The sequence below is a fragment of the Nicotiana tomentosiformis genome, chromosome 8 (assembly GCF_000390325.3).
Source record: "Nicotiana tomentosiformis chromosome 8, ASM39032v3, whole genome shotgun sequence".
In the NCBI taxonomy this organism is placed as follows: Eukaryota; Viridiplantae; Streptophyta; class Magnoliopsida; order Solanales; family Solanaceae; genus Nicotiana; species Nicotiana tomentosiformis.
Window position 1 is genome coordinate 127,304,187 of NC_090819.1, and position 69,968 is coordinate 127,374,154.

At 35.6% G+C, this 69,968-nt stretch overlaps 1 protein-coding gene and 1 long non-coding RNA gene across 2 annotated transcripts; both read left to right on the forward strand.

Annotated features, from left to right (window-relative positions):
- Nucleotides 1–11,981: 11,981 nt before the first annotated feature.
- Nucleotides 11,982–14,895, forward strand: LOC138896729 (uncharacterized). Its single transcript, XR_011410127.1, has 2 exons — nt 11,982–12,561; nt 14,173–14,895. It is a non-coding gene; the product is annotated as an uncharacterized lncRNA (long non-coding RNA).
- Nucleotides 14,896–30,302: 15,407 nt separating this feature from the next.
- On the forward strand, nt 30,303–36,138 carry LOC104094730 (uncharacterized). Its single transcript, XM_009600710.4, has 15 exons — nt 30,303–30,676; nt 31,466–31,856; nt 31,946–32,071; nt 32,152–32,256; nt 32,413–32,983; nt 33,238–33,278; nt 33,381–33,449; nt 33,527–33,627; nt 33,769–33,847; nt 33,964–34,062; nt 34,150–34,218; nt 34,323–34,372; nt 34,945–35,026; nt 35,610–35,704; nt 35,797–36,138. Exons 1-15 carry the CDS (start codon nt 30,405–30,407, stop codon nt 35,897–35,899), a joined length of 2,253 nt encoding a protein of 750 aa, XP_009599005.1. The 5' UTR covers nt 30,303–30,404; the 3' UTR covers nt 35,900–36,138.
- Nucleotides 36,139–69,968: the final 33,830 nt, after the last annotated feature.

The following is a 69,968-nucleotide window of genomic DNA, read 5'->3' on the forward strand; positions in this document are numbered from 1 at the left end:
TCGACCACGTATACATGTGTGTGCGTTTGGGAGCAACAAGTTTTTGGCGACGTTGCCGGGACTTAGAAATTAACTATTTTACTATATTAGATTTTTACTTTTTATCTATTTAATTTTTTTTATTTTAGTTTAGTGTAGTTAGTATTATATTTTTTTACATGGCATCTTTGAACGAAAAGTGGTGGGATAGTAAGTATTCTTATTTTTATGATCCTTGTTCATATTGTAAAAGACACCACTTGCGGCAATATTGTAAAAATATTTCCAGTACCGAGTTGTGTGCACCATCTTAATCATGTACTATTTGTAGTGAAAATTAAAATAATTATCCTAAGTGTTGTTATCCTACCCCCAATCCCTTCTTATGTTGATTCTAATAATTCTTGTGAGTTTGACAGGAGTAACGAATTGGATGATGTGGAACATGATGTTCGCATTCTTGATATGCACATGAAATTATTAGAAGAATATGGAGGTTTTTGTGATAAAATTACGGATGAGATGCAACACTTTATAGAAGGAAGAGCTGAACTGGAACAAGAGATCGACCAATTTGGCAGTTCTATTCGCGACTTGGAGGCTCAATTGTGTGCAAAGGTTGATGCGTGTAACGCCCAACAATTTAGTGATGAGTTGTGTGAAGTTGAAAAAGATCTTCTAGGTCAAATTGAGGAGCTGAAACGAGAATACCAGATATTAAACCATGTTCTTGTAGATGATGTTGAGGTTGGGGAAGTATATATTATTGAGAATGTCAAAAATAATACAGTTTTGGAGTTGTGGCGTATTGGTCCTCATTCTAATAATTTTTCTACATTATGTTTGGATGGAGACATGGAGATCGAGCCTTTGGAGAGATGTATAGATGAAGAACAAGATCCTTATATTCTAAAATTTGCCACACCAAAAAGACAAAATGGCATCCCTCACTTAAAGGCCAAGAAGTGCAAGATGCGATATCTAGTGCTTGGTTCCTTTATTTTTACACCACCGCCCCAGGAACATGATAGAAAAATTGATGCAAAATTAGCGGCGCAATTCATATCCTCAAAGTGGAAGAAAAAATGGTGAAGTGATGGCGTCATGCCACGACTATAAATAAGGCGCTTGTTAGGAGGCAACCCAATTCTATTTTTTTCTTTTTGTTTTTGTTTATTTTTTTATTTTTTATTGTGTTTTTTTTTGTAGTGTTATTTTTGTGTTTTATAGGAGTAGGAGCATGGACTCAAAGCCAATAGACATGTGAAAAATCGACCAGACGGTTGAAACTAAGTGTAAGGTACCCGCACAAGGGACCATACCTGGGAGAAGCCTAAGTATCCCGTGAGCTGCTAATTCTTCGGCCTTTGGCCTACCAGGGAGTCTCTTTTACACTCTTGTTATTTATAGTGTGCATTGATAACATTGCACAATTTTAAGTGTGGAGTGAGGAGATTATCTGAGTGATTTTTTCTGTTATCTTAGCTTAGTTGTAGTAAAATAAAAAAGGAAACAAAAACAAAAAAAAGTAGAAAAAATGGGCTATTCCCGACGATGGATCTGCTAGACAGTTTTCATGAGGGATTTAAGTCTAAAGAAAAAGAAAAAAAAATATTTTCTCTGTAGGTAGTGTAATACTTCTCCTTGGTTTTTCTTTGTACCGCGGTTCTTTTTCAAGGATTTTATTTGAATCGGGTGTAGTTAGATTTATTTATTTTTAGGAGTAGGAGCCACTGTGAGATGAATTGAATTGAAGCAATATCTCTTGACTTTGTTATGCCTTGAGAATAGTGAATACTTTGGTTGTGACGCTTAGGATCAGTTTTTGACTCTTGTATAAGTACCTTAAATCGTATGATCTTAACTTTGCTTAACTGCTTTGACTAGAGCGTCTTCATGAGTCCAATCCTGAGTGAGTTATGTGCCAAATGTGTGTGAGGTTTGTGTGTTATTCTGTGCATTGCATTTGATGTCTAGAACGTGCCCCGTGTGTTTGCAAAGTGAAATAGTAGCGTTGTTCAGTCTTGGAAGTGATATAGGCATTTCTTTATTGAGCCAGATATATATAGTTTACCCGCTTAATTGTTATGTATCGTAGTTAACCCTTTGAGCATGTAATCGTGTTTCTTTGGCAACCACATTACAAGCCTTACCCATTTGTTTGAATTAACCATTTATTTGAACTTTTTCACCTCTCATGAGCACTTGAATTGTTATGAACTTTGTAAAAGTTAAAGTGTGGAGTTGTTGGTTTGGCTTTTGAATGGAACTAATGAAATAATGAGAAAGGTGCACTGTTTTAAAAAAATCAAAAGCCACTTGAATTAAAAAAGAAAGAAAGGAAATAAATAGCTAAATTGCTGTGAAAAAATATTCCTTGATAGTGGTGGCTCTTGATGTGATTGTGCTTAAGAAAGTATGGAGTTAATATACATTGATGTGAAGGTGAAGTTATGGTTTGACATAAGTGTGGGGTTTAAATGTTAAAGTGTATGTATTAAAGTGCTTAGGGAGGTGTAGTCACTCTTATATCCAAATGTATCCTACTCGACCCGCAGCCTACATTACAACCAACTAAAGTCATACTTGATCCTGGACTAAATAAGCTTGATTAGTAGAGTAGTACACTGCGGGCAAGCCTATGGTGCATCTTTTGTGGCATATGAATGTATTTATCAGAGTGAGTGAATTTTTTCTATCTTGAGTTCCTAATTGTTTTTAAATTTTATTGTGTATGGAACTACTCTCTTTTGTTGTGTGGGGGCACTTGATTCATGAAGGAAAGGTAATGTCATTGTAGACATGTAATTTTTTACCCTCCCTGAAATTTACACATTTTAGTGCTTAGATACTTCTTTTAGGTCTAATTTGTTATTTTTACTAGTTTTGACCTTTTTATTTTATTTTCTATTTAAAATGAAAAGTACAAAAATATTTTCCTTTATTTTAGCTATTTATATCTCGTCTAGCTATGTAGTTTATCTTACTTTTTACAAAATGGAAAAAGACAAAATCAAAAGGAACAAAAAAATGAAGAAAAAAAAAAAGAAGCAAAAATGGAACGTTAAATCTCATTTTTGGGATTATTATCCCCGCTAACATGGCCCACACATGCACACAAGCACAGGGCAAAAGAATTTTTCAATCTCCTCTTTGACTTTTTTCTGTTTCTTTGAACAACCAGAAAAAGAAATATTTCTACGTTTGAGTACTAGTTTGTGAGTGAATTTTTAAAAAAAAAAACTTTAAAAAAAAAAATTATGCTCGTCATTTTTATTTTCGGATTTTGATTTAAAATATGGGGTTTCGTTTGAGGTGTTAGAGTTCGAGTCGGGTTCGTCGCCGTTATTGATCGTCGTTCGGGTTTTCCGATCGTGGTTTGCTGCCCCTGTTTGAAAGTTTCTTGTTGAAATTGCTCGGATTCATTCATTTTCACCTTAGCTGCTGTAAATTGCAGTAATTATATCAACTGAAAACTATTTCAGGTCCATCTCTTTCCTCTTCTACAATCTATTTTTGCGTGGATTTAAATATGTTAATTAAGTGAGGATTTGGGAATATATAACTCAGTTTGGTTTTTGGCCTAGATTTATAAAAGCATGTGGGAGTTGATTTTTCACTATTTTTGTGCTCGTAATTAGTTTGTTGAAATATCTTTGAAGAATAGTAGATTCACTGCTAAGTAGGATGTGACATTAAGTTGCCTAAAAATTGAAATATGGAGTTTTATACATGAGTTTTGCTCTACTAGAATTCTACTTTTCTTGCAACTTTAAAGGTTCCCCAACATTGTTTCCAATTAAAAAAAATAAAAATTAGTGCCTTTAAGTTCTTGTTAGTTCCAGATTAGTTATAGGAGTAAGTAATCCTTTCTGCTTATTATCCAAATTTGCTTGTAGTTAGTAGAGTTTATTGGTTAAGTTGAGTAGAGAAACATTCTGGATTCTTGTTCATTTTAAAAATACTACAAATTGGTGTAGAAAAATGGCATCATTTTGTGTGTTACCATGTAGCCAATATGCTTATTTGTGAGTTCATGCCACTTATTTGTTGACAATGTACAGCGGTGGGGTTGGGATTTAAAGGAAGCAAAACTGAAATTTGAGTTTTACATGTTCGCTATTCTATTTTACTTTGATCGATAGGAGCATTTTAGGCCGGCAAAACTCGGGTAGGCAAACTTTAGGTCTTTGTTTATTTAAGGTTAGAGGTTGTCCCTTAGTTATTATTTTATCCGGGGAATACTCTGCGGAACTTGTAAATATTTTTATGCGGAAAATTCCCCGAAGTACTTGTAAACGGAGACCGAGGCGACATCATCATGGAGGCATAATAGGATAATTAGATTTATTTCTGTTGTTTTCTTTTCTTTATTTAGGTAGGGACAACCTCGAGCCTCTTTTGTGTTTATTTGTTTTTCTGTGTTTCGCCTCACTTTAAGTATTCTTAAAAGCCAACTAGATCAAGTATGCAACCGTACTAGTCACGGGACTTGGGGAATGCCTAATACCTTCTCCCCGAGTCAAATTAACCTCCTTACTCAGAATTTTTGGTGCAGACTTTTGTTTTACAGTCTAAATATATTTTAAAGGAAAAATCGTTTTTAAAAAATGATGACCTTGCACACCGAAATCAAATGTCAGGTGGCGACTCTAAAAATCCTTTGAAACACAATCTTTTGTCACTTTTCAGGTTGAAAAGCCCTTTTGAGCTTCAAAAACCAGTTTTATTTATTTAAAGGGGTTAGTGAGGGTGAACAATGAGGTGTGACAGTTTTGGTGACTCTGCTGGGGAGTTGCAGGTTCGAACTGGTACTTGATCTTGTTGGCTTTTTAGAATATTTGGTTGAGGTTTTTTTATGTTCTTTATTTACTTTGTTTGTTTCTTATTTTATTTTATTTTATTTGCTAGTTGTTTATGTGTTTACAACCTTTTCTTTATGTGTTACTGCTTTATAACTATCATCATTTGCATAATCATGGGTCAATTCTTTTTGCAACAAGTCCCGTAGTACGCATCGCGTACACGAACTCTTTGTTGAGTCACCCTTATTTTAGGAGGAGGGAAACGTCGGACGTATGGAGTGGGTGGAAAGCTTGAGTAGCCACCATCGACCATACGCTCCCCGAATTGCCTTGTTAGTGAACCTCAAACGTAGGTCGGCCTTTAGGTCCTTACTATGTGCATCATATCATTATGACATAGCAGGGGTCAGTCCTATGTATCATGTTCCTTTGTAGGAAGCCTCTCCAAATTGTGTCAAATGGGCCCACCATCCCAAAAGGACATTCAATCATCTTATGTGCTAAATGTTGCATCTTTGAGGGTAGAAAGATCATTTGGCAAATTGATACTTGGGAAAGAAGGGTGAAAAATAAAGTAAGAGAGAATATTGAGGTTTTTATCACTTTTTGTTTTTTTGCCCCGTTTTCTAAAAAGAAAAAAAAAACATTTTACAGTTTCTTATCATTTTTCAAAAAAAAAAAAACAAATAGTTTTTCCAAATTAGTTGCATTTTTCAAAGCTTTCTCCCATATCCAATCCTCCCGAACTACGCATACTGATTCTCGTCTTTCGGGGAGGGATACGTAGGCAACCCATATAGGGTCCGGTCTTCCTAGTGAGTCTCAAGTTCTTGGCTTCAGGGGTCGTAGCCAAATCTTGCATGTTCAGCTACACTTGGCCACATCGGCCTTTTTGCGAAATAGGGATATTTTTGCTAAAACAAAGTGGCTTGTTACCCATGTCTTAGTGCCCTAAGTCAACAACAAGGTGTCCTCTTAGTTTAAGGTCCATTCCTGGTGAATTTGCATGCTTAGCCATTTTTGGCGACATAGGTCATTTCTGCAAAGGTGTCATTTTTGCAAATTAATTTGAGGACTATGATTATGGGAGTTTGAAGCCATGTAAGCTTTAGTGAGGTTTTTTTTTTTGACTTAGGGGTCACCTTGGTTGAGTTTGTACTTCTAGCCACATTTTGGCCACGTATGCCATGTTGCAAAAATTGTTTCAATAATGTCTTGCATGTGTCCAATATGAAGTGTTACTATTTCACACAGTGTCCTGAGTCACTAACTCCGTTTGTTCTTATTCTTCTCATTCAGGTATGGATCCACTTATCCCATGACCTCCATAGCTAGGACCGTTGCATTCAGGAGCTGCTTAAGGAGACTTTTATGTTTTGAGTCCATTTCTATGTTGTCTTTGACGTTCTAATCTTGTCCAGTAATATTGAGTCTTTTAGGTGATGTTAGAGTCTGTCATAGTCTAGCTGAGTTTGTCGAGTCTTTTGTCATCGTATTTCCCATTTTTTATTTGAAAACCAAAAAAAAAATATTATAAATGAAAATTCAAAAAGATTTTGTTTTTAGTTTATTCTATCCATCACTTTTCCAGAGAACTATGCTTGGTCCGATTCATGTGGAACATGACATATAGGCAACCTACATCGGGTTCGATTGAATCATTTTTAAAATTAAAAAAAAAAGATGAAGTTGTGGGATGTGAGAAATGAGAGGAAAGAAAAGAATGTTAAGCAGATAGAGAAAGAGGGGAAAGGAAATGATGTAAGCCAAGAAGTGCTAGAAAATAAAGAAAAGAGAAGATTGAAATGATCATAAATTGGGATGATGCCATATAACCTTGCGGCCCTCAAAGTCATTCTAGAATCGTTAATTGTTGCTAGGTGCATTTCACGTAATGTGATATTATTATCTGATAAATGCTCTAACGCTAACATGTTGGTTTTATTTTGCTCCTCTCTGTTATCTTTATTATTATCAACATGAAGGTGGTTAGTTTGTTGGTATTCTGGCGAGTCATCCATACAACATTAGGTCAAAGAGCAAGACAGTCATGGCTAGCAAAGAATTGGACACATGTGTTGTTGGCCCATCGAGGGAGATTGTAGAATCGAAACCTGAGTTGAAAGATGAGGTCAAAAGGTTTAAATATCAGATGGCAGAGATGTATCATGCTTGGATCAGGGGGCATCCTCCACCCCCTTCCCCACTAACTACACAGAAAATCCTGCCTCCATCCCACCACTATCGCAAGCCCATATTCCCACTACTGTTGATCTTTCTCAACAACATCCTCCAAGCTTTACCCCTTACCACAACTACCCTGACACCTCGTCCCAACCTTTTCATGCTCTACCAGCCAAAACAAACTCATGTCCCGTCCCAACATCCATTCCTGTTTTTTGTAGCCCCTCTTCAACCCTACCGAAACCCTACTGGTCCAAACTTTTGACCTGGGCCTGAGTATAAAAGAGAAAGGCAGCAGCGAAAAGAAACCTTCACCCCACTTGGAGAGTTCTATGCCAGTTTGTTTCAAAGGTTGAGGCAACTGGTCTTGTTGAGGCCGATTGAGGCAAAGATACCAAATCCACCCCCAAAGAACCTTGATTATTCTTTGAGGTGTGCATATTGTTCTGATGCTCCGATTCACAATATAGAGAAGTGTTGGCATTTGAAAAGAGTAATCCAAGAGCTTATTGATACAAGTTAAATTGTAGTACAGAACCCGGATACGCCAAACATCAACCAAAATTCTTCGCCAGCCCATGCAGATACGCACATGATTGAAATGGTTTTTAAGGATAAGGAATCTAGGAATTCTACCAAGCATGTCCCACACATGTCTAAGTCTTTTGTCAAGTCGGGGGTTGTAAAACTTTCAATATCATCAGTCCCGAAACCAGTAATTGAAGGCGGTGAAGAGTTGATCAAGAGCTCACAATGTCTATTTGTTGTGGTTGATATGGTTGAAATTGGAAAAAGGTTTTAGCAACACAGATGTGCAGTCTGTTAGACCGAATGCGAAGCTTAGCAACTAGGAAGCTACTCCTCTACCCACCCGGGAGGAGTTTTGGTAGTTTGCTTTGTTTTTCTTTCTGTTATCGGGTTATTCCATGGTTGTAACCTAGATTTTCCAATTGATTGTTTTGATGTTCAAACCCTTTTATCCTTTCATTTTCAGTGAAATGCAATTTTTCATTTTTCGTTAGTCCAAATGTGTGTTTTATTTTTATTTATTTTCTTTGTACAGTTCTTTTTATGAAGGTTCCAATGATATAACATGCATGAGAAATTTTCAGCAAGATCTTAAAAGCCAGTCTAGTCTTGAAATAATGAACCAAGAAGCTGAATATGATGAAGAAATAACATTTGAGGAAATAAAGGTTGAGACTACATCCCTTGAATTATCGTTGAAACTTAAATTGATGATGATGAGTGGGCCAAAACCCGGTTGGAGTAGTTGAATTTAATCGATGAGAAAAGATTGGCACCAGTGTATCATGGTCACTTGTATCATAAGAGAATGGCAAGAGCATACAACAATAAGGTGCGTCCCCGAAAATTTGAAGTGGGGCAGATAGTATTGAAACGCATCTTTCCACATCAGGCTGAAGCTAAAAGAAAGTTTGCCCCAAATTGGCAGGGGCCATTCATTGGGACAAGAGTGCTGCCCAATGGTACTTTTTATTTAACAGACATAGAAAGAAAAGTTGTGGATATGGCTATTAATGTTGATGTCTTCAAGAGATACTATGTATGACTTCTTTTCCTATCTTTAATTACATGTCTTGCACTTGGCATTTTCAAATTTTGGTATAACGAGGGCATTTGATTCTCTTATCCAAATATTTTTATCCTTTGTTACCCCTTTTGAGCCTTATTTTATTTTCTTTCATACCCCTTTTTTGGAATCGGAAGTAGAGTTAGAAAATAGAAAAGAAAAAAGAAAAAAAGAAGAAGAAGAAGAAGAAGAAGAAGAAGAAGAAGAAGAAAAAAGGGAAAGATAAAAAAGGAAGAAAGAGAAAGGAAAAAAACAAAATGAATCGTGATTGGAACTACGTTTGACCTGATTTCTTTTAAGGATACGTAGGCAGCCTTATTCCAAGGTTCGGTCCCATAAAAATAAAAATCCAAAATTCCCAAGACTCAAAGAAACTGGGGCATAAGTTTTAGTTTTGCAAAAGATCTGATTCCAAAAGTTATAATTTTGAACCCTTTCATCTTAAGTTATTTTGAGCCTTCATGCCACCCTTTCTTTCTAACCCTGTCCAAAAGCCTACATTATGATCCAAGGAAAGACCTTCCGATCAATCTTTGAGGATGCCAAGTCAAGCGAGATTGAGGTATGATTTTCTTACATCATGGATAACACTTCGTTCATGGGCACAAGGAAAAATGAATAAAATGAGAGTCAAATTGGTGAAAACCCTCACGGGCACCGTAAGGCGATGGTGAGTCAAGAGAAAAATTAAAATGAGAGAGTCTTATTGGTGAAAACCCTCATGGGCACCGTAAGGTGACGGTGAGTTGAGAGATGAACAAATGAGAGGGGCTTGATGGTGAAAACCCTTTGGGGCACTACAAGTCGAATGAGGATCGTGGACTTTACAGAGAAGTTAGATCACAAAGGCCCGGTTTTGAAGTATGAAGACATGACACGAACTGAAAGTTTGATTGATTGGACGGATTAGGCTGATCAATCTGAAATGCATGTCATGATCATTGGAGCCAGTTGCTTCACTTAGATAATTCTATTTTCCACTCTTCTTCAAATAGTCATCTTTTGTTAGAAATTTTCCTATTTTATTCCTAATTTTCAAAGTCACTTCGCTTTGTTCTTTTGGTTCTATTTTTCTGAGTCTCTTTCAAGTTAGTCTTTGTTAAACAAGCAAGAAAGGATTTCAAAACCTACTACTAGCTTTTTGATTGCACAATGTGAAGTTCGGCCAAGTACATCACAAATGACATGATTCTGAAGGAGCAATGTAGTGATAACTGAAATTTAGGCAATCAAGTAATTCTTGAATTTTGGAAAATACAAAAGCTCAACAATTGTTAGAATGAAAATACAATTTTAAATTTTTAGGACCCTCATGGATAATGGGATTTAATTTTAAGTTTTCAGGACCCTCCTAGATAATGAGATTTAGTTTTAGTCTTCAGGACCCTCCTAGATAATGGGATTTAGCTTTTAATTTCCAGGACCCTCCTGGATAATGAGATTTAGTTTTAAGCTTTCAGGACCCTCCAGGATAATGGAGTTTAATTTTAAGTCTTCAGGACCCTCCTGAATAATGAAATTTAGTTTTAAGCTTTCAGGACCCTCCTGGATAATGGGATTTAATTTTAAGTCGTCAGGACCCTCCTGGATAATGAGATTTAGTTTTAAGTTTTCAGGACCTTCCTGGATAATGGGATTTAGTTTTAAGCTTTCAGGACCCTCCTGGATAATGGAATTTGATTTTATGTTTTCAGGACCCTCTTGGATAATGAAATTTAGTTTTAAATTTTTAGGACCCTCCTAGATAATGCGATTTAATTTTAAGTTTTCAGGACCCTCATGGATAATGGAATTTAGTTTTAAGTTTTCAGGACCCTCCTAAATAATGGGATTTAATTTTAAGTTTTCAGGTCCCTCCTGGATAATGGGATTTAGTTTTAAGTTTTCAGAACCCTCCTGGATAATGAGATTTAGTTTTAAGTTTTCAGAACCCTCCTGGATAATGGGATTTAGTTTTAAGTTTTTAGGACCCTCCTGGATAATGAGATTTAATTTTAAGTTTTCAGGACCCTCATAGATAATGGGATTTAGTTTTAAGTTTTCAGGACCCTCATGGATAATGGGATTTAGTTTTAAGTTTTTAGGACCCTCCTGGTTAATGGTATTTAGTTTTAAGTTTTTAGGACCCTCCTCGATAATGATATGTAGTTTTAAAGTTTTCAGGACCCTCCTGGATAATGGGACTTAATTTTAAATTTTCATGACCCTCCTAGATAATGGGATTCAACTAACACTCACAAATGTTCCTCGTACAAACTAGGGCAGAAAAGTTTCTTTGTTTTGTCTGTTTTGTTGTGATTGCAGGCACCCACATGGAGAATGAAGGAATTTATTTCAAGTTTCAAGTTAGTAGCAGGCGTCCACCTGGAGAACGAGAGAATTCATTTCAAGTTTCAAGTCAGTAGCAGGCGCCCACCTGGAAAACGAGGGAATTCATTTCAGAGTTTATTTCAAGTTTCGGCATTAGTAGCAGGCACCCACCTGGAGAACGAGGGAATTCATTTCAGTGTTATTTCAAGTTTCATGTCAGAGTTAAATTCAAATCAACAGCAGGAGCCCACTGGAAGAATAGGGTCAATTCAAGTTAGAAGTAGCAGAAACTCGCCTCAAGAATGCGAGTCAATAGTTCGAGATGCACAACAAGACTGTAGAAGATTCAAGACAAAACAGTAGATAAGATTTTGTAGTTTTTCTTGTAATTTTTATTTTATTTGATTTTTCATTTTTGATGTAATGGCAGGAACCGCGAACCGGAATCTCGACGGCACTTCACTTGACTCTCCACCTCGGTAACCTTCTCCTTTTTTTTCTACTTCTGAACTACACGTGACTTGATTTCTTTATAGTCAAGGATATGTAGGCAGCTTAGATATCAGGGCTCGGTCATATTCTCTTTTCTTTTAGTTTTATTCTCTTTTAAATAAAGGTCGGGTCAAAAACTTGTCTTGTCTTTTCTTTGTCTAAAAATACTTCGTGTTTCTAGCAAAAGAGGGGCAGTTGTAGACATATAATTTTTTACCATCCCTGAAATGTTTTACACATTTTAGTGCTTAAATACTTCTTTTAGGTCTAATTTGCTATTTTTACTAATTTTGACCTTTTTGCTTTATTTTCTCTTTAAAATGAAAGGTACAAAAATATTTTTCTTTATTTTAGCTACTTATATCTCATCTAGTTATTTAGTTTATCTTACTTTTCATAAAATGGAAAAAGACAAAATCAAAAAGAACAAAAAAAATGAAAAAAAAAAAAAAAGAAGCAAAAATGGAACGTTGCATATCATTTTTGGGATTTTTATCCCAACTAACTTGGCCCACACATGCACACAAGCACATAGCAAAAGAAATATTTTTTGATTTTATTTTGATTATGGGGAATCATACATTTAAGAGAGATTTTTCCTCTCCAAGCAAAAAGAATAGAAAATGACAAAAAGATAATTGAGAATTGAAGAGAAAGAGGGAGTAGGGACAACAATTTGAAGGCAAGGGAGGATTTTTGGGGGAAAGAGTTTGAGTGGGGGCAACACTTTGAGGGGGGGACAGGATTTTAAGAAGAGAGAGATAGAAGGAGTGGAGAACAAAATAAAAAGAGGGATATTTTGACAGATTTTTCGGACAGAATTGGGTAGAGAAAAATTAGAGGTTTCAAAAATATCTTCAATCTCCTCTTTGACTTTTTTCTGTTTCTTTGAACAACCAGAAAAAAATGTTTCTACGTTTGAGTACTAGTTTGTGAGTGAATTTTCAAAAAAAAAAAAAAAAAAAAAAGATTATGCTCGTCATTTTAATTTTCGGATTTTGATTTAAAATATGGGGTTTCGTTTGAGGTGTTAGAGTTCGAGTCGGGTTCGTCGCCGTTATTGATCGTCGTTCGGGTTTTTCGGTCGTGGTTTGCTGCCCCTGTTTGAAAGTTTCTTGTTGAAATTGCTCGGATTCATTCATTTTCACCTTAGCTGCTGTAAATTGCAGTAATTATATCAACTGAAAACTATTTCAGGTCCATCTCTTTCCTCTTCTACAATCTATTTTTGCGTGGATTTAAATATGTTAATTAAGTGAGGATTTGGGAATATATAACTCAGTTTGGTTTTTGGCCTAGATTTATAAAAGCATGTGGGAGTTGATTTTTCACTATTTTTGTGCTCGTAATTAGTTTGTTGAAATATCTTTGAAGAATAGTAGATTCACTGCTAAGTAGGATGTGACATTAAGTTGCCTAAAAATTGAAATATGGAGTTTTATACATGAGTTTTGCTCTACTAGAATTCTACTTTTCTTGCAACTTTAAAGGTTCCTCAACATTGTTTCCAATTAAAAAAAATAAAAATTAGTGCCTTTAAGTTCTTGTTAGTTCCAGATTAGTTATAGGAGTAAGTAATCCTTTCTGCTTATTATCCAAATTTGCTTGTAGTTAGTAGAGTTTATTGGTTAAGTTGAGTAGAGAAACATTCTGGATTCTTGTTCATTTTAAAAATACTACAAATTGGTGTAGAAAAATGGCATCATTTTGTGTGTTACCATGTAGCCAATATGCTTATTTGTGAGTTCATGCCACTTATTTGTTGACAATGTACAGCGGTGGGGTTGGGATTTAAAGGAAGCAAAACTGAAATTTGAGTTTTACATGTTCGCTATTCTATTTTACTTTGATCTCTAGGAGCATTTTAGGCCGGCAAAACTCGGGTAGGCAAACTTTAGGTCTTTGTTTATTTAAGGTTAGAGGTTGTCCCTTAGTTATTATTTTATCCGGGGAATACTCTGCGGAACTTGTAAATATTTTTATGCGGGAAATTCCCCGAAGTACTTGTAAACGGAGACCGAGGCGACATCATCATGGAGGCATAGTAGGATAATTAGATTTATTTCTTTTGTTTTCTTTTCTTTATTTAGGTAGGGACAACCTCGAGCCTCTTTTGTGTTTATTTGTTTTTCTGTGTTTCGCCTCACTTTAAGTATTCTTAAAAGCCAACTAGATCAAGTATGCAACCGTACTAGTTACGGGACTTGGGGAATGCCTAATACCTTCTCCCCGAGTCAAATGAACCCCCTTACTCGAAATTTCTGGTGCAAATTTTTATTTTAGAGTCTAAATGTATTTTAAAGGAAAAATTATTTTTTTTAAATGGTGACCTGGCACACCGAAACCAAATGTCAGGTGGCGACTCTAAAAAAATCCTTTGAAACACAATCTTTTGTCACTTTTCAGGTTGAAAAGCCCTTTTGAGTTTCAAAAACCAGTTTTATTTATTAAAAGGGGTTAGTGAGGGTAAAAAAGGGTGTGACAGTCATTGACCTCTATGTTAGAGTAAGTGAGTGAGTTGTGAATAATGCATGGTACTTGCGAGTCAAATCTTGAGGTGAAGATGTTACACTCCTGTGCTTAGTCTATTTTAAAGATTCTTGGTGTAATGAGTTAGAAGAATTGTTTAAAAAGGACGTGTCTATATAAAGTGTAGTTTGATTGCTCGAGGACGAGCAACGTTTAAGTGTGGGGTTGTGATGTTTGGCTATAATTTCATATTTTTAGTGCATTACTTACCTTACATTTTGGGACTTTAATGCTAAACTATACTATATTTGTGCTTAATTGAGTTTATTTTATGCGTAGGTACGTTGAAGACGAAATTGAGAGTAAAGTAGAGATTTTATGTGTATTTTATACACTACAAGAATGGAGTTATGATTATTTGATTATTGAATATACAAGGAATAAAGTTTAACATTACAAAGGAAATTAAAACAAAGAAAGGAGAACAACTGAAAAAGAACCAAAAAGCAAGAAACGAGAATGAGAAAAGAGTTTGAAAAGTTAGGCAGCAAAAATTGAATTGAAGCTAAGCAGTTGGGCGACGCGAGAATATTTTCTTGATATAGAACATGCGACGCGAGGATTAAAGCTCGCTATGGAGCTGGCGACGTGCAGGCTAAAGCGAGGAGGAGCTCGCGTCAGAGGTTGTGGCGCACAGTGTGTAGCGAGGTGAAGCTTGCGTTTTGCCTCTCGAGGCGAGGCCCGTGGCGAGCGTGTTCCGAATTTTTAAAGCCTACTTTGTTTCCTATTTGGTTTTGGACTTGGTTATTACGTCTAGGTCTCTTCCCTACACATATAAATAGTCATTAAACATCATTTTTAGAGAGTTTTGCTACCAGATGCAAGAATTCACGTGGAGGAACACATACCACTCTTTGAGGAGGCTTCTAATTAGTTTTTCTTCTCTTCTTTTCCTTTAATCTCATAGTTTATTAGTTCTAGAGTTGTTGGGTGCTACATGAACGTTGTAGTTTGAAGTTTAAATTGTTCTTACTATTTTATCATATTGGTTTATTTATTTAATCTTGCGCTTAATTCTTTGATTGCTTGATCACCAATTGAATACTATCTACGAATCTGGGATTGAACTCGGGAGAAAGAATTCTAAATTGCATATAAGATTGAGTAGAGCAAGATCTTAACTCTTAGTGGGAGGCAGATTTGCAGTTAGGATAGGAATATATCTAATCGCCTTGCTTGGTTACTATACAGGAATTATTAATGTGTTCTTGTTAATTCTAATTCCATAGGAATATAGGCGTTAGATTAGCTTGAATAGGCGAGTTGTACTTCGGAAGAAGGCTACGAGCAATATTAACTCTGTCAACCAATAAACCAGATAAATTAATTAGACAATTTAAGTGGAAAACTCAACGGGATTGTTACCTAACCCATAGCTCTAGAATATTCACTCACATTGAATTTGTCTTTAAGCTTGTCGTTATTTTCTTTAATCTCTTAATTTGTTACTCTAGATTAAATTTTAGTTAAATATTCATACTTTACGGTTCTCTTGAATAGATTAATTGTCTTATTTTAATTTAGCTGATAGTTAATCATAAGTTCTTGTGGGTACGATATCTGGACTTACAATCTTATATTACTTGTCGATCACGCATACTTCCGTGTGCGTTTGGGAGGAACAATCGGAATTTAGTAAGGCCGAACGATTACGGGACACCGTTTTTTTTTAAAAAAAAAGGCTCGAGAAAGCTATATCGTGTGGTCCACTAGAGTCGACGTAGCCTCACATGAGATCACAACATCGTGGATGACCTGAATAGAATTGAAGAAGACTTTTATTTTAGATTTTCGTACTGTTTAAAATCTGTTAAAACTTTCCTTTTAAGAAAGCTATTGTTTCAGAAAATGAAAACAGCTTATAAATATCTAAATTTCCTTATTTCACTAAGGGTCTGTTACACAATCTAGTAATTACGTACTATTGTAATTATAACTATCTATTTATTTGTTATAATATAATTACAATATAATTATATGTGTATTATTTGATTGCACAAGTAAAATGATACAGTTAGATTAAAGTTTAAATATACAGTTAATTATCAAAAATTAAAAGTTAAGATTTAACAAATATATACCTTTATAAATGATATTAAATTTTGCATTTAAGTACATATTATTTCTTGAAAATAAATTAATTACTAATCATACATTTGTAATTAATATTGTAAAAATAATTGATATATATTTTTCAAATTAATAATATTTTACTTTAATTAATTATAAAAATTAAAAGTACATATTTTGTAAGAACATCATGGACTAGTTGCTTGATAAAAAGATTAATATTTATAAATGTAATGCCATAATATTACTCAAATATTTTATAAAAAAATAATTTATTAATTCTAACTGAAAAATGAATGACATGCAATTTCAATTAATAAATCATTACTACTAAAGCAAATAAAATGGAACCAAGAATATAACATAAATTCAAAATCCAAAAAATTAACATAATACTCTTATGTAAAATTACAACATAACATAAAATAAGTTTCAAGATAATTTAAGTAAATATAGTTCAAAAGAAAAAGAACGTAAGTTTATAACCCCCATTCAACAATGTGATTCTACTTTAATGACGTCACTCATTATATGCCAAGTTTATTAATGACTCAGTGTTTCTAATATTATGAGGCATTGTTCAAAACTAGAATAGTAGCACAATTATGCTCAATGAAGAAAATAAAAAATATGAGCAACTACATAAAATTAAAAAACATCACGGTTTAAAAAATGAGAATATTATTTAAATATTAAAAAGTAATCTATCAGTTTAACATAGTTAAGTTTGCATATAACCTCGTCCAATTATAAAGTTCAACTTTAACGACAACACGCATTATAAATCAAGTTCGTGGATGGCTTATTCTTTCTAAAATTACGAGGTGTAATTGTTTTAGAAAAATTAGAATAGTAATATAGCTTAGTGTAATTAAAAAAAATGAAATATGAAAAATTATGTAGAAGGTTGAGAGGAAATAAAAGAAAAATAATGTAAAAATAATAATATTTGTAAAAAAGAATTTAAAAAGATAAAATAAAAAATAAATAAAAGGAATAAAGAACAGAAATAAAAAGTAAATTAAAAAGAAAAGAAAAGAGATTCAAAAATTAACTTTGTAATTGCACCATGTAATTACCATCAATTCTTAACCCCTTCTTGAGAATTGGAGAATGTAATTACACCCCCTCAATTACGCCTAATTACATGCTGACCAAGTAATTATTTTGTTAGACAAACATGTCAAAATTGTGTAATTATACCGAATTACACCTAATCCAATTACAAGGTGGCTTTCCAAACATGCCCTTACTTTTTCTTTCAAAAAGTTCCTAATTACTTGATAAATAAATAAATTAACTCGAAAATGTAGTACATAAAAAATTTAATTACTCTATGTTAAGAGGGCCGATTGGAAGCACGAGTATTAAGGTATTAATTCTCGATATTATTTTAAATAAAAAAATCAATTAAATTAGAATTAAAATTTATATTTAAAAATTACATCAAAAGTACAATGTATCAATATAATTAAAGAATAAATTATTTGACTCTCTGAATAATATCGGAGTCAAACAAGTGACATAGGAGTGTTTACACGAGCCATGGTCTATCAAAAATAGCCTCTCTATCTGCATAAGGTAAGAATAAGTCAGCGTATACTCTACCCTGCCAGATTCCACTTGTGTTAGATACTTTGTTTGAACGAGTCCGGAACCTAAATGTGGGCTTTTTGTACACAAATGACCGAAATGAGTAAAAAATAAATTGTGACCAAACTATATATAACGCCCTTTTAAAGGGCGCTATATGTATAACGCCTTTTATAAAGGCGCTATGGAACAAGACTGCCAGGTATAGCGCCTTTATAAACGGCACTATACAAATTTTGTGGGCCCACCAATAACTCTCCTACGCTTAATTGACATAACAATAATTCAAATGGGTATAGCGCCCTTTAAAAGGGCGCTATACCTCAAAAATTTCGACCCTCCGGATTGGGAATTGCCTTATTTAAAGGCGTTAAGGATTTTGCAAAAATCCAATTAAAGGGCGCTATGCCTCAAAAATTTCGAACCCCGGGATTGGGAATTGCCTTATTTAAAGGCGCTAAGGATTTTGCAAAAATCCATTCAAAAATATTCTCAACTCCTGTTAAATTTTTCTTCTTGTTAAATTCTCAATCATTTTGTCATAATGTCTAAAGAGCGAAAAGTAAGGGTTTCATTATATTGGGGGGGGAGGGGATGAGGTTATGGTGACGAATAACTCAGTGAGCTATAGTTTATCTCCACAGTGTCATGTTAAGTTGTCACTTACAATGGAGTATGATAGAGTGGTATCGTTGTTGTGTAACAAAATGAGTGTGAGCAAACGTTCGGTGAACCTTAAATTAACCAGAAGATATCAATATTCTGTCACTCCGCAAGGGATTGCTTGTTACGCTGAGTTTAACATCGAGGATGATGAAACTTTGAGTTAATTTTTGAGGACTCCGGATGAATACCAAGAATTCTTTTTGAATAAAATGTTGGAAATCTACGTGAAAGTTGAAGACGTTCGCAATAATGAGGTTGCGCAAAACAAGGATAACCCTCAGTCATCGGGTGGTTATTCTGGAGAAGTTTTTGCCGAACAGGTTCCGACTGAAAGAGTTTGGCCTGATTTAAACTTATCTCCACGGGCGAATGAGGAGCGAGGAAATAATTTCTCTCATATTTTACATAATTCACAAGACGAGTGGTAAACTTTAATTTTCCTTTGTGTTACGATGTTTATTTTTGTTGTATTGAATTTGTTTTAACACTCATATATTCCACAGGAGGTACCAACCAGATATGAATTTTACAAGTTATGAACCCACGCCTAGTTGGAATATGCGTAGTTCCGGTGTGTTGGATCATGGTGGTCCATCCGGGAATCATCACCAAGGATAATGTCCATCATGGGATGTCAACAGATTACGACTTGTAAGTGAAGTGATATAGCTATAGGTAAAGTATTTATCAATTTGAGTAGCTCATTATTTTGTTGTCTGTGCAGTGAAAACGAGGGAGTTGAACCTCATGTCCTGACTCAATTGCCCGAAGACGACATATTTAATCGGGATCTGGCAGATGCACAGAGTCAGGAAGAGAATAGTGATTATGACAACAATGCTGATGAGTCCGGAGATGACACACCCTTCCCTGATGAGGGTGGTGATGAGGAGGAAGAGAATGATGGACCTGATTTGACGAGGGAGCATGCTCCACCCCCGTTAGACCAAGAGTGTACGAGTCACAAGTGTCGTTTCATTCAAGGGAGATTCCCTACGTTGATCATTTGCCAAGTATTCCAGATGTGGATGCCCTCACAAGGGATACTGACAAAATTCAGACAGTAATGTGGGATGAGTCTAGACCAACGGTGCTAGTAAAGGGCATGCTTTTTCCTGATAAAACACGCCTAAGCAGGGCGGCAAAAATATACAGCATAACAGAGTGTCGTGAGATGACGATATGGGAGTCAACTTCGGATGTATACAAGGTTGTTTGCCGTAAATGGTTTACCGGTTGTCATTGGATGTTGTGTGCGAGCAAGAAGAAAACAAGTATGTGGTAAGTGGGTAAATACATTGGCACCCACACTTGTGAAATAGACACATTCAGTGGGAATCACTTCAACTTGGATGTTGACTTGATTTCTCTTGTCCTGATTCCACACATTGAAGCGTCCATAAGGTACAAGATCAAAGACTGCATTACATCCATCCACCAGGAATATGGTTGTACTATTACCAAAATAAAGGCATTTTTAGGGCGCAAACGTGCGTTTAAAATTGTTTATGGTAACTGGGATAAGTCATTTGCAGCTCTACCCAAGTACATGGACGCATTGCAACACTTTAACCCCAGGACCGTTGTTAAATGGAAACTTGAGCGGAGTCTGGGAACACCAGAATATATATTCAAATATGTGTTCTCGGCATTTAAACTAGCAATTGATGGTTTTCTGCATTGCCGACCGGTAATATCCATAGACGGCACTCATGTCTATGGAAAGTATGACATTAAGTTGTTGATCGTCGTTCCAGTAGATGCTAATGGAAGTATATTTCCTTTAGCTTTTGCTATTTGTGCCAATGAAAGCAAAGAGACGCGGACACTGTTTTTGAACCACTTGAAAGACCACGTTGTCAAACAGCGTTTAGGTATTTGTCTAATGTCTGATCGGCATAGTGGCATTATAAGTTCTGTAGAGAATTTGCCTGCATGGCAAGAACCGTATGCCTACCACCGTTACTGTTTGAGGTACCTGAAGGCCAATTTCTAGAAGGCACATCCCAACAAGGATTTGCATGATTTAATGTGGATGGCTGCAATAGATCACCAAGAGCATAAATTTCGGAGGCACATGGAATCTATCAGGCAGAAAGACGAGGCAGCATATCATTGGTTGATGCGACATAAGCCTGAAAAGTGGACTTTGCATGCGGATGGTGGCAAAAGATGGGGAATTCTGACTACAAATGCGTCAGAGTCTTTCAACGGGTTATTGAAGTCTGCACGAGGATTGCCTGTCACTGCCATGGTGCGAATGTCATTCAAGCAGATGGCGGAGAGGTTTGTTGAACGGGTTGCAGCTGCAACGTCATTGATGGACAGGGGTGTTGAATTTATGTCACTACTAATGAAAAGATTTGAGAAATACAGGCGGCGAGCACATTGGCATTCATTTTTACAGTATGATCAAGATTGAAATATTTTTGAAGTTCGCACCGCTATCCATCAAAACCGGGGGAATAATGTACACACCATAAATGAATCTAGAAGGTTATGCTCTTGTGGGAAATAGTCCATCTACCACATGTCGTGCTCACATGCCATCAAGTGATTTCAACATACAGGTTTAGGGCCAACTAACTACATTGATAAACAATATAGTGTTGAGCATTATTGCCCGCCGGAACCATTTAAAATAGTGTGTAACAAGGAGTTTTTGCGTCAGTGACAGGTCCAAAGAAGAACGCGTATATGGAACCAATGGATGTTGGTGATACCGTTTATGCGCGCAAATATGGTATATGCTCGCAAACAGGACACGACCGTCAAAAATGTCCTTCAACTGGTTTGGGTGGCGGTGGTAATCCAGCTCCTGGTGGAAGTTCATCTAATGTGCCCAACTATCAAGGATACACGTAGTGTTTTGTTTCCGTAATGTGGTTGTAATAAGTGTATGTACTTGTTTATCTTGCAAAATGTATCAAATAAAATTATGTTTTCATTGTTGTTAAATCTTATTGATATTTAACATTATCAGTGGAGTAAATTAATGAATTTCTCCCTCCCATTCATGTTATCAAAAATAGTATTGGATTAAAAAACCAAACTTATTACGTTGACTTTCGAATTTCAATCTAAAATTATTAGAAAACTACATTGTTGGAGGAGGAAGATGTTTGATAATTATGTGAATATATATATATATATATATATATATATATCAATATAAAAAATTAGTCCTAGTCCCGTATGTAATAGGATAGCGCGGGTAAATACTACGTTATATGTGTTGTCTTGTCGACCTGAAAGGCTGCCCGCCTGCAAAAGTTGTATTGTACCCGAAAGAATCTTTAACACGCGAAGCATAGCGCGGTTAAATACTACGTTATGTGTGTTGTATTGTCGATTGGAAAAGCTTCCCGCCTCCAAAAGTTGTATTATACCCGAAAAAATCTTTAACACGCGAAGCATAGCGCGGTTAAATACTACGTTATGTGTGTTGTCTTGTCGACCTGAAAAGCTGCCCGCCTGCAAAAGCTGTATTGTACCCGAAAGAATCTTTAACATGCGAAGAATAGAGCGGTTAAATACTATGTTATGTGTGTTGCCTTGCCTATAAATAACTAGCGCATTTTAGTTATTATTTGTGCTTAACCAAAACAAATAACAAAACTTTCCATAAAAGCAGAATTTTATTTTGCATTAACGAATGTCTGGACGCAATTATGTACCAATGTGCTATTGTGGCAAACGTTGTATGGTGAAGGATTGTTGGTCCGATGGTCATGTTGGGCACAGATACTGGATGTGTGTAAACAGGTTTGGAGGTAATGACGGAAATTATTGCATTTTTGAGGTATGGCTTGACGAACCCATTAAGCAGAAATGCTACAAACGATCTTTGCAGTATATTTGGGATATGAACTTTGAATACCAACGCCGTGAGTCTGAAATTAAACGAGAAATTGCGGTATTGCAGGAGAAACTAAAAGAAGCGGAAGAAGAAAAAAATAGGCTTGAAGAGAAATTAAACTGCTTAGGGCAGAGAATACTAGGCGGTAGTGACTAAACAATGACATGTATGTGTTGAGTGTAGTATTTTATCTTTATGCTTTCCGTGTCATGTATTATAATTAGTTGTACTGAATTTAAATTATGTTAAGTTGCTATGTTTGTGTTTGTGTTGTATTATTAAAATAACGAAGAACCGAAAAAATAAAAGCATAATGCGCATATAATGTAAACAATAAAAATTATTGCTATTATTTACATAAAATAATATTTACATAAAATACAAAAAAAAAAAATCAATGTGTCCCACAGCCTGTGTGCTTCAACGCAGCCGCTGGCCTGAGGCGCATCCCATCCCGCCCGGCTACGCTATCAGGATCATCCTCATCACGTCACCTATTTATCGCAGGCTGCGCTGCAGCATGATCGTCAATAGTGCTGGAAGGCTCGGTAGAAGGGGTCTTCGGTCCAGCAGTAACCTACAGAAGAATAAGTCAGCTCAGTATATGAAAATATATATTAGTAATGTACGTGTTAAGTCACAAAAATTTAAATTGTCTCACCATGGTCTCATCGGGCTCTTGAATATAATGATCCGTCGCAGCCAGGTCAGCATCGCACAAAGTGGCCTCCGTGACGGGCGAGGATGAAGCCTTAATAAGAAAAACATAAAAATATTTATGGCTAATCATTAAGATAAAAACAAATTTAAATTTAATAGTAATACAAACATACATGCGCCTGTGAAAGATCCCCAGCACCCCTCGATGAGGAGCCATAACTCAGCAGACGCCCACTATCTACATCTCGGGTCGGTCGATCATAAACAATGGTCGATGGGCCTAGAAAGTACTGATCCCAATCCTCTCGTGTAATGCTCGTGCCCGTGATCAACAATGGATTTGATGGGGTCACCTGCGAAGTCCCTGGAGTGAGCTCAAGCTAAAGGTGGTATGACGGCATGCTGCTGTGATGGTAATCTGGCTCATGGAGGTCACCCGGATGATCAGCTCCAACATCCTCAACAGGTGCCTCAATGCCCCCTTGCTGGGGACCACCTCCTCGCCGGCCCCCACGACCCCATGGGACAGTCCTGCCTCGTGGGACAGTACTACCTCGTGGGACAGCCCTACCTCGATGGTACTGCTCTGGCGCCATATAAGCAGGGTCGTGTCCTAAGCGCTCATCCTCTCGGGCTTGCCGCAGTGTCCGGGCAGCCAGCTCTGTAACCTGCAGGCCATACTCGTGCAAAGTGGTCGCTCCCTCACCGGCATGCTGCTGCATTTGCAGTCCCAACTAGTGGAACAAATGTAGGCCAATAGCCTGCACAACATATAAAATATAAATTACGGAACGCTAGGTTACAGTTTGTGAGAAGGCATCGGTGAAAATATGTTATTGATATTGGATGATAAATACAATATAAGAGATCCCTATTTATAGCTATACACTACAAGGAGATATTACTCCTCTTCCAATGTGGGACAAGACTACACTATACATATCTGTAAACTAACACTCCCCGTCAAGACGGTGCATACAAATCATATGTACCGAGCTTGTTACACATGTAACTAATACGAGAACCAGTAAGAGACTTAGTGAAAATATCTGTCAATTGATCATTCGACTTAACAAACTTTGTAACAATATCTCCTGAAAGTCTTTTTTCTTTTACAAAGTGACAGTCGATCTCAATGTGTTTAGTCCTCTCATGGAACACCGAATTTGACACAATATGAAGAGCAGCTTGGTTATCACACACCAGTTCCATCTTGGTGATATCTCCGAACTTTAACTTCTAGAGCAACTGCTTGACCCAAACTAAGTCACATGTCGCCATAGTCATGGCCCGATATTCGGCTTTGACACTAGATCGAGCAACTACATTCTGTTTCTTGCTCTTCCACGAGACCAAATTATCTCCTACTAGAACACAATATCCAGACGTAGAACGTCTATCAAAAGGTGATCCTACCCAATCAGCATCTGTGTAGTCAACAATCTGCTTGTGGCTTCGATCCTCAAATAGTAATCCTTTGCGTGGAGCTGACTTTATATACCGAAGAATGCGAACAACTGCATCCCAGTGACTATCACAAGTAGAATCTATAAACTGACTTACAACACTCACCGAAAAAGAAATGTCAAGTCTAGTCACTGTGAGGTAATTCAATTTTCCAACCAACCTCCTATATCTCGTAGGGTCTCTAAGAGGCCCCCCTGTCCAGGCAGAAGCTTAGCATTCGGATCCATAAGAGAGTCAATAGGTCTACAACCCATCATTCCAGTCTCCTCAAGAATGTCTAAGGCATACTTCCGCTGTGAAATAACAATACCTGAGCTAGACTGAGCAACCTCAATACCTAAAAAATACTTCAATCTGCCCAGATCCTTAGTTTGGAAGTGCTGAAAGAGATGTTGCTTCAGATTAGTAATACCATCCTGATCATTACCAGTAATAACAATATCATCAACATAAACCACTAGATAAATACACAGATTAGGAGTAGAATGCCGATAAAACACAGAGTGATCAGCCTCGCTACGAGTCATGCCGAACTCCTGAATAATTGTGCTAAACTTACCAAACCAAGCTCGAGGGGACTGTTTCAAACCATATAGTGACCTGCGCAATCTGCACACACAACCATTAAACTCCCCCTGAGCAACAAAATTAGGTGGTTGCTCCATATAAACTTCTTCCTCAAGATCACCGTGGAGAAAAGCATTCTTAATGTCTAACTGATAAAGAAGCCAATGATGTACAACAGCCATGGACAAAAAGAGATGAACATATACTACTTTAGCCACGAGAGAGAAATTATCACTATAATCAAGCACAAAAATCTGAGTATATCCTTTTGCAACAAGACGAGCCTTAAGCCGATCAACCTGGCCATTCGGGCCGACTTTGACTGCAAAAACCCAACGACAACCAATAGTAGACTTACCTGGAGGAAGAGGAACAAGCTCCCAAGTGCCACTCGCATGTAAAGCAGACATCTCGTCAATCATAGCATGTCGCCATCCTGGATGAGATAGTGCCTCACCTGTAGACTTAGGGATAGAAACAGTGGACAAAGAAGATATAAAGCATAATGAGGTGACGACAGACGATGATAACTTAAACCAACATAGTGGGGATTAGGATTAAGTGTGGATCGTACACCTTTGCGGAGTGCAATTGGTTGACTAAGAGGAGACAAGTCCGCAGTAGGTGCAGAATCTAATGTGGGGCGTGAATCACCTGGTCCTGATGCTGGATGTAGACGATGATGATAAGTCAAGAGTGGTGGAGTTGCAGAAGGTTGAACTAGATTATGCGGAGGAACTGGAGCTATATATGGTGGAGCTACAACTGGAGCTGTAGGTGGTGGAGCTACAATTGGAGCTATATGTGGTGGAGCTACAACTGAAGCTGTAGGTGGTAGAGCTACAACTGGAGATTTGTTACCAGAAATATGATCTGATGCACCTAAATCAATGACCCAAGACTCAAAGGATGAAGATTGGGAGAAATAAGTCACGTTATTACCTGTTTGAACAACAGAAAGCTATCTCAGAAGATGTCTGCTTACATGCTTTGTACTAAAGGAACTCAATATAATCTGCTAAAGAAACCATCCGACTATTCAAAGTATCGGTTTCCATGTCGCTATAATTTGTAGTAGTAGGGTTAACTTGAAACAGTGGAAATAAGTAACTCCTGTGAGAAAACTGAAGAAATAGTTTGAAAAAACACTGTTTACAGCAGGAAAACAGAACATTGTTCTGCGCCGGAAACACTGTTTACGTCGGAAACACTGTAGCCTACCGAAAAATTCCAAAGTTGTCGGCATTTGTCATAACCAGGATGGATAGACTCAGAATTCCCTTGCGAGCAAGCTGTCTTGAAGAAATAATTTCAAAATAAATGGCCGGAAAGGTCACTGTTCATGCCGAAAAAATACAAAAGTAGTCGGAATTTGATTTGAATTAGATGGATAGGCTCGAAATTTTGAGGAGAGCACACTATCCTGAAGAAGCTTTGCCAAAAAATGGCCGGAACCCTCGCCGGAAAAGTTATTGTTGCCGGCGCGTGGAGGAGCGTGGCGGCTTTTCTGCCGGCTAAAATTTCAGAGGTTGGTCATCAGAGGGTGATCTACCTCGTGGTGGTGTTGATTTTAGCACACTACCGACAAAAAGTGACTTTCACTTAGATAAGCCTTAGGTCACCGAAACAATTGCACGATGACTAAGTTCTTTCTTCCCGATTAACGCTGGAATGACGCACATCGATCTTTTCTCACTAATGCTCTGATACCATATGAGAAGGCACGGGAGAAAATATGTTATTGATATTGGATGATAAATACAATATAAGAGGTCCCTATTTATAGCTATACACTACAAGGAGATATTACTCCTCTTCCAATGTGGGACAAGACTACACTATACATATCTGTAAACTAACGCAGTTATAAGTAAGGATACCAAATAACATACCAGTGCCTCGTGCCTCCCGGGGTATGGAACGTACCAACCGCCAGCGCGATGAATGGGATTCCCGATGAAAAGTCGGGTAACATCACGGTACCAGCCCATATAATCATGCTCAGTATCCATCCGACGCGGTGAAGGGGGTAGAATCAGGTCAAGTCGCCGGTCCCAAGTATCGATCTGCGCCTCTAGCCATGCCACATATGCCTGGTCCACCCTAGAATGATCATCCCGCTGGAAATGTATGGTCTGCCAGGTGGGCGGTGGCGGTACAAGCTGCGGACGGCCAAACTGGCGAAGTACCCGCTCGGTGGCATGATGCTCCACAATATCAAGGCATATCAACGGGACGGAAGAGGTCCAAATAAGTCGGTCGACCGAGCAATAATCAGTCAAGCTAGCTATCAGCGCGTCGTTGTATGGCGTCCAGATGAACTATTAAGTAACAACAGAAAATGTGAGTATACGCAACACATGTGAAGCCAGGCCAAGTAAACTTAGGTATACATTAACCCGTGCGCCCTCCAGCAAATCCAACAAATCCCTGCATAAGGGGAGATTATGTCGAGCCTCGTACTCTCGTCCATATCCCCGCCGGAGAACCCACCTCCTAGTTAGAGAGAGAAACAGAGGTGGTACACCCGGAGCTAATGGTGGTAAAGGTGGCTGCAACTGCATGAACCGCTCCCAGGCCCAAACTTAACATACAAAGTGGACGTAAAATTTAAGATATATTTTTACTGGGTATGTTATAATGAATAGAGTATTCGAATAAGTTTTCACCTGTAGCAGCGACACAAATCCAGTAACGTCACGCTGGGTGCCCATGGTCGCCCGGCACATCTGCCTGTACAAGTAGGCGAAAATAGCAGAACCCCAATTGTAGTGGGGTAAATCATCTAGCCGCTCAAGATGATGAAGAAATCTCAAGCTGACTAGGTTCCCCGAAGTGTTCAGGAACAAGACCCCTCCAAACATAAGGAGCAGCAGCAACCTCGTGTACCGGTGAATATGCAGCTCCAGTGTATCGCCTGTGATGTCAGGGTGCAATACCTCCAAATGGTCTCGGATAGTCGTCAGCTGCAGACGACTGGCCCCAGCCAGTGCAGTCTCCTCCTGTGGCCGGAAACCAGTGAGCTGTTGCACCATATCCAGATATTGCCCACTTGCCAGCTCTCTCATGGACTACGACAGAGCAACGGGGTGTCCATCAACGGGCAACCCATATATAACCTCTACGTCATGCAGTGTGATGGTGGCCTCACTAATAGGCAAGTGGAATGTGTGCGTCTCCGGTCGCCACCGCTCTATCAGGACCGTGATCAAAGACCAATCGAGCTGCAGCCGCCCGATCTCCAAAATCCTATAGAAGCCCGTATCCTGCAGGCATCTGACTACACGAGGATAGAGAACTTTGCCCTTCAGAAAGTCCCACATGTCATCCACTCTTCTGATGCGGAGAGTCTGGGCCAGTAAATCTCCCTCCCATATGTGGGAGGACCTATGATCGCCCTGTAACGACAGTAGCTTATAATTTTATATGTTTGTTTGTAAATTAAACAATTAATTTTTATAATTATACAAGATTTAATTATTAAATATTCACATATGAGTTCCAGGCTCGATATTTGAGGCCCAGTAGAACCAAGATATCCTGAATTCTTGTATGTGTTAGTTTTATTAATTTATATATAGTTTTATTATTTTACTTGTTTTATTTTATACGTTTTTTTGTTACTCACTTATTTTTTACTATAATAAAATTAAATAAATAATTTTTATAATTATACAAGATTTAATTATTAAATATTCACAAATGGGTTCCGGGCTCGATATTTGAGGCTCAGTAACACCAAGATATCCGGAAAATATTATTATTTTCTCATATTATTTTCTTACGATCGTTGATTAGAATTGGACAGAGTTTGTGTTTGATCTATCAGCTATTTTGACGTATTTTTTTGGTATAAGAGATAATTAAATGATTAATTTCAATAACTACAGAGATACTACGCAAAAAGGCACTACATTTTACTACGCTAAAAGGGCACTATATTACTAGTCTTTAAGCAAATAAATAATCTAAACCAGATAAAAACAACAAATACATTTAATCACAAAATATTCACGAAAATACATATACAACAGTAAAAAGTAACTTATTAACATTTTTTTAACAAATAATATTAATTTCTCAATTTTTATATATTTTTTAACACACTAATATCTTAATCCGGATAAAAATAACATACCAGTTTAATCGCAAAAAAAAAATACAAAACAACATAGAACACATTTAAAACAACTAATATGCATTTTTTATACGAGTTTCGACAAAAACTAAATCGGAATACCTCGATTTATGTTTTTTGGAAAGTTAAAGATTTGAATCCGAAACGAGCAACCCATAACGAGAGAAAGCTTAGCTAGGATGTAGGACCAATAATCTTTACTTTTTGTGGGACGGGTAGGGTCCACTCAGTGTTTTTTTGGATCGTTAATGGGGGGACCGCTGATTTAATTTAAAAATAATTGTGGGGGGAGGGGGGTTGGTTGTTTTGCTTCTATAACGGGGGGAAGGGAAGGGACGGATATTTGAAGGGGTTTAGCATCGTTTATTAAGGCGTTATACATATAGCATCTTAATAAATTGCACTATACTTGCACGTCTAATCAACTTCACATATAGCGCCCTTTAAAGGGCGCTATATATATATATATATATATATATATATATATATATATAATGTGGTCACAATGTTTTTTTTCACTTATTTTGGTTATTTAAGTCCAAAAAGCCCACATTTAAATTCCGGATTCTGTTTAAACAAGTGACGTAGGAAGTGACATTTTCCGAGTCCTGACAAGAGGATGCTTTGCACTAGTGCACAACTGCACCTCAACTAAACCTGCACGTCTTGGTACTTTCTTATAGTAAATGACGTTACCAAATAGGTACTATATTCCAAAGTCCAATTGTTCAAATTGAAACAAAAACCCGATTTACAAGATAGATATTTTTGAATTTTTCTTTATAATAAATGTAGTAACATGACGAAAGAAGGTATAATTCCAAAATTGTTCAAATTGGAAAGGAAAACGAAACTTGTAAATCATCGAAATCGTTACATCTTATAAAATATAGGCAGAAAAGTAAAGATAAGTATAGAGATAAATAGATGTATTATTCAATTTTAAAATAATATATATAAAATCTCATTTATTTATAAAAGAAAAGAAGTTGCTTGTAAGCTGTTACTACAAACTACTTATAAGCTACTTGTAAGCTGTTACTGCAAACTGTTGTAAGCTGTTATTATACCAAATATAGATAATCTTCTATCAGGGGTAATATTTATGCATAACAGAGCCAAAAGGATAAGTTTATTGTACTAGATATAGATAATTTTCTATCGGATGTAATATTTATTCATAACGGAGTACCGAAAGGATAAAATTTTTTGGAATATTTATTTCCAATAGAGTATTAAATAGATAAACATATTTATGATGAAGTATAAAAAATTTCAGGAACCTTATTTACAACGCAGTACTAAATAAATATCCATATGGTTCCTTTTGAACACCACGTGGCAAATACCTTTTCGTCCCACGACATATTATAAATAGTCCAATATTTAAATTCAACAAAGGGTACCACAGTCACACACAGCTACAAAAGCCTTCCTCACCTCCGTCAAAAACCACCATCACCACCACTACCACCTCCGCATTCCGCCGTCATGGACGATTATGGTTCCGACGATAAACAGTTGGCTATTTCCCGAGTCTTTTCTGAGCGATTGCGAGATTTAGAAACGAGTTATGTGAGACTCAGGGAAAAATTTAACTTGCTCTTGGAAGAAAAATGTAGTAAGGAATCAGGTGCCGATAATACGACTTCGTACTGCGGTCCCGGAGTGTTCTACTCCGGGACTCCGTACAGAAATGTGTTGGAGGACATGGGTCATGCACTTTACGTTACTAAAGTTGGTACTGGGGAAATAATTTACTGGTAAGTACTGGTAATTTTCAGCTCCTATACTTTATCATTTTTATTCGCTAACAGTTCTAGGATGAGCTTAGGCATACAATTTTCATGGAGCGGGAGGTAGAATCCTTTGCAGACGACTTAAATATACGATGGTATATTGTAAGTGGCAGACTAGAGTTACTTCATAGTTTCAAGCATAGCACAATCTCTTTGAAAAAATGCAAGGGATTGGCTTCATTCTCTCCTCTGCATTATAAGTCATTTTAAGGACATAAATAAGTACTAATAAAATGGTAGTGTTCTTTCTAACCAAGTTCTAAGACAAATCAATATGGTACCAGAGCATGAAAAGATCTTGATTTCATGTCTAATTATATTCTTCGTCAGAAAATTTTCATGGCCAATGAAAAAGGATCTGATTGGAGCTAGACGGATCGTGTTAAGACATAAATAAGTATATAAAGTGTGCCCTTTTTAGATGCTAAGATTAAGCAATTGGCTTTGAGGCGCATAGCAACCTTTTCCTACTGTTATAGCAAGTAGTGAAGCAAATAGGCATTAGTATCAATTATCGGTTTACTCTTTTATAGATGTGGATGCTCGGATGTACTACATCCACATTTACTGTAACCAAATACCCTTTCTATTGACTCATATTGTGACTATAGACTTACTCATTGCTCAATCGTTTATTTAATTAACGGAAGAAAGGAAAAGGGTAAATAATAAGAGGAATAAGAAAATGAAAGAGTCTCGGCTATCTCCCCTCCTGTGACCTTGCACATAACACAAGCGAGTTTTCTGTTGCAGGAATCAAGCTGCTGAGCAACTTTATGGTTATAAAAACTATGAAGTAGTTGAACACAGGTGTACTGAACTGCTTATTTGTGAAGAATATCATGAATTGGCTAGGAATGCCGTGAAAAAATTGAGCTGCAGACAATCATGGTCGGGTCAGTTTCCTTTTAAGAAGAGGACTGGTCAGATCTTTATGGCAATTGTGACAAAGAGCCTATGGTACGAAGACGGTGAGATTTTTGGTGTTATCACTGTCTCAAGTGATGCAGCTTTTTTAAATAAGATAAACTCAGAAAAAACAAGAAGCTCTCAGGCTAATGGACAACCTGGAAAGCGGGAAACAAATTTCAGAAGTATTCAATGGCATCCACAGCAACAAACTGCATTGTCTGTTTCCAATCTGGTGCTTACTATTGCTTTATCAGTGGCTTATTAACATTTTGAGTTAGTTTCCTGCGTAAGTTATTCACTGTTTGTATTCTATGTTTTCAGGCCTCAAAAGTGTTCCCACTTAAACGTGGAGAGGATGCACGCAATGCATCTGCAAATGTGAGAGACAGGGAGGAGGCTGAACTAGAAAAATTAGGAGGGCAATCACAAAAGCCACCAAGAGCACCCGTAAGTGTTTAGCTACTAAGGTTCTTTGCTTTTTGTTAATTATTAATGAGATGTATGAGAAAATGTTATCAACATTTCAGGCTGCACGGCTGAATTTCAGTTTGCTAGGTAGGAAGATCAGAGCTAATTCAGAAAGCTCAGAGACGGATGAGTCTGCATTTGATATTGCTCAGCCTTCTAAACTAGTACTGTTTCTTCTTCCTTTCATGCATAGGATAATTTTGCTCTAGATATGTCCTGTTCTTGGCCTTCAGCCTACTTTACTGGCTTTCATTTAATTTCTTTTAGAGGTGGGCTGGCCATTGTTATTCTAGTATTACCTGTTTTTGTCAATATGGTAGGTGGCAAAGGTTATGTCAAAGCTTCACATTACAGGATTTGGAAACACTGGGGAAGAAAAGTGTGGAAATATTCAAGCGAATGGACGCGATAAAACTTCTATTAGTGAGGATGTCACAGAACCTTATTTGCCGTCAGCTTCAGAGGGAAAATATAGTCATGTTCTTGATGCCTATAATGATTTCCAGAATATACTGAAGGCGTCTTGTTTTACTCGACGAAAAACTTCTGAAAATGGACAAATAGCACCCACTGATGTCGTAGAGGGTCCGATAGCTACCTGCTCCAGAAAGTTTGATGAATGTTCTAAGGAATTCAGATCTCCTGAACAGTTGCCAAGATCATGTTTCCAAAGTAATGATAAATATCTCAAGTCACAGATGGGAAATTCAAAACTTTCAGGGATGGAAGATTCATCTCGACAGCAGTTAGAAAACCAACAGTCACGGAAGTCAAGGGAGAGCACTAGAAGCAGTCAGGGAAATTCACAGAAAAATGAGAATGAGCTAAGCTTGATAGCACATTGTGAAATATCTTGGGAAGACATCAGCCTAAGGGAAGAAATTGGACGAGGTAAATCTTGCGAATATTGTACCAATGTTATTGACATGGTGCACTTTGGCTATCTGCACATTTGTAATGTCGGCCAAATTTGGTTGAGAAGAAACTCCCTAGCTGTTAGAGATCTATTTGTACATTCATTGCCTCAATTTGTAAAAGCATTAAAAGCTGAATATCTTGTTAATCACTGTCTGTGAGGTTAATTGAGTACCAAATAAATTATAGAGGAGCTAGAATATTACTCACCATAATATTTCCTTTTTTAGGTGCATATGCCGTTGTGTATCATGGAATCTGGAAAGGATCGGTACTTTCGTAATTCACAATAATCTTTTCACATTCTGATGGCAGACTGAAATGATATCTCATCATCGTGGTATTTGTGTCATCTCGCCTTTTTGTCCTTCAGGATGTTGCTGTAAAGGTTTATTTTGGGAACCAATGTGGTGAGACAACTTTGCTTGACTACAAAAAGGAGGTATGTGATGCCATCAAGCGGTCATTGACGTATCATATACTTAACAGAATTCTAATTGATTTTCAACACTTCTTCAGATTGACATAATGAAAAGGCTTAGACATCCAAGCGTGCTTTTATTTATGGGAGCAGTATGTTCACAAGAAAAGCTTGCCATTGTCACAGAGTATTTACCCAGGTAATGAAGTATGTCATTTCATCAGACATGGTTCTGGTTATGAAAGTTAGCAGTCAAACTAGAGACACAAATGATTAGACACTGCATAAAGTAGCTGAATTAAAATTTTATGTGAAAATGCTGTTTCATCATGTGTTTCAGGGGAAGTCTTTTTAAAGCACTTCACAGGAATAATCAGCCGCTAGACCTCAAAAGGCGTCTTAGAATGGCTCTTGACGTGGTCTGTTATCCGCTTGGACTCGTCTATTTGCTTTGAGTAATTAGTTTTTAAGTGTGACGCATTACCGTAATGAGAACTCATGTTTTTTCTCACACTTCTTCTTCTGTTTGCTTTAGGCTAGGGGTATGAATTACTTGCACCGACGAAACCCTCCAATAGTACATAGAGACCTGAAATCTTCAAACCTGCTTGTGGATAAAAGCTGGACTGTCAAGGTTTTGATTGCTCTGTGGAACCTTAAAATTATTCTTAATTAGTGAAGCCCTTTAAGTAGACAATTTTATTGGTGATTCCCTCCTCAGGTTGGAGATTTTGGCCTTTCAAAACTTAAACATGCTACCTTTTTAACAGCAAATTCTGGACGAGGGACGGTATGCATCTTAGCCTTTTGATTTGCTCTTTTTTGTGGTCACATCAGATGGGCTAATGCTGTTACCTGTCTCTCACAAAATTTTCCAACATTTTATCATTGCAGCCACAGTGGATGGCTCCTGAAGTACTTAGAAATGAACCTTCAACAGAGAAGTAAGCTTCATAACCTTTACTTTCTGTATTATTTTGTTTCTGTTAATTAACCTTGATGGTGTAATGCGAAACCGATCGTTGAACTTGAGACATTGCTCCTTGTGCCTTTTCACTAGGAGGAAAGGAGCAAATCTGTGGAACCATTCTTTTGTGAGTAAACTATTGCCTAGTAATGTATGTCCTTTGGAGCTCTTTTGTCTGCGGACAAATTATGCTGGATTTTAATGCGATGACAATAATCACTGGATTATTTTGTATTTTCGCAGATGCTTGGTTAATACTATTAAAATTCTGATAAAAGGTTTATAAAGCTTTAAATTGGATAAGATTATTTGTTTCTAATAATACCATTGACCGATCTTGTGTAGTTTATCCTATTTATTTTACTTAATATTTTACACTCAGACTGTTGGTGTGGTTTAGTTCTGGATTCCGACAATACGCTTAAAGATCAACCCCTTAATTTGCAAAGAAAAGGTTTTTAGGCATGTTGTTTCATGCTGCTGCACATTCTACGTAATTAGCATCACTTACAATGGCTATCTTGATGAAATTCTTCCACTGTTGTGCAGATCTGATGTCTTTAGTTTCGGTGTGATCTTATGGGAGCTAATGACTGAATCTATTCCCTGGAAAGACCTTAATCCCTTACAGGTACCTCAATGTTTCTTTTCACTATATCGATGCATATGCACGTGTTAGGACTGAAATAATGCGATAAATCAGACAACAAAAGATAAATATATCAAAAAGACACAAACATTTAATGTGGTTCAGTCCATTGACCTACGTCCACAGGCGGAGATGAGCAATTCACCTTATAAAAGAGAGTACAAAATATCGAGAGAACAACCTCACAAAGAGGTAAACTCAAGTAGCATGCTAACACTTGTCTCACAAATTCTCCCCGTAAACAAGATTCTCAAACGCTTTAATGTGACATTGCGGATGCTACTGAATGAGAAGGAAGAATCTTAATTTATAGAAGTCAAAATTTGGAGAAAAAGGAGTAGTCAAATATGGAAGAATTAGATTTTCCTTTTAGTAATAGGAAAAACCAATTATGGTAAATGTGTTACCTTTCTTTAAAGAGATAGAAAAAACCAAATATGATAAGAAAATCAGGACAAAAAACTAACAACACGTGTGTGCATGCAAATGCTGATAGCAAGTTATATTTGCTAGTGTGCTTCTCAATAGTCAGTACTGGTACTAAAAGGAGTTTGTTTATTTGAAGGTTGTTGGAGTTGTTGGTTTCATGGATAGCAGACTGGACATTCCAGAAAACCTTGATTCCCGAATTGCAGCTATTATCCTTGATTGTTGGCAAAGGTGCTTTCCTCTCCTTTTGTTTGATATTAATTCTGATCAAGAAGTATTGTAAATGAAGTTGAATTAAGCCTTTGTTTCTTGACTACAAACAGCAAACCAGAACTTCGTCCATCATTTGAAGACCTGAGCCGAAGAATGACAGAAATAGTTCTCTCATTTGGGGGATTGACATCTAGGAAGAACTCAGGGCTTTGATATCAAACACGGTTTGACAGGCAACTCAAGATGAACAACCTATGTAAATACACAAGCGAATAAAGTGAATCGACAATGGAAAGCGTTTTTCATTGGATTCATATAGCCGACCCCAACTTTTTTCGGATTAAGGTGTAGTAGTAGTAGTTGTTGTTGTTACTGTTTTCCATTTTGCTTTAAATTGAAGGAGTGTATTAAGAGCATAATGTAGGATCCCTGTACAGGAAAATGCTTCATTAGTTTGCTTTTTTTGGAAATAAATAACTGTATGAGTAATCACCAAAGATTTAACTGATGCCTCATGAAAATGTTTTGTATGCAAGAGTAATCCTGTGATAGTAAACTTGCACTTTGTGCTGCTGAAGTTATTGTTCCTATTTGGTTGGGTAGAAAGGTTAATAAAGTGAATACGAGGTTATTTAAGTTGTTTTGTTTAGTAGAAGAGGAAGGTTAACCATATCTCTGAGCACCTAATTTTTTATTATATTTGAATTTTTACCACTTCTACTATGTAATTACTTTTAGAAATTTAATATATATTTTTTAGTTTTGTTACATTTTTTTTATATAAGGTAAGAATTAAAAATAATTTAAAAGGTCAAATAATTACTATTAGTATTATTTTATTTTTTATCTTTATTTTTAAATGAAATAAATTTTAAAAAAAAAACCGAAAAAAATAAATATTTTTTAAAATTTTCAGATGGGAATAAAATAATAGGAAAATTAAAATTATGGAATAAAAAAAGTAAAAGTAAAAGTAGGTGGAAATTATTTTTTTTAAAAAGTAAAAGAAAGTGAAAAATTAAAAAAATTAAAAGTAAAAGAATGTGAAAATTTAAAAAATGAAAAGTAAAAGAAGTTGGAATTAAAAAATAAAAGTAAAGGTAGCCGAATTTATTTTTTAAAAAAAGTAAAAGAAAGTAGAAATTTAAAAAAAAAGTAAGATAAGTGGAAATTTAAAAAAAGAAAAGTAAAATAAGTGAAAAATAAAAAAAAAAGTAAAAGGTGGGAAATTAAAAAAAGAAAAGTAAAGGAAAGTGGGGAATTATTTTTTTTTAAAAAGAAGAAAAATGGGAAGTGAGAATTCTTTTTAATTAAAAAATAATAATAAAGAAAATCTGAAAAAATTCCGAATTTTTTTTCTATAAATAAAAGAGAAATGTAAGGAAAGAGGGGAGGGAGAAGGAGAAAAAAAAAAGAGAGGAGGGAATTGAGAGAAATTATTTTTTCTTCTTCTACGCTAAGGAAATTTCTACTCATGTCATTCTTTCAAACAATCCAGCAAGTCATCACCCAAAATCCAACAAAAATACTTCATATCATCATTTTTTTACACGCCAAAAAGTGGAGTCAATAGTCGAGGTCGAGGATTCCGTTGGAGCTCTGTTCACTAGGTTTGATGTTATTCGTCGCTTATGCTTGCTCGACGTTCGTCTGAGTTATTGTACCTATTCTTGGAGACTCATTTAATTAAAAAATTTGCATTAAAGATTTATTATTCCCTCTGTTCTTTTTATCTTATTTCATGTGATTTTATTTATTTGCCTTTAAACTTTATAAATAATAATGTAAGTTAGTCCTTAAATGATATATGCTTAATCATGCTTTTGGAAATATGGTATTCAAACTTGCTTTAAAGTTGGGAAGATTTGGACCCTAATGAGTTTGGGCTTCAATTGTTGGGTTGTAGGGTATTGGTATATGATGGTTTATTTATTCAAATATCTAAAATTATACACTTCTTCCACAAGTAATTCCATAATTCATGGCCTTCACAATAATCTCAAACTTAGGAAAGAAACAAATCATGAATGCGCTAGAATGCATTAGGCATACTCTTAATTAATTGAATTATCGTGATTATGTATTCGTTCGCGTGACATAATTACGATCCCCAAAACTAAAATCAAGGTATGCGTTCATGCAACTTTGGGCGAAACAACCTTAAATATAATAAAAATGCTATTAATTGTGTGCAGGTACACGTGACATGATTTTGGCACAATAAACAAAACGGATTCACACACGTGATTTGTTTCAAAGATAATTCCATATTTTAATATAAAAACGGACAGATAAAACATGAAAACCAATAAATTACAGTTTATCTAAAATTAATTCAAGTCAAGTTGTAGTCAATAAAGCGACCGTGCTAGAACCACGAGACTCGGAGAATGCCTTACACCTTCTCCCCGGTCAATAGAATTTCTTACCCGTACTTTGTTTTCGCAGACCAATAATAATATAGTTAAACCTTCCTTTGACTAGGAATTCAAATAAAAGGTGACTTGGAACACCAAAAAAATCAATTCCAAGTGACGACTCTGTAAATAAAATAATCCTTATTCAAATTTGTCACTTTAATTAAAAAAACTCTTTCACTCACAATAATTCATAACACATATATCTTTTGGGGCAAGAAGAGGTGTGACAATATCTATAATTAAACTTTTTAGCCCTATTCTCAAGTCTCAAATATCTAACATGGATTAATCTATCTATTATATACTTCAATAATAAACAGCTGATTCTTTTAAGTGACTGCTGTGGTCTATTTAAATAATCCTCAAGTTCTAACTTATAAATTTGAAACGCATGGGGCTAAATTTAATCTTTTTATTGTCTCTTAGTCGATACGTCACTTAGAAAACACATTGTCTTTGAGGGACAGACATGGCTGACGAATGATATTGCAAGATAGTTGCTAGCTAACAGGGTGTACAAAGTAAACCGACAAATCGCACCAATCCGATAATTCGAGTCAAATCAAAAAAAAAGTCCGATTATGGTTTGGTTTGATTTGATTTGGTGTTGGAGAAAAAAACCCGACCATAATTGGTTTGGTTAAAGAAAGTCAAACCGAAACCAAACCAAACCAACCCAACATACATATATAGAAATTTTACATATATTTAGTAGGAAAAAGGGCCAAATATTCCCCTATACTTTTGAAAAAGGTTTAAATGTACCTTTCGTTATTCTATGAGTCCAAATATACATATGTCGCTATACTTTGAGTTTAAATATACCCTTCATTTAAATGGAGGGACACATGTCATCGTCCTGTTGGCCAATTCTAAATATCTCCTAATTAATAAAAAATACTCATACCCATTATCCATATCCGAAAAGCAATTTTTTTGTAAAAAATGGGGAAAAAAGAGATTCAACAAAATATTTTCGTTTTTAAAACTAATGCACGTGTAGTCCACTGCTTTAGGAAAGTCTCTTTTTTTCAGTTTTTAAAATATTTTTTTTTCCTGTTTTTACAAAAGAATATTTTTCAGTTTTTTTTAAAGCAATTTTTTTGTAAAAACTGGAAAAAAAGAAAGATTTTATTTTAAAAACTGGAAAAAAAAGACTTTCCTAAAGTAGTGGGCTACAAGTGCATTAGTTTTTAAAAAATGAAAATATTTTGTTGAATCTTATTTTTTTAATTTTTACAAAAAAATTGTTTTTGAAAATTGCTTTTCGAGTATGGGTATGGGTATTTTAATTAATTAGGAGATATTTAGAATTGACCAACGGGATGATGACACGTCTCCCTCCGTTTAAATGAGGGGTATATTTGAACCCAAAATATAGCGGCAGGAGTATATTTGGACTCATAATATAACGAATGGTATATTTAAATTTTTTTCGAAAGTGCAGAGGTATATTTGGCCATTTTTCCTATTTAATATATAAATATACTTATTGTGATGTAATTTATAAATATTTCTTAAACTTTTTCATAATTTATCTTTTAATGTATTATTTCAAGGTTGGACTTAGAACTTTTGAATGTTCCAATAAGTTCTATAGCTAGTAATATTAGTAACTCAAATAATGCTAACAAAAGCCCAAACCAAAATCAAATCAATACTAATGCTAACAAAAGACATTCAATTTAATACTAGGAATAACAATGTATTGAATATCTATTTTTTGTTTTGCAATGTTTTAGATCAAAATGCATAACCTATTTTTATTTTTTTTAGCATTTAGTCATGTAGTTAATACTCCCTTATTAGTCTACTTGTTTTAGCATGACTTAATACTTTTAGATTATGTTTATTTTTATTATGACCTTTTAATTAACAATATTTATATTACGTTATTTTATTGTCTCTATTGTTGAATATTTTAGGATATTACCATGACATCTCTCATATTTTGTATTATTTTCTTGGAAAATACCTTATATAGTTGTATCTTAGGATTAAAGAAATATTTGGAGTACAAGTTATATGTTTTGTGCTACAAAAATTTTATCGGAGAAAAAACCGAAAAAAACCCAATAACCCGAAAATTTGAGAAAAACCGAGATTCAAAAACCTGATTTTATTGATTTGATTTGGTCTTTAGATTTAATAACTCAACACAATTGGTTTGGTTTAATAATTGCAAAAACCTGAACCAATCGAACTTATGTACACTCTTATAACTAAGTATCCACGTATACCAAATCCTTATTTAACGGAGTACATCTTTCTTGGGGGTGTACAGCTCGGTAGAGCATTGGGCTTTTAATTTAATGGTCTTTCAAGTCTGTGATATACCCAAACCTAGTTTACACTCTACTATGAATAGAGGTGGATCGCGTTGCGGGTTGAGCGGTTACGTGATCCCGTTAGTCTCGATAAATACTCTGTATATATCTGTACATATATAGATGAAACCCTTAAATAATTTTCTCGTGCTCCCAAATACAAAAGGGTTGACTGGCGAAGTGGTTTGCTGGGGCACACCGTTTTCTTTCATTGTTGAATGTCGTGGGTTCGAAACCGAGCTACTTTATTTTTATATTTATCTTTTTTTAATTCAATTATAGTTTAACACATAACAGTCAACTTCATTAATTTTTTTTTAAAATTCCTCCCTTAAAATTAAAAGCCTCAAAATGCAACTTATCGCTCCACATATAGAAAAATATAAATTCTTTTGCCACAACTTTCTTTAACAGTTACTTTGACTCCAACTAGACAATGGCAATTAAGAGTTTAAGACTCTTCTACAATTCTTTGACTATTAACATACCCTTAATCTTGATTTCTTAAGTAAGTTTTTGATAATTTAAAGTTTGAACGCCATTTTGATCACTGACCTCCTTTTTTTAATTAATAAACTAGAAATTTTAAAGTGTGAAAGATTCTTAATCAAAACCTTTTCTTCCCATAACATCGATTTTGCGAAGAAATCACTCTATGCTTTCTTTTTCTTTAAATCTTCTTTTTGTTTATACTTAGATATAAGTTATCATAATTATTAAGTTTTCAAAAAATTGCACGCCGAATTTTATCGTTAGTGATTAGTATACAATGATAATCTCGTCGTGCTTAGATCTTGAGTCCGCCTCTGACTATGAATAAAGATATATAATAATGCATAGTAGCCTTCAAATGTGACTCTTTGGCTGCTTTGCTATGTAAGGGACAAGGGGTGAGCAGCTCCAAGCGAAAAGGGGTAGTGAATCTCGAACTTGTCTACGCTCATTCGGCCTTGAAAAGTGATCGGAAAGCGAAGCACTTCCGTCAAATCCAAGCTGCAAATCACCCCTATATCTAACCACCGCTCATCTCAATCACACATTAGCACGTTCATGATGTGTATTGGACTTATTAGAGTCATAATTTTTTACTATATATCAATCAACAGTATTTCAGTTTCAATTATTTTATGAATGACTTGGATGTAATGCTCTAAAAAAGTGTAATAGGTCAACAAGGGACTGTGGATATTAGTATTCACAAACGTTAGGGGACAAGAGCGGAGTTAGCTCGTTGGTTACAGGTTCGATCGAATCCAATAGATTTTATTAAATTTTTATATTTATTTTTTAAAAATATTAATATATATATATATATATATATAAATTATTAATTTAAAATTAATAATTTAAAAAAATTAAAGTCTCGATTATTAGACATTTTTCCTTTGGAATATTGCAGTACGAAAAAAGAGGGGGGAAACAGCAAAGACCTTAGCACGTGAATACTGATTCAGTCCTTTATTCTAATAAAATATAGAGATAGATTATGTTTAGTCATTTCATACAGAGGCTAATTTTGCCGTCTAAGACAAGTTAACTAATCAGTACCCACTGACAACATGTACTAATTACTAGTATACTGCTCATTACAAAAGCCAAAAAGAAAAGAAAATGGATACTGCTTTTACCTAATCACGGGGTAGCTGTGCTTTTCAGAATTTGGATACTCTATCCCTATATCCTAATATATCAACCCTTTGACTCTTTGTTACATAAAACATTAAGTAGGCGTACAAACTTAAAAATTAATCGTTTTACTTCTATTTCAAAATAAATGATATATTTTTAAATTTGGAAATAATTTAATTTTAAATTCTATATTTTACTCATTTTATCTTTAATAAAAAGTTTTTATAACCACACAAATGTCATGGTCACATAAAGTTTTTACCCCTTAAACTTTTAAGATCACAAGTTTTAAAAGTCTTCTTCTTTTTCTTAAACTCTGTGCTGAGTCAAACTACCTCATCTAAATTGAAACGGAGGAAGTATAATTTTTGAAAAAAAACAATAATATTTAAAATTAAGTTGAAAAATAGTATTTAAAATTTAGAATTATGTTTGGACATGCTTTGTAAGTAGGAAAAAACATTTCTGAAATTTTTGAAGTAAATGGTCAAACCCACTTTTTGATTTTTGAAAAACTTATTTTTGAAAAATTTCTAAAAAGTTACAAAATTTCATGGATAAATACATTTCTGAAAAAAAAAATTAAAAAGAAATTCTTTTTAATGGACAAACTGGCCTGAAACTCCATTCGCGGTACAAAATTCATTAGATAGAAAAAGAATCCCACACTTGCGCATGTATCGAGACAAATATTTTTTTTTGGCCTTAAAAATTATTTTATTATTTCAGTTTCAACAAAATATTTTTTGCAAATCAATATTTGTTTCATAATGTCAGTTATTTCAATATAAACTTAAAATAAAAATTTTGATTTTGAAAATATTCAAGTGAAATATATATAGTTTTTACTTACAAACTACAACTTTTTGCAAGTGAATTTTATGTTCAACCACAACAATATTGTCAAACGCCTTTATACCACCATCAGTCTCCAATCAAGCATACGTGAGATTTGAAGAGATGATGGTAGAGAAACAAATATGAGAGTAAGCTTGTCAAAGTTGACTCGTAATATCATACTATGATATGAAAGAGTCTAGTATTCGAGTTAAAATTTTAAGATTATTGGTGAAGTAATATATTCTTTTGAAAATTCTTTGACAAAAATACAACTTATCAAGACAACAGTTAATTTATTATACTATTTAGTATCTAAATTATAAATACTAGTTTATTACTTATGGGTTTCTCCTTTGCTGAAGACAGAAGTGAATCTCCAACAACCACGACTTACGAAATGGATGATGCAGAGGACTTTCTCATAGAAAACCATAACCATCATATATTGATGGGAAAATATGTTTTTTGCAACACCCTTAGAGAGGTCGTTTGGTACTATGGATATTAGATATAAATAATTTTGGGATAAAAATTTAGTATCGTCTTATCTCCTTTTTTATTATTAATCTTGAGATAAAATAGTATTGGAATAACTTATACCCGTCAGAGGGTGAAATAGTAATCCCAAAATACAATAAATTTGATAATCTCATGATTAATACACCATATCAAACAGCCAATAAGAAATAATTTCAAGATAATTAATCGCAAAATAACTAATCCCAATATAACTAACCCAGCATAACTTGTCTTCAAACCAAACGACCCCTTAATGGTGTATATATTAGGGGTGGATATCGGTTGAATCGGTTCGATTTTATATTTGTTACACCAATAATCGAACCAAAATTAGTTCGGTTATTTCAGTTTTTACTAATTCAGTTCGGTCGATTTTCGGTTTGATTCGGTCGGTTTGGATATATAAAAAAAGAAATAAGAAAAAAGAAGATTAAAAAGTGGCTTAGCATCAAATTTTTCACCAAAACAACATCAAGAGCAAGTAAGCAACTAAGAAATTAGTTGCACTCAATCCGTAACTCCATATGCATTATTCATTCCGAAAATAAATTATTAACTCAATCCTTCGAATTATGTCTCTCTTACCTCCGAAAACTATACCTCACTAGATGCGTATAGTTCTTTTACAACCAAAATACAATATAAGTTTTCCCTAAAGATTCACCGTTTAAACATTTAGCAACAAATGTTGCACAAACATAGAACTTTATATCCTCATTGTAATCAGGATGTAAAATATATTTCTAACTAATATTTCATTTTCATATAAAGTTATCCATATTAACTATAACCACATAAAATAATATATGTGACTATAATTACCCCATCACCTTAAATTCTTATTTTTGAATAAAAATTTAATTTTTGACAATTAAATAATTGAATAAATGCTATTAAATCTACAAAAGATATACTCTAACCTACTGGCGTTAGACAACAAAAGGCGAATACTTTAGGTTTAAGTTTTATTCGTATTTGAGAAAGTTACTAGGTTTACCCATAACTTAAAGAATTAGAAGAGCCTAGAGCCAAAGGCCAAGAACTCATGTAAAAACTTCGATTTTTTGGTTCGGCTGATATTTTGCCCGCCCCTAATATATATATATATATATATATATATATGAGATATAAGTAAGATTTAGGAGAAGGATAAGCTAATAGGCTAATTAGCACCCCTATTTGTGGACTCTATCCCATATCAATGTATATATATCGTCCAATGCCTACTAAAAGTTTACTTCATTCCAATGCATAACCATTGTAGAGTAATTTGTAACATTCGAATTGACCACCGTTGATCTACCAACCGCCATTGCTGTCTATAATTGAGCAGAGTGTCAATGCATGCGAATGTATACTGTTGACATGTCATCGGAAAAGGGGACAGTAATTGGACGGTTATCGTTTATAAGGCCCTCTTTTGTTGACCAAGTTCTTCCTTTTTTGACATTTTTCCCGTATATTTGTGTCGTTTTTTCTTCTCCTCTTCCACCTACTCGTTAATTGTTAGCAACTTTTAACTGTCACATTTTAAAAATATTTAATAAATTTTTAGCATAAAATCTAGTATTACAGTTGTGACAGAAAAATATTTATATTTATAGCACACAGTTTCATTAAAATAGAAATATTAATTATTAATCGCTAAACATAAACAATTTGAATGAAAAGCCGATAATTCTTTGTACAAAAATCATACTTTTTTTTCTCTTTATCTATTAGCTTTCTTTCTTTTTCTTCATCTTCTTAATTTTATTTTCTGCCGAAACCAATATATTTTCAAAATTTGTTCCATTCGTTTTCTTTTTAATTATCTTTCTTAAGTTTTTCTCTTCCTTTTTTCTTCATTTCTTAACATAAAGATCTTAATTCGATAATAATATACGTTAATATATACAAAACATATATATAAAAAATATATATTGAATTAACACATATAAAATATACAAAAAATATACATAAAAAACACATCTTCAATTAAGATGACACTTAGACGTGTGAAATATACATAAAAAAAATATATCTTAAATTTAATTAAGATGACATATAAATATACACACACACACACACACACATATATATATATATATATATATATATATATATATATATATATCCTGAATTAAAATGACACTTGACATATAAAATATATTTGAAATATACATTAAAAATACATCTTAAAATAAGATGGCACTTCACAAATAAATATTAAAAAAAATTACATATACATTTTGAATTAAAGTGATACTTGATATACAAAGTATAAAAGACGTATAAATCAATACATCTTGAATTTAGGTGGCATTCACATATGCATTAGATTTTCAAAAATGGAGTGAAGAAGATGATTGTTGGAAAGGGAGAATGGAGATGGACAAAAAAAGTACTTCCCGTGATTAGTGACTCAGTTAACTTATTAAATGTTGAGCTTAATTTTTATAATACGCTAATAATGAAAAAAAGTGCTCTTTATGGAATAAACAATAAATGATGTTATTTTTTTAAATAATAGTTAAAAAAGGATCAAGCGTGTAAAAAACTCTTATTTGTTTCCTTCAATTATGAAACGACACAAATGTTCGGAGTAATTTGCGAGCATCAATTGTTGGTCCATGTGGAAATAATTTTCAGCTATTATATATATAATTAAAGATTACTGAGCAAATTACATGAGTGGTCATTCAACTTTGTGTTCGTTGCACAAAAGTTACTTTTCTTCTTTTTGTTACATAAAAATCATTCAACTTTGTGTTTATTACCCAAAACCCACCTTTCTTTCTTTTGTTACACAAAAATTATTTTATTTTACTTTATTTATCACAAAAGTAATCTTGGCCAAAGTTACCAGACGAAAGAAAAGTGACTTTTAGATAATGAACACAAAGTTAAATGACCATCCATGAAATTTACTCCATGAAAAATCAACCATGACCTAAGAAGAATCAAAGGCTTGATTACCAACTAATCACATTGTGAATACTATTTATTCACATACAATAGTGCCAGGTTCGGAGCTAGCCCATCGAGTATGGGTTCGGTCGAACCTAGTCGCTTTGGTCCAATCCATGTATTTGTCTTAAAATCTATTGAATATGTACAAATTATTAATTTAGAACCTAGTAACTTAAAAAGATTAGAACCATGAACCCAGAAGCTTCAAATCCTGACTCCTCCTCTATAGCACTCATGTTGCAAACAAACGATGTCATATAGGAAACAAAAAAGATTTATTATGTCACACGATAATTTAATCTAAAGATTTACTCTTTAAGTAGATCATTTTGTATTAGGGTAGAGGATTAATACGTAGGGAGTCAAGCATTTTTCTTTGCCATACCGATAGTTTTGGTATTATTCATATTTTCTTATTCTTAGATTTTTATTATTACATGTTCTTTCTCTTACTTCGGTTACCTTATTATCTTCTTGTTGTTGTTACAAGGGGTGTTAGTCGGTCGCTATGGTACGGTATTTAGTCATTTCGGTTCGGTATTTTTGGTATTCGATTTCTTAAAATACTATATCAATATCATACCTAATTACATTATGTATGGTTCGGCTTTTCTCCTTTTGGTTTTGATTTATTCGGTCCGGTAATTTTGATTTATTCGACTTGAATATTCACTAGTGCATAGAGACATAGATTATAATATTCTTAATTAAAGTACTCAATAAAATTATTCTAAGCTCACCTGATTGTTGCCAAAATCTTTGTCCAAAATCATCAAATATCAACTAATAAAAGAAGATACATAAAACGAATACATTTTGATCATTGGAAATATCAATTCATGTTACTTGATGAGTTAATTGTTGAAATTAGAGAATATAACAAGAACTAATCCATTATAGGCAACAACAATACCAGACTAACGGAGTAAGCACCCTACAACCGTTGAAACATTACGTTACTTCTTGACAACCGAGAGAGTAAGAATCAAAATATGCATCCTACCTTATTCCTCCATTTTCCTAAAGAAGCACATGGGCTTTACTGCCAACCTCGACAAGAATACCAAAAAAATGTATCGTGTAACTTAGTATGTTAGTCAATAATATGTGTAATGCGTAATTTAGTATATATTTCGGTACGCATCGGTTTTTCGGTATTATTTTTTTTTAAAACCAAATACCATACCTGACGACCCAATTCTCCCTCCGTTGGGTATCGTGATGGCACCTAGTCTTAGGGACTAGGTAAGCCTAACATTTACTGAATAACAACAATAATTAAATAATATCTAAATTTTTTGAAATGGAAATATCTATAAAATTTACAATTCCCCAAACTGGTAGTACAAGTCATAAACTCTACCGAGTTTGCTACAATTTTCTAAATACAACTGTTTGAAATAAAGTAACAGTATGAATTCAAATTAGAAGGTGACTCCGTAACCTTCGAACGCAACAACAAGTTTACCTTGAGTCTCCACAACAACAGTCCGCACAGTTAGCTAATGATCAACCGACTTCGAAATACTTGAATCTGCATAAAAATATACAAAAATATAGTATGAGTACAGCACGGCGGTACCCAATAAGTATCAAGACTAACCTTAGTGGAGTTCGATAACTATCAGCGGAACACCAAAATAACAACATAGAAAAATGAACGAAAACACAGCCTAAGTCCGATAATCATAGATAAAGAAAAGGACAAGTAACAACTCAACAATACGACAGCTTTCACATCGGGTTTTTAGTCAATAAACTCCACGAGGTATCGAACCTCATACTATTCACAACTCACAAGTTTCAATACCTGAACCTTAACACTTGGCATCCTGTGCCCTCGTTACACTTCATAACTGCACTGATGACTCACGTGCCAAATAGAGCCATTCTCACGTAGAAGGCAAGTAAACACGGGTGTTCATCTATACTCAACAATATCAAGAAAACTTCTTAACCGATAAGAGTACTCAACTATGTGTATGCTTGTGCAAGTGTCCTAATATAGTTCATGCCATCTAGTAAGTATAGGAAAAGAAATGGACAGCACGTAGAATATTTTCACACAACTTCCCACAAGATAAAGCTCACACAGGTAAGTGTACCACTACACAAGTATCAACAACAAGAATGCCCCCAGGGCATCACAAGTCATCACAAATCAATCTCTAACATAGCCCACCTTGTCTCGCCATGTGTGCAATAGTAAAATAAATGCCCTCCTTGTCTCGCCATACGTGCATAATAATGTTCTCACCTTGTCTTGCCACATGCGCAACCCACACACACACACATATATATATATATATATATATATATATATATATATATATATATATATACTGCCTTGTTTTGCTGGATGTGAAAATATCAATAGTAATAATAGCACGACAGAAACCTCGTGCAACCCCATATCAAAGAGATGTCAACAAAGGGCACTTCCGAGATACAGTCTTGTAGTCCCAAAAGTAAATGCTCAACAGGGGATCTCCCAAGGTACCGCCTCGTAGTACCAAAAGTAAATATGCAAGACAAGGGGGTCTCTCGAGGTACCGCCTTATAGTCCCAAAGTAAATATGCAAGAATAATAAATACAACAACAACAATAACACTAATACAAGGGTACGACAATAAGTCAACTCATAAATTCCAGAACTCAAGGGAACAGAGGAATTAATTCACAAGGAGTGGCCACAATGGAGAATGCTAGTCCTAATAAGAACAGCTCAACAGGAAAGGAAATATTATGTAAAAACGATCCACAATGTATAGTTCGACAACGAGAGAGTTAACACCAGGCGAATAATTCCAAGTAAGGGTAAGTCAACAAAGAATAAAGGATAACTAACTTCTTTTAACGTTGGAAATTAAGAAAAAGATACATTAAATTCAATTTGTGATAAGCAGTTAGGGGAAAGATAACATGACAATAGAAGAGATAACAATTCCAGTTAAGGCACAGCTGAATCAAATAAACAACAAGAGTGGATCATGAAGCAATTAATTATAATAAAAGCAGTTAGAAGTGAAACTAGAATTTAGGAAACGTAATCATAACAAGAACAACCGCATATTCAGTGAATACAAGGACCTAAGAACCCTAAAAACTCCAATTTTCCACAAATAAGTCCGAGCACGTACTCGTCACCTCGCGTACACGGATTATAATTAGCATAGAAGACTCAAATCCTAAGGGGTAGTTCCCCCACATGAAGTTAGGCAAGATACTTACCTCGAACTAAGCTCAATCAATCTGTAACAATGCTTTTTCCACGAATATCCAACTCTGAATGCCCCAAATCTAGCCAAAATCAATTACATAGCATAAATATAACTACAAGGAACTAATCTAGCTAATGAAATCAAAGCTAAAGTAAAAAATTGGAAAATCGCCCTAAAACGCCTCCTTGGGCCTACGTCTCGAAATTGGGTAAAATCCATAAAATATGAATACTCATTTACTCACGAGTTCACTCATACCAAAATTAGTCAAATCCGATACCAAAATCTCGATCAAAATTTCAAAATTCGGCCTAAGAACTTTTCTCAAATTTCCCCAAAATTTTCAACCCCAAATCCAAAATTAAATGGAAAAAACAACTATACATTAATGGAATACAACCAAAAATGAGTTAGGAATCATTATCCCAAAGCTTCCTCTAAAAATCCCTCGAAAAATCGCCAAATTCCGAGCTCTCAAGTCCAAAAATGAAGAATAAAATCAAACCCTCGCACTTAGCCCTTATTCTGCCAGTCAAACCGCTTCTGCCGGCCTTCAACCGTATCTGCGGTTCCGCACCTGTGGAAATTCCATCGCAGGTGAGGGTTTTCACTTAAAACTCATTGCCCGCTTCTGCGATCAAAAGGTCGCACCTGCGTGTGCGCACCTGCAGACCTATGTCCGCTTCTGCGGTCCTCCACCGCTCCTGCGATCTCTCCAGCGCATTTGCGGGCATCGCAGATGCGAAAATCACCTCGCACCTGCAGCCCCTGACCACTCCCTCCAAATCCGCTTCTACGCTCAATCATCCGCACGTGCGGCCCCGCACCTGCATTTTCCCCACCGCAGGTGTGAAACACTATAAACCAGCAAACTTCAGGAATTTCCTAAGTCCAATATTTCCTCCGTTAAGCATCCAAAACACACCCGAGGCCCCCGGGACCTCAACCAAACATACCAATTATTCATAAAACACCATACGAACTTAGTCGATCCCTCAAACCACATCAAACATTGCTAAAATCATGAATCATCCTCCAATTCAAATTTAATGAACTTGAAACTTCACATTTCTACAACCGATGCCGAAACCTATCAAATTAACTCGGAATGATATCAAATTTTGCAGGCAAGTCCCAAATAACATAACAGAGTTGTTACAACTCTCGGAATCTCATTCTGACCCCGATGTCAAAAAGTCCACTTCCGGTTAAAATCTCCAAAAATGCGACTTTCGCCATTTCAAGCCTAAATCACCTACAGACCTAAAATTCACCGTCCGGACATGCTCCTAAGTCCAAAATCACCCAACGGATCTAACCGAATTGACGGAACTCCATTTCAGAGTCGTCTTCACACAGTTTCAACTACGGTTAAAATCCTAAGACTTAAGCTTCCATTTTTAGGGACTAAGTGTCCCAAATCACTCCAAATCATCCGGTTATTGAATTTAACCACGCACACGAGCCAATATACGTAATACGAAGCTGCTCAGGATATTATGCCACCAAACGAGACTTAAATTCTCAAAACAACCGGTCGGGTCGTTACATCATTCCCCTCTTAAACAAGCGTTCATCCTCGAACATGCCAAGAATCGACTCGAAGTCTGCAAATCACTAAAAGCACATATCTAACATACACCCGCAGGTGACCCCACGTCACCCCAATCCATATAAGCCTGGAGACACCATCTCAACTGTAATTTATCCTTTCAACCAATACCGATAAGCCTTAGTGTCAAAATTCTCACCTTTCATTCATCTCCAAAAGACCCGACTCTAAATCCATACCCGGTATCAGTCTCAACCAGCTGTAACAACTTATACCTACACCCACAAGGTACGACCACCCAACATAACACACCACACATAGGCCCATAATTATATTTTTGATCACAATAGCTGCCCGAAATCAAAACCAGCACTGGCAATTAGCCTTATAACCGTTAGAACCCTGTTTCAAACCTCCACAACACTGACAATGATGCAAGAAACATGAAGACCTCTTATCTATATACCCAAATCAACAAGTCATAACTAACACCGTCGGGCACACACCCCGCAAGCTAAAACTCAAGAAGCACAGATGAAAAATGACTGAATATGTAAAGAGAAAACACATAAGAGAAATACCAAACAAGCCCGACAGGCACAACCCTCTATTAGTACCATACTACGAATCAATTTAAAAGGAAAAATTTAAGTATATTAACAAATCACAAGGATCTCATCCTGATATAACCTCTACCGCGGAACGCAACCTGGCTCAAACATATCAAATCACATGGAATCGCGAGGGTCTCACCCTCATCTCTGAATCACAAACCGAATACACATCATACCAATTGAAATCTTCCACTAACTCAATTGTGCCCATAAAAATCACAACACTTACTGAACTCTCACCCCGGTAGAGTATCAAATCGTAAATCGTAACCAAATTACTCAAGAATCATATCAAACCTGCCATAATAGACAACATGAATTCACTTCATGTCTCGTAACTTTCAATAATGAATTAAAACAACGATAGAAATGGCTATCACTCATAGAATTTCCCAACATGGGAAAACACATAAACATAAATGCTAGGTCATGAACTCACCCATAGGTGGGACAACAAATAGGGGAACTCGCCCTAATAAGCAGGACCGAATCAAAATACGAATGGTTCCCTTCTGTAACAAATCAAAAGCATACATGTATGACATCATTTGGTGCAGTGGCCTTAAGCCTACTATGCGAAACACATCAATGGGCCAGGCCTTTCCCCCTTGGGAGCCCTCTACTCGCCTGAATAATCCGTTGTGACACACCTATCCGGAGTCTAGGACAATCTCTCACCCTGCGGCTAGTATCTCCACACTCGAAGCAACCTCTCTACTTACGTGGTTGTGGGAATTGTACAGTACGGGTACTCTGAGACCCATGAGCACCTGAACTACTGTGCGATGCCTGAAGTGCAAACTGAACTGGCTGACCCACAAAACCTCTACTATGTCGTACCCTGCCTCCAAAATAAGGACCAGTAGATCTCTCCGGTCTACGAGACCTCCTCGCCTCCTTGTCTTCTCTCTTATGATCCTACATGCCCTCTACTCGGCGAGCGATCCCTACTACCTGCTTAAACGAAACATCCGACTCTAACTCCCGAGTCATGCTGGACCGAATATCATGCCTGAGACCCTTAATGAATCTATAGGCACGCACTCTAACTGTAGCAACCAAAGCAGGCGCATGTCTGGCCAAATCACTAAATCTAACGGCATATTCTAACACTGACATAGTGCCCTAGCGCAGCTGCTCAAACTTCGTGCGCCATGAATCTTGAAGGGACTGAGGTACAAACTCTCTCAGGAACATCTCTAAAAATTGAACCCATGTAAGTGAAGCTGACTCTGCCGGGCTACCCAATTCATACGCCTACCACCACTGATAAGCCGTTCCCCTAAGCTGGAACGTAGTAAAAGAAACCCCGCTCGTCTTCACAGTACCTATAGTACGGAGAATGCGATGACACTCCTTCAGAAAACCCTGGGCATCATCTGTCGCTAATCCACTGAAGGTAGGAGGGTGTTACTTCTTGTACCTTTCAAGTCTAAGTTGTTCTTCCTCAGATGTTGCTGCCCTAACCACGTGTTGAACTGAGACCACAGGCTGTGTCGCCATGACACATGGAACCTGACCAACATGAACTCGTTGCGCTGGAGTGTGGGCGGCGGGAGTCTGAGCTCCTCCCCCGGTCTGCAAAATAGCTGGTACAACCGGAATCAACCCTGCCTGAGCCAATGCACCAAACTTGCTCAGGAACTGTGCTAAGGTCTCCTGAAGTCCGGGGGTAACAACAGGCGCCTCCGGTACCTGCCTCCCAATTGGAACTACTGGCGGCTCCTCAACTGCTGCTCTGGTAGGTGCCCTAGCTGCAGCAAGTGATCCTCGTCAACCTCTGCCTCTGCCCCTAGCGACATCTGCTCCGGGGGTAATGTCATCAGCAACTGCAGCTCGTGTCCTCACCATCTGTGAGAGAATTAAATGATAAAAGTTCAAACTTCGATACCAATTAACTCGCACGATAGGAATGAAGGAAGTGAAACATTCCTAATAGTTTTGTAGCCTTTTGAAAATAAGTACAGACGTCTCCTTACCGATCCGCAAGACTCTACTAAACTCGCTTATGACTCGTAACACCTATGAACCTAGAGCTTTGATACCAACTTGCCACGACCCAATTTTCCCTCTGTTGGGTATCGTGATGGCACCTAATTTTAGGGACTAGATAAGCCTAATATTTACTGAATAACAACAATAATTATATAACATCTAAAATTTTTGAAATGGAAATCTCTATAAAATTTACAATTCCCAAAACTGATAGTACAAGTCATAAGCTCTACATAATTTGCTACAATTTTCTAAATTCAACTATTTGAAATAAAGTAACACTATGAATACAAATCAGAAGGTGACTACGAAGCATGCGAATGTAACAGTAGGTTTACCTTGAGTCTCTACAGCAACAGTCCGCACAACTAGCTAATGATCAACCGACTTCGAAATGCCTGGATCTGCACAAAAATGTACAGAAGTGTAGTATGAGTATAGCACGGCGGTACCCAACAAGTATCAAGACTAACCTCAGTGGAGTAGTGACGAGGAACAGTCAAGAAACCTACGGGATTAAATAACCTGAACAAGTATAAGTATAGAAGCAACAGAGTATGATATCTATAAAAAGACTATACGAAGTGGCAATTAATACAGTAATTGCAATATGGAAGGAAAACAACAACTATCAGCGGAACACCAAAATAACAACATAGAAAAATGAACGGAAACACGGCTTAAGTTCGATAATCATAGATAAAGAAAAAGACAAGTAACAACTCAACAATACGACAGCTTTCGCACAGAGTTTTTAGTTAATAAACTCCACGATGTACCAAACCTAATACTATTCACAACTCACGGGTTCCAATACCTGAACCCTAACACTTGGCATCATGTGCCCTCGTTACACTTCATAACCGCACTGATGACTCATGTGCCAAATAGAGCCATTCTCACATAGAAGGCAAGTAAACACGGGTGTTCATCTATACTCAACAATATCAATAAAACTTCTTAATCAATAAGAGTACTCAACTATGTGTATGCTTGTGCAAGTGTCCTAATATAGTTCATGCCAGCTAGTAAGTGCAGGAAAAGAAATGGATAGCACGTAGAATGTTTTCACACAACTTTTCACAAGATAAAGCTCACACAGGTAAGTGCACCACTACACAAGTATCAACAACAAGAATGCCTCCCAGGCCATCACAAGTCATCACAAATCAATCCCTGATACAGCCCACCTTGTCTCGCCACGTGTGCAATAGTAAAATAAATGCCCGCCTTGTCTCGCCACACATGCATAATAATGTTCCCATCTTGTCTCGCCACATGCGCAACCCACATATATATATCCCGCCTTGTCTCGCCGCATGTGCAAATATCAATAGTAACAATAGCACGACAGAAACCCCGTGTAACCCCATAGCAAAGAGATGTCAACAAAGGGCACTCCCGAGATACCGTCTCGTAGTCCCAAAAGTAAATTCTCAACAGGTGATCTCATGAGATACCATCTCATAGTCCTAAAAGTAAATATACAAGACAAGGGGGTCTCTCGAGGTACCGCCTTATAGTCCCAAAGTAAATATGCAAGAATAATAAATACAACAACAACAATAACACTAATACAAGGGTACGACAATAAGTCAACTCATAAATTCCAAAACTCAAGGGAACAGAGTAATTAATTCACAAGGAGTGGCCACAATGGAGAATGCTAGTCCTAATAAGAACAGCTCAACAGGAAAGGAAATATTATGTAAAAACGATCCACAATGTATAGTTCGACAACGAGGGAGTTAACACTAGGCGAATAATTCCAAATAAGGGTAAGTCAACAAAGAATATAGGATATCTAACTTCTTTTAACGTTGAAAATTAAGAAAAAGATACATTAAATTCAATTAGTGATAACCGGTAAGGAGAAAGATAACATGACAATAGAAGAGATAACAATTTCAGTTAAGGCACAAATGAATCAAATAAACAACAAGAGTGCATCATGAAGAAATTAATTATAATAAAAGCATTTAGAAGTGAAACTAGAATTTAAGAAACGTAATCATAACGAGAATAATAGCATATTTAGTGAATACAAGGACCTAAGAAGAAACATTTAGCAGATCTTTCAGTAATGTGCTGTCACGACCCAAAATCACACATCAGGCGTCATGATGGCACCTAGTCTCTAAGACTAGGTAAGCCGATTTCAATTACATTTTGAAGCCATTTTTTTAATTAAATAAGTAATCAAAACTAACAACGGAACAAATATGAATATACAACCTCTCAAGACTGGTAGTACTGAGTCACGAACTCTAACTGAATACATGAAATGATCACGAGGACCGAATATACAATGCTTTTTGAGTAAAATTTAACAGTACAATGAAATGAAAAAACTCCAAGGGACTGCGACGACCAAGCAGCTCTACCTTGAATCCTTACGATCCCGCTTTAACTCTGTTCAAGTTCGATATCTCCAATACCTGGCTCTGCACAAAAATGCGCAGAAGTGCAGTATGAGTACACCACGGTCGGTACCGAGTAAGTATCAAGACTAACTTCAGTGGAGTAGAGACGAGGTACAGTCAAGATACTCACTAGTCTAATAGCCTGTGCAACATAATATACAAAATGTTAGGAAACAAGAGACAATAAGGGTAACATAAAACAACCAGTGATATGCACAACAAGAGAAAAAGAACACTATTAATAAATACAATTACACCCAATTAAATCAACTTCTTCAAATAAATATTTTTCACATATAATTCTTCCAAATAACTCTCTTTCAAATATAATTTTCTCAAATAATTATCTATCAAATATAATTCCTTCATATAATACTTTCTAAATAAGAATCCTTTCAAATAAATATTTTGAATATAATTCTTTCAATTAAAAAGTCACCATGTGACACTTCATTTCATAATCATAAAAATACGGGTCTCAGCCCATTTTCATATTTTTCGTAAATACGGGTCTCTGCGATCAAATCTGCGCATATGCGGATACACCAGAACACTGCCCAACACCAGCTTTTGCCAAATTATTCTGATTGATCCAAAGCTCCTCCGAAACTCACCCGAGCCCTTCAGGACCTCAACCAAAAATACCAACACATCCTAAAACACAAAATGAACTTAGTCGAGGCTTTAAACCACGTCAAATAACGCCGAAATTAGGAATCGAGCTTTGAATTAAATTTTGAGTTTTCAAATCTTCCAACTTATATATTTTGCGCCGAAACGTATCAAATCAATCTGGAATGACTTCAAATTTTGCACACAAGTTATAATTGACGAAATGGAGCTATTCTAATTTCCGAAATCGAAATCCGACCTCGTTATAAAAAATTCACCCTTCGGTCAGATTTTTCAAAATCTTCTATTTTTCAACTTTCGCCAAAATGCGTCGAATTGTCCTACGGACTTCCAAATCCGAATTCGAACATACGTCGAAGTCCGAAATCACCATACGAAGTTATTGACATCATCAAAATTCTATTCCGAGGTCGTTTTCTCAAAAGTCAACTCTCCGATCAACTCTTTCCATTTTAAGCTTCTAAATAAGAATTGTTATTTTAGTTAAATTCTGAATCTTCCGAAAATCAAACTCGACCACACCCGCGGGTCATAATACATATTACGGAGCTGCTCGAGACTTTAAGTCACTGAACGGGGCGTAAATTCTTAATACGACAAGTTAGGTCGTTACATTCTCCACCTCTTAAACAAACGTTTATCCTCGAACATGCTAAGAATTATTCTAAGGTTACCAAATTAATGATTTTACTTTTACACATATACTCACGGTTGATCCCACGTTACCACATTTGAGATAAGCCCGACAACACCGTCTTCTTTTAGATTATTTCTTTGATTTACACTTATAAGCCTTAAGATCAATTTCGTACACTCCAAACATTTTCAAAAAGGCCTTTTTTTTTACAACTACGCACGATATTAGTCCCAACAGGCTATAGCAACTCGTGCCTACGCACACATTAAATTTTCTTTTTTGATAGTGTTGAAGTACTTCAATTTTTTTTAGGGTGTTACGTTCTCCCCCCACTTAGGATCATTCTCCCTTGAATGAGAAGTATAGTCCGCCCTCAAACACATAACATAACTTATCTCTTCTTTCATACGTCTCAATCCCCCAAATTTTACTAACTTCCAAATTTTTCAGAAATTTCGGCAGAGTCTCCCCTGTAATTGGTCCTATCCACCTGCCAGGGTAACACCAAAACAACTCCTAACAACACATCCACAACCCAACAAAGTACCACAATGTATACATCAATAACACTAATCTCAGTATTACAAGAACTGCATTATCATAATGATATCTGGATATGAAGCACATTATATGTATGCCCATAACTACATATCTGGTCTTAATATTTTTTTAAAATCGATTACAACATCGCCAATTAACCTCATGTTAACAAAATCCCATTTCAAACCTCCACTTTACTAATAACGAGACACGAGGCATGAAGACCTCATGATTACTTACGCGGATTAATGAGTCACATTTAACGCCACCTCGACACTCACCTCGTAGGCTAAAACTCAATAATTACAGCACAATTATGGCACATAAACACATAAAATAATTATCACGTAAGCCTATCAGGCAAGACACCCTATTAGTACTATAGTACAATTTAAACTTCACACAGGGAGAATTTTAAACTCATAAATATTTCACCACAAGGACCTCGTCCTTATATAACTTTCAATGCGGCTTGTAGCCCGATTTAAATATTTCACATCATATATAAAATGCGAGGATCTCGTCCTCAACTCCGAATCACAAGTATTTTGCATATTGTGCCAACTGAATTTTCAATTTCCTTTCTTTCTTCTTTTCAATATATTTCATAAATAGTTTTCACAACACATAATTAACCCTTATACCGGAATGGCATATAATTCATAACATTGAAATCAATTCTTCCAAAACACATCAAACTCACTGTAATGAATAATAAAAGTTACTTTTGGACTTATAGTCCTCAATGGTGCCCAAAAATAAAAATGACAGACATGGGCTCACATCTTCAAATCTCCCAACAGGGATAAACATATAAGTGGGTCACGAAATTATGAAGCTCACCCATAAGCGAAGCATAATAGGGGGACTCACCTCAATATTCAAAATCGAATCAAATTAAGGGAAAAATATCCTTTTATAACAAAATCAGGATCGTACCTGTAACGTCACCATATGGTGTATTGGCCTCAGCCAAATCATAGCGATTATATCAACGGGTCGGGTCTCCACATCTTAGGATCCCACTACCTACCTGTGCCCCACTTCTAGCTGACTGTTCACGTGGAGTATTAACTGGAATAAATCTTGTAGCCTAAATATTTCGATGAAATCCGTCTCTCCCAAGCGTGGGACATTCTTCTTGATGTGTCTAGTACAATCACACTTATAACAACCCCTCTGCGGGTTCTACTGCTCATACTGAGTCTCTGCCGGATAACTGAAATAACCATTATAGGAACCATGTGCCGGTGGTGCAATAAAAGAACTTACTTTAGCACCCCGAGTATTCTGAAATTATTTTATGACCTCGCTGGTACTGAAATGTAGAATTATTAAGGAAGCGGGAATACCGCAAGTCCCAACATCATCCCATACCAATCTCAGCTCTTAATCACATACAAATTTTGGAGAACCTTTCAATACCACATAAATACATCTTAGGTCAAAACTGATATAACACATAACCCCACAATCTGATAGTTGATAGTGGACTCCCCTCACTTGGCGTGAAGCCATAGGACATATTATGATGATCCACAATACTAACCTTAATCGCTCGTACAACTCCGATCATAAGAAATCTCTAACCATTTATTTGGCGCATGTCATCCTCGTGACAGTTAAACTCGCTTCCTCTAGTGTCTTGGTTGCTAGTATGTACCCTTCGCTAAATAGAAGTCACATACGACTCACATAGTCTCTAATACCACCAACTATCTTCAGATCTACATCCACCTTGTGACCCTACCACAATTGTGATGATTAGGCAACTAATTAAACCTTCTTAAGATTGTACTTATCAACCTGGTGTCAGAACCAGCTGCACCCCCATGTGCACAGCTGAATGATCTCTCAATAATTCCGCATCCTCGATCTGGACAACATGTGGTAACAATGGTTGAGAAACCCTGCCTACCTTATAACCCTTTTGTAGTATCACGAACCGTTGGCGCATAGTTGATATCGAGCGCGCAATTTCATACATGAGTGGATACAAAAGGACATAAGATATATGCTTCAAGCTGAATAAATGTCGCACGATAAGGAATGAAAGAAGTAGAAATTTTCCTACTAACTCTATAGACTCTCGAAGATAAATACAGACGTCTCCGTACCGATCCGCAAGACTCTACTAAACTCGTGCGTGACTCGTAGAACCTAGAACTCTGATACCAACTTGTCACGACCCAAAATCCCACCTCAAGCGTTGTGATGGCACCTAGTCTCTAAGACTAGGTAAATCGATTTCAATTACATTTTTGAAGCCATTTTTTTAATTAAATAAGTAATCAAAACTAACAGCGAAACAAATATGAATATACAACCTCTCAAGACTGGTAGTACTGAGTCACAAACTCTAACTGAATACATGGAATGATCATGAGGATCGAGTATGCAATACTGTTTGATTAAAATTTAACAGTACAATGAAATGAAAAGGCTCCAAAGGACTGCGACGACCAAGCAACTCTACATCGAATCCTTACGATACCACTTTAACTCTGTTCAAGTCCGATATCTCCAATACCTGGCTCTGCACAAAAATGTGCAGAAGTGCAGTATGAGTACACCACGGTCGGTACCCAGTAAGTATCAAGACTAACCTCAGTGGAGTAGAGACGAGGTACAGTCAAGATACTCGCTAGTCTAATAGCCCGTGCAACATAATATACAAAATAATAGGAAACAACTAACAATAAGGGCAACATAAAATAACCAGTGATATGCACAGCAAGACAACAAGAACACCATTAATAAATACAATTACACCCAATTAAACCAAGTCCTTCAAATAAATGTCTTTCACATATAATTCTTCCAAATAACTCTCTTTCAAATATAATTTTCTCAAATAATTATCTATCAAATATAATTCTTTCATATAATACTTTCTAAATAAAAATCCTTCCAAATAAATATTTTGAATATAATTCTTTCAATTAAAAAGTCACCATATGACACCTCATTTCATAATCATAAAAATACGGGTCTCAACCCATTTTTCATATTTTCACGGCATCTCGTGCCCATAATTAAATCATCATATTTTTCCGGCACCTCGTGCCCTCATTTCATATCACAACTGCATGGACAATTCACGTGCCAAATATTATTATCAATGCATATAAGATCCACACGATCAATTTATTTCTGATAAAATAAGTTTAGAATTTTTAAATCAAGAAAGAAAATCAACAAAGAAATGAATTTATTTTAGAAATTATTTGGGTCAAGAAAATAACATTTCAATTAAAATGAAGCACCCGATAGTTGCTGATTTAGATGTATAACTTATAAGAACTAAAGCACACATCAATTTCTTTTATTCAAAACAACTTAACATTGAAAACTAATAAAGACTAGAACCACAAAACCTCAGAGTCCCGTACAAGATCCAAAGCCAACACATTACAACAAGGGATACAAACACATAATAGAATCAAATATTACATCACAGAAGAACACAACAATTTACCTATCATGGAAATACAAAAATAACCGAAGACAAGTGCAACCACAGAGAATGTCAACAAAGGCACTCCCGAGATACCGTCTCATAGTCCCAAAAGGAAATATGCAACAACAACAATGCCCCCAGGCCATCACAAGTCATTACAATTCAATCCCCGAAACAACTCACCTTGTCTCGCCACGTGTGCAATAGTAAAGTGAATGCTCGTCTTGTCTCGCCACACGCGCACAATAATGTTCCCACCTTGTCTTCCCACATGCGCAAACCCTCCCCCTCCCCCCCATATATATATATATATATATATAGACAGCGCGCCTTGTCACGCTGCATGTGCATAAATCAATAGTAATAATAGCACGACAGAAATATCGTGCAAACACCCGAACATAACTCCCACAATATAGCGTGCTAAAATAACATCTCACAAACTGCACCTCAAGTGCTCAGATATTACAACATGTCACAGATTGCACATCAAATGCTCAATTATTACAATTTATCACAAATTGCACATCAAGTGCTCAAATATTACAACTTGCCACAAAAATCAACAATACCTTATTTTCCACAATAAGGAGCTCATGGCTCAACCATAATGTGCACAAAATCTTAACAAAATATTCGAAAGTGAACAACTCAACAAAATAATATCTCACATAAAAATCAAGTTGGCAATCACACTAAATCATCATGTAAAAACAATTTCAACAAACAAGGATTTAGGCATGACAAATAGAGTATTTAATAAGTGACAATAATTTCCAATTTAATACATAAGGGCGTCTAAGGATTAACCAATGAAATTTGCACATAAGACTCAATGCCTAAGGGGAAATTCCCCCACTCGAGGTTAGGCAAGATACTTACCTTTTTTTTTTGAAGTTAGGTCGATATTCCAAATTAGCCTTCTTGCTTGAATTGACCTCCGGATAGCTCAAATCTATCCAAATTAATTGCATAACTTCATTAAAATTTATCGGAAATAATTCCGGATAATAATACGTCGACTTAAAGTTTTATTCCAAACAGTCAACAAAAGTCAACGCGGAGCTCGCCCCGCGGAACCCGACAAAATTTTCATGAAATCCGAACACCCATTCCGATACGAGTTCAATCATACCAATTTTATCGAATTCCAATAACAACTCAACCTCCAAATCTTAAATTTTCGTTTTTGAAATATTTTGTAAAATTCTTGATTTCTTCCATTTAAATCCGAATTAAACGATGTATATAATCATAGATTCATGAAATATAATTACTTTAGGATATAGAACACTTATCCCAACCAAGTTTGTGAAGAATCTCTCCATAATCGCCCAAATCCGAGCTCTAAAATTCCCAAAGCAAAAATGGCGAAATGACCATTTTTGATCCTTAACATTCTGCCAAGTTTGCGCACCTGTGAGGGGCCTTTCACATCTGCGATTTCGCAGAAGCAGCATCAACGCCGCAAAAGCGGACGACAAAAATATTGGGCATCGCATCTGCTATCCTTGTTTCGTATGTGCTATCGCGCACCTGCGCTCCCCTTTCCGCAGAAGCGACGCAACAGGACTGCCCCATACATCGTAGAAGCGACCTTCAACCTCGCAGAAGCGGCTCCTCATCTGCGATTAAATCTCCGTAGATCCGGATACACCAGAACACTACCCAACACCGGCTTTTGCCAAATTGTTTTGATTGATCCAAAGCTCTTCCGAAACTCACCCGAGACCTTCAGGACCTCAACCAAAAATACCAACACATCCTAAAACACAAAATGAACTTAGTCGAGGCTTTAAACCACGTCAAATAACGCCGAAATTAGGAATCGAGCTTTGAATTAAATTTTGAGTTTTCAAATCTTCCAACTTATATATTTTGCGCCGAAACGTATCAAATCAATCCGGAATGACTTCAAATTTTGCACACAAGTCATAATTGACGAAATGGAGCTATTCTAATTTCCGGAATCGAAATCCGACCTCGTTATCAAAAATTCACCCTTCGGTCAGATTTTTCAAAATCTTCTATTTTTCAACTTTCGCCAAAATGCGTCGAATTGTCCTACGGACTTCCAAATCCGAATTCGAACATACGTCGAAGTCCGAAATCACCATACGAAGTTATTGACATCATCAAAATTCTATTCTGAGGTTATTTTCTCAAAAGTCAACTCTCCGATCAACTCTTTCCATTTTAAGCTTTTAAATAAGAATTGTTCTTTTAATTAAATTTTGAATCTTCCGAAAATCAAACTCGACCACACCCGCGGGTCTTAATACATATTGCAAATATACTCAAGACCTTAAGTCACTGAATGGGGCGTAAATTCTTAAAATGGAAAGTCATGTCATTATTTGTGCAGACCGCTCATAAATTATGCAGCCGCAGATCTGGGCTAAGAGTCAAAGATCAAAGAATATGCAAAAAGAGCAAGTCGAGGAGCCTTTATGAATTGCGGACCACACAAGAATTGTGCAGCCGCAGAAGATTGCCTCGCGATTACAGTCCAGACATGTTCGGCCGCAGAAGATTGCCTCGCGGCCGTAGTTTAGAAATGTACAGCCGTAGAACTCCACTTCCTGCCAGGTGAAAAAATCTACGGACCACACATGGAATTGTGCGTCCGCAGAACCTCCCGGTGGGCATTTTTGTTCGAGATTGTTGGCCCTGTATAAATAGACGAGTTTCATAAAATTACGTCAAGTTTGAACATCTGAAGCTGCTGTAGCCATTTTTCTTTACTACTTTAGAAAGTTTTACATTATTTTGTTATTTTAACATTAGATTTCATCACTTTAATCTTTCATTATGAGTTTAATTAGCTTTTCTTCTCTATTTTCTGCAATTTCCATTATGAGTAGCTAGATTTTTACTAGGGTTATGACCCAACTCTAGTATGTAAACCTTATGGGTAACTGATTTAGTGCTTGTTTATGATTGGGTATTGATTCTTTAGATTAATTCATGATTCAATTTTAGAATTAATGGTTGCAAACATTGATTCATGCCTATTTGACTTAGTATCTACTTGAGAAAGAGAGACTTAGTCTAGGATAACTTAGCTAACAAGGAATTGGATTAATTGAGAGATTGACTAACCTACTTAAAAGGTTCAACCTAGAGATAGTAATAACCCGACTTAAGCTCTTATCAACTGTTTTGGTTGATAGCCATTTGGACTTGAGAAAGCCAAATTGGACAAAATCACTCTCTGATCGAGAGGTATTGAGTGGGTAATGTAGAGTTGGGAGCTATAAGACACCCCATCAATAAAACAAGCATTAACGTCTTTATCTCTTTAGGCAAATACTTAGATTATGGTCAAAGCCCTAGGCCTTTAATCCAATTGGAAAAATCTCAAAAATATTTATTTATAATCTATTTTCTTTATCATGCATTCATTAAAGTAACAATAGAAATAGAAAACAAAACCTTGTTGAGGAAGTGCAATCTTAGGTAACCTATTTGCTTGCTTCAAATATATACTCCTAACTCCCATCATAACTCCTAGTGGATTCGACCCCGACTCCTAGTTGGGTAATTATTATTGCATACGACCGTGTTATATTTCTTATTGAGGTGTGTTGTGGATGTGATCAACCATATTGTGCACATCCCTAGCTAATTGTTACCGACTTGTTTTCATTGTTTTTTCACTATTGTACCTCTTTTAATCATTGTTGTGATTGTGCTTTGCTTGAGTGGGGGGGAGGGGCGGACCTACAGTAATATGTATGGGTTCACGGAAACCCAATAACTTTTGTCTAGACTCTGTATTTATATTAATAAATCTATTGAATATATAACAATAATTATATGGAAACCCAGTTCCAAAATGCATTTGTGGTCCAATGGTAAATTCTGGAACCTAGATGTGGCCCGCTTCCCTTCCTCCTGATGCAAGTTCGAGTCCTCATAAGTTCTTTTTATTTTATCCTTTGGTTTTTGAGCAGTACTTCTTTTGGTTTTTTGGACAAAAGTGGGTTGCTCTAGTGGTGAGCACCTTTCACTTCTAACCAAAAAGGTTGTGAGTTCGAGTCACCCCAAGAGCAAGGTGGGGAGTTCTTCGAGGGAGGGAGCTGAGGGTCTATCGGAAACAACCTCTCTACCCCAGGGTAGGGGTAAGGTCTGCGTACACACTACCCTCCCAGACCCCACTAGTGAATTTATACTGGTTTGTTGTTGTTGTTGTTGTACTTCCTTTGGTTTTTGAGCAGTACTTCCACTAAGGAAAAATATAAAACAGACAAATATTACTCCATTTCTGTCAAGTTAGTACAACTTTCACTTTAGTCTATTTTTTTAAATAAAAATAATAATAATAATAATAATAATAATAATAATAATAATAATAATAATAATAATAATAATAGATGACTAAAGTGAACCTAAAAAGAAATAACCACATCAAAAAGTCCCCAAAAGTTGCTTTGTCCCAAATATCAAAATCAAACATTGAAAAAAAAGAATAGGGTTTCAAAAATCTTGTTGCAGTCATTGGTTCTTTGTTCATCTTCTAATCTTCTTCAATCTTGACTTTTCTTTTGTTGCCTATCAAAGACAAGTCAGTGATCCATTGTAGGTCCTCTTCCTCCTTTTTTTTTAATTTTATATATAATTATTTTCCTCTTATATTATATTATATGAAATAATATCTCTTAACTATTTTCCTCTTATATTTATCTGTAATATCTAATTTGTGTCTTATGATTTGTAGGGCATTTTAGTGAGAGTCGATATGATCAAGAGATTTTTCAAGCCGCAAACCTCTTCAGTTTCTACTTCTAGTTCTCCTTTGCTAAGCTCTCCTTCATGTCTAGTGATTAATGATAATGTCAATTATTCCCAACCATCACATAAAGATATTATATTGGATCCGAATCTTCTTAAACCTGATCCTGGTGAAAGAAAATAAATTTCAGAATTTTCTCCTAATCTACGTGACAGAGTGAGAAGATATTACATTCAAAAGGGGCCTTGTCGGCCTCGCAATTTTATTTTTCCAAAAATAAATTTTGGTGAAAACTTGGGTCATTTTAATCCGGAATGGTTTAATACTTCATATTCTGGATGGTTAGATTACAGTATTAAAGAAGATACAACATTTTGCTTATGTTGTTACTTGTTTAAAAATGAGATAGGAGGATATGAGAAAAAAGTAAGTGATTCTTTTACAAAAGATGATTTTAGGACTTGGAATAAAGGTATAGAGAGGCTTAACGCACATGTGGGTGAAGTGAATATTGTTCATGTTAAAGATAAAGTCATTAAAAGAAGCAATTTATTCTTTTCTTTTGGAACATTCATTGAGTAAATCTCAAATACGGGGACAAGGTTATGATGGAGCTAGTAACATACATGGAGAAATTAATGGTCTTAAAACTTTGATTATGAATGATACTCCTTCAACATATTGCATACATTATTTTGCTCATCAATTGCAATTGCTCATCAAGTTAAGTTTGATATTGCATGTCGCTAATGCAACGGTAGAAAGAGTTTTTTTCCGATGAAGTACGTTAAAAATGACTTGCGAAGCCGAATTGGTGATGAATTTTTTAATGATTGTTTAGTTTGTTATATAGAGGATGAGTATTTGAAAGTGTACCTAATGATGCGATCATTGATCGTTTTCAAAACATGACAAGTCGTCGAGTACAATTGTAATGATAATGTTTATATTCATAAGTTGTCTTTAAGTATTTCGTTATTTTCTAAATATATATTGGATATTGATACTCGTTTCTTAATTCGGTTATTGTAATATATTGACTTAAAATTGCGGTAGGAACCCATACACTTCAATTTATAGATCCGCCTCTGGTGGAGGGTCTATCGGAAACAGTCTCTCTAGCTTCGCAAGATAGGGGTAAGGTTGCGTACGCACTAACCTTTCTAGACAACACTTATGGAATTACACTGAATTTATATTGTTGTTAAGTAGATTATTTTATATTTTGTCACCTCCTTGATATAATAGGACGGAAGCTTTACTCAAAGAAAATTACAAAGAAAGATAGCAAAAGATAATAGCATTTTCTTAAATTCAAAATTGTAAATATACATTACCTAACAATAGCACTAAAAACAAATTTAACTCAATTAAAATGTATAAAAGAAAAAGCTCAATTACGTTAACGAAGAAAATATTGCTGAACAAGTGAATGATATTCAGAAGAGCACGTCACAATGTTGAATAAATGGATAAATATTCAAAAGAGCACGTAAAGACTATACTTGAATTTGTCTTCTACTGTCCTAAGTTGTGAGATGTAGTAGGATACTCATGGGAATTTATAGATTATAGAGAGCTAGGGGTCTAAACTCTAGTGTGGAATATTTATGTCAGTCTTCTAAAGAGCCTACTACTGAGATTTTTTCAAGATTTGTTAGCAGTTGCCAGGAATCTCTCCCTGCTACCAGCCACATAGCCGAAAATTATACTATGAACTTTTGGTAATTTTTTGTACCTATGGTTCACCGTTAATTAGTTCTAACGTATCTTGGGATTGGAAGTTAGTGGATTAATTTAATGTGTTTCGAATTAAGTGTCAATAATATTCTCTTGTCTCTTGATATCATTTCAATTAATATAATTTGACTGAATGTGAAGTTTCACATACTTATTTTACTTGTATACTATATAAATAAATAAAAAATTAAAAGTAATTAGTGGAACAATATAATTACAAAAGATGGTTGTTTGAGATATAGCTTTGGTAGAAATATTCAAAATCATTAGCATTTTTTTGTTAATATAGAGAATGTCATATAATAAAAAAGGAAGGGTCACTTTCTCCATGAAGAATTATAACCCGTTTCGACATAAGAAATATTTCCCTTTTTTTTGAATTTTTTTAATTTTTTTCCGAAATCAGTGTTTGATTATAAATTTTTCAATTTTTACTTGAAAATGCATTTTAAATTTTTTCAAAAATTTAAAAAATTCCAAAAAACTGTTTTTCAAAATTTTCACTCCGATCACTCACAAAACTTCAAAAACAACCAAAAATTATATTCATGTCCAAACATAACTCTAATTTTCAAATACCATTTTTACTTGAATTTTTTTCCCACTTTTTTGGAATTTTTACAATTTTTATGTCCAAACGCCCACTTAGAATATGTAGTACTCTATGTCTAATGAATTTGAAACAATCTCAAAAGGTTTATGAACATATTTTTCATCTCTTTAACTCTTCTTCCATGGTACAACCTCTATCTCTTTTTTTCTTTTCCAATTTGACTTGTAAATTTGTTTTTAAAAAGCTTTCTATAATTTAACGTGCTTCAATTTATTTTGTGTAGCTTACTGATTTTAGTTTGGGGACACATCAATCTAACTTTTGGCACCATTTTTCATAAATTTATTTTCAGAGAAGCATGAATGCATAATCTTATAAAGTATACCAGCAGAACTATTTACTTTTTAATTTATCAAATCAACTATCATCAAACATGTCATTCAATCTAAAATATACAGGGTATATGAAAACATTCTATTAACCCTAAATAGGCTTTAACTTCAAGATCATTTAGTAGAGTGCAGGGCAATGTTTACCTTTAAGAGTTTCTTAGTAAAATAGTACAGTAACTAAAGAAGATTGCTTTTGGATTAGTATCAGATTAGAATTTCGATAGCTAACATTTGTGTCCACAGAAACGTGATTTACTAGAAAAGAGAAGACATTGTAAATATTTTTTACACTATTTTAATAGATCTTAATCTGTTATAATTTATTTAACTAGATAGTGTAGAATAATTAAGTACTCAATATATTATTTGATAATTAGAAGTATCAAATTAGTCAACGTAAGGTCAAGGAAGGTACCCTAACATAAAATATTTTCAAAGAGGCAGGTAACCTTAATTACTCCGTACATGAGAAAAGGGTTTAGAGTTGCAACCTATGGTTAATAATGCTCATATGCTCCTTTTCCTCATGCATTAGTAATGGTATAATATAAAACATGTCGCAATTCTTGAACCTTAGCTTCGACCTCTCACTATGTCAGTTCTTCGATATTCCTTCTTTAAATATTTTTGGTCAAGTGGGGATTGAGTCTCTTTGACCTACATATACACCAATAGTAGTTATGTGAAGAATCTCAGTTTGTTAGTGTTTGATCAAAAAGTATCACTTTCGGTTAAAATTATTGTATTTATATAATAAAGGGTTAAATCTAGTTAATGATAATATCTCTAAATATGGGTCTTGAAAGTGTGGATGATGTGGGACACACCTACTGGGAGATTGACAATAACAAGCATTAAATATTCCAAAAAGTATGAGCAATAATGGAGGAGTAACTAGCAATAAATGATATTTAAGTAAATAGGAGGGGTGATTCACCCAATGGAGAATAAACTAGATGATTGTTCCTCCTGACAATGATGAGTGACAGATAAATCCTAGAATGTTCGAACTATTCTCGGATCTGATGAAAAAGTATGGAATAATGCCAATAAGAATTTTGATGAAAAGGTAATGTTTGTATCTTTTCTAGAGAGAGAG

Excerpts from the sequence above, each read along its gene's own strand:
- LOC104094730 (XM_009600710.4), top strand. The coding sequence starts at position 30,405 with ATGGACGATTATGGTTCCGACGATAAACAGTTGGCTATTTCCCGAGTC. Across the intron at positions 32,984-33,237 it reads AAGGGAAGAAATTGGACGAG|GTGCATATGCCGTTGTGTAT; the intron begins GTAAATCTTGCG and ends TTCCTTTTTTAG. Across the intron at positions 35,027-35,609 it reads AAGACCTTAATCCCTTACAG|GTTGTTGGAGTTGTTGGTTT; the intron begins GTACCTCAATGT and ends GTTTATTTGAAG.